A 72,089-nucleotide genomic window follows, 5' to 3' on the forward strand; every position below is an offset into this window, starting at 1 on the left:
AACATGCACATGTGGAACGATCGTTAAGACACTAACAGCTTACAGACAGTAGGCAATTAAGGTCACAGTTATGAAAACTTAGAACACTGAAGAGGCATTTCTATTGACTTTGAAAAACACCAAAAGAAAGATGCCCAGGGTACCTGCTCATCTGCGTGAATGTGCCTTAGGCATGCTGCAAGGAGGCATGAGGACTGCAGATGTGGCCAGGTCAATAAATTGAAATGTCCGTACTGTGAGACGCCTAAGACAGCACTACAGGGAGACAGGACAGACAGCTGATCGTCCTCGCAGTGGCAGACCACGTGTAACAGCACCTGCACAGGATCGGTACATCCGAACATCACACCTGCGGGACAGGTACAGGATGGCAACAACAACTGCCCGAGTTGCACCAGGAATGCACAATCACTCCATCAGTGCTCAAACTGTTCACAATAGGCTGAGAGAGGCTGGACTGAGGGCTTGTAGGCCTGTTGTAAGGCAGGTCCTCACCAGACATCACCAGCAACAATGTTGCTTATGGGCACAAACCCACTGTCGCTGGACCAGACAGGACTGGCAAAAAGTGCTCTTCACTGACGAGTCACGGTCTCACCAGGGTTGATGGTCGGATTTGCGTTTATGACATGACCCTCCAGCATGACAATGCCACCAGCCATACTGCTCATTCTGTACGTGATTTCCTGCAAGACAGGAATGTCAGTGTTCTGCCACTGCCAGCGAAGAGCCCGGATCTCAATCCCATTTAGCACATCTGGGATTTGTTGGATTGGAGGGTGAGGGCTAGGGCCATTTCCCCCAGAAATGTCCGGGAACTTGCAGGTACCTTGGTGGTAGAGTGGGGTAACATCTCACAGCAAGAACTGGCAAATCTGGTGCAGTCCATGAGGAGGAGATGCACTGCAGTACTAAATGCAGCTGGTGGCCAAACCGGATACTGACTGTTACCTTTGATTTTGACCCCCCACTTTGTTCAGGGACACAATTTTCCATTTCTGTTAGTCACATGTCTGTGGAACTTGTTCAGTTTATGTCTCAGTTGTTGAATCTTGTTATGTTCATACAAATATTTACACATGTTAAGTTTGCTGAAAATAAACGCAGTTGACAGTTAGAGGACATTTCTCTTTTTGCTGAGTTTACTACTGAGTGTACATAGGGTCAGTGCAAGATAGAGTTAGTGCAGATCGTTCGGGTCCCATTCATTTCCTATTTAGCAGTCTGGCTATTTAGCAGTCTTATGGCTTGGGGGTAGCTGTTTCGGAGCCTGTTGGTCTGAGAGCTGATGCTCTGGTACCATTTGACGGATGGTAGCAGAGAGAACAGTCTATGGCTTGGGTGGCTAAAAACTTTGGCAACTTCTCGGGCCTTCCTCTGACACTGCCTGACATAGAGATCCTGATTGGCAGGGAGCTTGGTCCCAGTGATGTACTGGACTGTCTGCACCACCCTCTGTAGCACTTTGCAGTCAAGGGCAGTGCACTTGTCATACCAAGCGGTGATGCAGTCAGTCAAGATGCTCTCGATTTGGCAGCTGTAGAAGTTTTTGAGGATCGCAGAGCCCATGCCAAATCTTTCAGCCTCCTGACGGGGAAGAGGCTTTGCCGTGCCCTATTCATGACTGTGCTGGTATCTGTGGACCATGTTAAGTCCTTAGTGATGTGGACACCAAGGAACTTGAAGCTCTCGACCCGCTCTACAACAGCCCCGTCAATGTGGATGGGGGCCTGCTCTCCCCTCTTTCTTCTGTATTCCAAAATCAGCTCCTTGGTCTTACTGACATTGAGCGAAAGGTTGTTTTCTTGGCACCACACTGCTAAATCTCTGACCTCCTCCCTGTAGGCTGACTCATCGACATCGGTGATCAGGCCTACTGTTGTCATATCGTCAGCAAACTGATGGTGTTGGAGTCATGTGTGGCCATGCAGTCAAGGGTGAACAGGGAGCACAGGAGGGGACTAAGCCAACACCCCTGAGGGGCCCCCGTGTTGAGTGTCAGCGTGGGGGAGGGGACGTTGTCTACACTTACCACCTGGGGTCGGCCCGTTAGGAATCCAGCATCCAGTTGCAGAAGGAGGTGTTCAGTTCCAGTGTCACTAGCTTGGTGATGACCTTAGAGGGGACTATGGTGTTGAACGCTGAGCTGTGGTCTATGAACAGCATTCTTACATAGTTATTTCCCCTCTTGTCCTGGTGGGAGAGGGCAGTGTGAAGTGCATTTGAGATTGTGTCATCTGTGGATCTGTTGGGGAGGTATGCGAATTGGATTGGGTCTAGGGTGTCTGGGATGATGGTGTTGATGTGTGTCATGACCATTTCATAATTACAGATCTGAGGGCTACAGTACGATAGTCGTTTAGGCAGGTTACCTTGGAGCTCTTGGGAACAAGGACAATGGTGGTCAGCTTGAAATAGGTTGGGATTATAGGCTGGGACAAGGAGAGATTGAAAATGTCTGTGAAGAACGCACCCTGGTATTCCGCCGCCCGGCGGCCTTGTGATTGTAAACCTGTTTAAACGTTTTGCTCACATCAGCCACGAACAGTGAGATCACACAGTCATCCGGAAAAATGTGTTAGTTCTCTCTCCCTCTCCTCTAGCCTGTAGACAGCGTCCAGTGTGTCTGGCCTCACATTAGTTAGTTATCACTGCCTCTCCTCTCTCCTGTAGATAGCCTCCAGTGTGTCTGTCCACACATTAGTTAGTTATCACTGCCTCTCCTCCATCCTACAAACAGTGTAAATACTGTAGCTTGTTGAAGCAGTACAAGCCACAGAGCCAAACCTTTTCCACACACACACACAGTGACTGAAAAATGAGATGCCTTCAAGGATAATTTAGTCCTTTGGTTACAGCGGAGCACAGTAGAGAAGAAGAGATCTTGTGAGGATCAGGTTCAGTGCAACATTGATCCGATTATGGTACTTATAGCCAGCTGACTAATGCAAGCCAATCTAAAATCTATAATCTGCCGCATTCGACTTCCAAGAGCAAGAAAGTGCATTCAAGGATGCTGCATGGGCTATGATTACAAGGTCCTACTGTATTGCATTAACTTGTCATGAAAGATCAACTGTAATCTTCTTTAACGTGTAACTACTAACAATAAATTGTCTTTGTGAGGGGTCATTTTATGGTCAGGAACATTCAACATATAAATAAATGAGATATTGCTGTATGTTGTGTCTCGCTATGGCCTTTACATGTGAAGTCAGTAACACCTTCAGGACAGCTTATCAATATTAGTTGAAAAGCCTCAGCTGAGTCTAATGAACTTTTGACTTTGAAAGTGAGATGAACATTTCCGATCTCATCTGTGCTTAATTACCTGCACAGACAACTCCTCACTTTCATAGCGCTCATTGTGTTCCTTTATCCTTCCTTAAATTCTAGATCATAATTCATTGAAAATGTACGCTTTCTCTGCAATGGGTAATATATTGAGACCACTGCTGTCACTTATACATAAATGACAGTCCTCGTAATGAACTATAGTGGAATAAACGTCTCAGATACAGCTACAGAGATTCACTACTGACTGAATAACAAAGTGCAATTGAAATGAATTCGCATAGTACAATATTGCAGCAGTAGCATAGCCATACATTGACAATAAGTAGTTCAAAGCAATGCAGTCCAGGAATGGACATTTCTACAAAACTAGCTACAATAGAACACAATATGTAGCCACTTGTTTTGTGTAACACAATGTCAAATTTTCCCCAAATGATCAGTTGTTATACTATGCTATTTATAAGGCCAAACCATACAATTATCTGCCAGCCAGTGAGGTAAGTGAAAAATAATGCAAACAGAAACTGAGGTTCAGCCGTTGCCTTAGAACTAGGAAACACCTGCAAAACCTATTTTAGTCCTAACCACTATCTGTGACTACTCAATGTCACTTTTCATTAAGAGGATGTCAGAGTTCAAAACAACTGTGTGTCTGGCAACCAGAGTCTACCACCTTTGTCACCTGAGACTGTGGGCTAACTATCTCCTGGCTCATAGCAGTGTTAAACAAGGATTTCAACTGCCACTGCACAGAACAAACCTGGTACCTGCCTGGCACTACAACAGAATGAACAACAACCACTGTATTCATATGGGAATTGTATTGTACGCTAATCCTGGGATGAATCAGCACTGTGTATCCAAACTCTGATTGGAAAGAATGTGCTCTAATAGCACATACTTTTTTTGTGATCAGAATAGAACACCTATTAGAATAGAACAGTTATAATAATATAATAACTATTAGAATAGAACAGCTAATGGAATAGAACAGCTATAATAATATAACAACTATTAGAATAGAACAGCTAATGGAACAGAACAGCTATACGAATAGAAAAGCTATAAGAATAGAACAGCCGTTAGAATAGAACAGCTATTAGAATAGAACAGCTGTTATAATAGAACAGCTATTATAATTAAACAGCTATCAGAATAGAACATCTACAAGAATATAACTGCTATTAGAATAGAACAGCTATGAGTATAAAACAGCTATGAGAATAGAACAGCTGTTACAATAGAACAGCTATTAGAATAGAACAGCTATAGTAATATAGTAACTATTAGAACAGAACAGCTAATGGAATAGAACAGCTACACGAATAGAAACGCTATTAGAATAGAACAGCTGTTATAATAGAACAGCTGTTAGAACAGGACAGCTATTAAAATAGAGCAGCTATTAGAATAGAACAGCTATTAGAATAGAACAGTTTTTAGAACAGAACAGCTATTAAAATAGAACAGCGATAAGAATAGAACAGCTATTAGAATAGAACAGCTATTAGAATAGAAAAGCTATAAGAATAGAACAGCTATTAGAACATAACAGCTATTAGAATAGAACAGCTATAAGAATAGAACACCTATTAGAATAGAACAGCTATTCGAATAGAAAGGAGAAAAAGAGAAAAGGAATTGTTTTTCTTTTTTATGAACATACTGTATCTGTCACACCCTGATCTGTTGTGCTTGTCTCCACCCCCCACCAGATGTCTCCCATTTCCCTCATTATCCCCTGTGTATTTATACCTGTGTTCTCTGTTTGTCTGTTGCCAGTTCATTTTGTTTGTCAAGCCTACCAGCATTTTTCCCCTTGCTTCTGTCTTTTCTAAAGTTCTTGTTTTCTAGTTTTCCCAGTTTTGACCATTCTGCATGCCCTGACCTTGAGCCTGCTTGCCGTCCTGTACCTTGTGGACTCTGAACAGGATTACTGACCTCTCTCTGCCCTTGACCTGCCCCCTGTTCTAGTAATACACTTTTGTTACTTCAACACTGTCTGCATCTGGGTCTTCCCTAAAACGTGATAGTATCTGTCATCTGGAGAGGGCAGTTGACAATACAAACGTGGAGCTAATGCCTGATAGCCTGATCCCTTGATTGGCTGGGTATGTCAGCTACATGCGTCAGGGAACGACATCTCTTTCAGGAATTGGCTTACAGCCAAGAGAGGGCAGTGGACTTACATTAAACTGTTGAATTGGCCAATGAGCAGGTGTACAAAAAGGTGGAAAAATCAAGATATGCCTGAGGGCTAAGACTCAGTTAATCATTTTCTGGTATTTTTGTATAACCTTTTGAAAATAGCTAGCTGTAAAAAGTTATAGTAATTAATGACTGTCTTTACTACTATATCAAGTACCCATTCAAATACAAAATACATTAAATACTGATTAAAACCTTGGTCAAAACATATCATAACCATAAATTCACTGCTGAGAAATGTATCTCTCCGGTCCTCCTAAAAATAATTGAAATATAGTCAAAGTAGTGTCGGATATCTGCCTTGCTATCCTCCCTTGACAAACACAATTAGACGGTATCTGTTGCCTGAAATAAATTGTTCTCTGCAGGGGTCAGTGGTGATAACCAGGTCTCCTTCGGGAAAGGGAATGATAATAACACAATGAAGTTGTGAGAATGATTTCTAAGATTAACGATGACTGGAGGTGTGCTGCTGTGAGGACAAATGAGCTGCTCATTCCTAGGCCTCTGTAAGTTAACTGTACAACGGCAGGCTAATGGGACAAACATGGTTACACTGCGCATAGGGGATTACCAATCTACATATGACAGGATGCTTCTTGTGTTGTGTACCTATATTAAGACTTTATTCAGCTCCATTATGTGGTTCTATATGGCTCAGTTAGCAGAGTATGGGGCTGTGTATGGCTCAGTTATTATAGCATGGGGCTGTGTATGGTTCAATATGGCTCAGTTAGTAGAGCTTGGGGCTGTGTATGGTTCTATACGGCTCAGTTAGTAGAGTATGGGTCTGTGTATGGCTCAGTTAGTAGAGCATGGGTCTGTGTGTAATTCTGTATGGCTCAGTTAGTAGAGTATGGGTCTGTGTATGTCTCAGTTTGTAGCGCATGTGGCTGTGTATGGCTCTACATTACTCAGTTATTAAATCATGGTGCTTTGTGTGGTTCTGTATGGCTCAGTTAGTAGAGTTATGGCTGTGTATGGCTCAGTTAGTAGTGCATGGGGCTGTGTATGGTTCTATATGGCTCACTTAGTGGAGCATGTGGCTGTGTATGGTTCTATATGGCTCAGTTAGTAGAGCATGGGGCTGTGCATTTCTCAGTTAGTAGAGCATGGGGCTGTGTATGGTTCTATATACACTGCTCAAAAAAATAAAGGGAACACTTAAACAACACAATGTAACTCCAAGTCAATCACACTACTGTGAAATCAAACTGTCCACTTAGGAAGCAACACTGATTGTAACGCCCTGGCCATAGAGAGGGGTTTTTGTTCTTTATTTTGGTTAGGCCAGGGTGTTACATTGGGTGGGTGTTCTATGTTCCTTTTTCTATGTTTTTGTATTTCTTTGTTTTGGGCCGTGTGTGGCTCCCAATCAGGCACAGCTGAAGCTCGTTGTTGCTGATTGGGAGTCACACATAAGGAGCATGTTTTTCCTTTGGGTTTTGTGGGTAATTGTTTCTGTTAGTGTTTTGCACCTGACAGGACTGTTTGGCTGTCGGTTTTCTTATTTTTGTGTAGTGTTCTCTTTTGTTCTAATAAAAAATTATGATGAACACTAACTCCGCTGCACCTTGGTCTACTCTCTCTCACGACAGCCCTTACACTGATTGACAATACAGTTCACATGCTGTTGTGCAAATGGAATAGACAACAGGTGGAAATTATAGGCAATTAGCAAGACACCCCCAATAAAGTAGTGGTTCTGCAGGTGGTGACCACAGACCACTTCTCAGTTTTCCTATGCTTCCTGGCTGATGTTTTGGTCACTTTTGAATGCTGGCAGGGCTTTCACTCTAGTGGTAGCATGAGACGGAGTCTACAACCCACACAAGTGGCTCAGGCAGTGCAGCTCATCCAGGATGGCACATCAATGCGGGCTGTGGCAAGAAGGTTTGCTGTGTCTGTCAGCGTAGTATCCAGAGCATGGAGGCGCTACCAGGAGACAGGCCAGTACATCAGGAGACGTGGAGGAGGCCGTAGGAGGGCAACAACCCAGCAGCAGGACCGCTACCTCCGCCTTTGTGCAAGGAGGAGCAGGAGGAGCACTGCCAGAGCCCTGCAAAATGACCTCCAGCAGGCCACAAATGTGCATGTGTCTGCTCAAACGGTCAGAAAAAGACTCCATGAGGGTGGTTTGAGGGCCCGACGTCCACAGGTGGGGGTTGTGCTTACAGCCCAACACCGTGCAGGATGTTTGGCATTTGCCAGAGAACACCAAGATTGGCAAATTCGCCACTTGCACCCTGTGCTCTTCACAGATGAAAGCAGGTTCACATTGAGCACATGGGACAGACGTGACAGAGTCTGGAAACGCCGTGGAGAACGTTCTGCTGCCTGCAACATCCTCCAGCATGACCGGTTTGGCGGTGGGTCAGTCATGGTGTGGGGTGGCATTTCTTTGGGGGGCCGCACAGCCCTCCATGTGCTCGCCAGAGGTAGCCTGACTGCCATTAGGTACCGAGATGAGATCCTCAGACCCCTTGTGAGACCATATGCTGGTGCGGTTGGCCCTGGGTTCCTCCTAATGCAAGACAATGCTAGACCTCATGTGGCTGGAGTGTGTCAGCAGTTCCTGCAAGAGGAAGGCATTGATGCTATGGACTGGCCCGCCCGTTCCCCAGACCTGAATCCAATTGAGCACATCTGGGACATCATGTCTCGCTCCATCCACCAAGCCACGTTGCACCACAGATTGTCCAGGAGTTGGCGGATGCTTTAGTCCAGGTTTGGGAGGAGATCCCTCAGGAGACCATCCGCCACCTCATCAGGAGCATGCCCAGGCATTGTAGGGAGGTCATACAGGCACGTGGAGGCCACACACACTACTGAGCCTCATTTTGACTTGTTTTAAGGACATTACATCAAAGTTGGATCAGCCTGTAGTGTGGTTTTCCACTTTCATTTTGAGTGTGACTCCAAATCCAGACCTTCATGGGTTGATACATTTTATTTCCATTGATTATTTTAGTGTGATTTTGTTGTCAGCACATTCAACTATGTAAAGAAAAAAGTATTTAATAAGATTATTTCATTCATTCAGATCTAGGATGTGTTATTTTAGTGTTCCCTTATTTTTTTGAGCAGTGTAGTTCAGTTAGTAGAGTATGGGTCTGTGTATTTCTCAGTCAGTAGTGCATGGGGCTGTGTATGGTTCTATATGGCTCACTTAGTGGAGCATGTGGCTGTGTGTGCTTCTCTATGGCTCAGGTATTAGATCACATACTATAATCCTACTGTGCAGTGTGACTCCCACCCAGAGGATCAGCTCATTGTACTACAGGACTACATCGCAGTGTGACTCCCACCCAGAGGATCAACTCATTATACTATAGGTCAGCTGTGCAGTGTGACTCCCACCCAGAGTATCAGCTCGTTGTGCTACAGGACTACATCGCAGTGTGACTCCCACCCAGACGATCAACTCATTATACTATAGACCTACTGTGCAGTGTGACTCCCACCCAGAGGATCAACTCATTATACTATAGGCCTACATCACAGTGTGACTCCCACCCAGAGGATCAACTCATTATACTATAGGCCTACATCACAGTGTGACTCCCACCCAGAGGATCAACTCATTATACTATAGGCCTACTGTGCAGTGTGACTTCCACCCAGACGATCAGCTCATTGTACTACAGGACTACATCGCAGTGTGACTCCCACCCAGAGGATCAGCTCATTGTACTACAGGACTACATCGCAGTGTGACTCCCACCCAGACGATCAACTCATTATTCTACAGGCCTACTGTACAGCATTATGCTCATTTGCTTTGATCCTGTTTTTATGCTGTCTTAAAAAAGCTGTGCATCTTGTGCTTTACATGAGAAAATGAAAACTGAAAAAGGAAATGTTCTGTGTCACAACTCAATTAGTATCTCAATTGTACATTAGGAATACCTGCTCTTTCCATTACAGACTGACCAGATTAATCCAGGTGAAAGTTATGATTGTAAGGTTCTTATTTTCTTAGTCGACCTTGTGCTCTTTGTCTGCGTGTTCTTGAACGTAGTACTGTTTGTTTGTGTTCTGGAACGTAGCCGTCTTTCATTTTTGTTCATTGATTTCACCTGTTTTGCTATCTCACCTGGTCTCATCAGCTTCCTATTTAGTTCAGTTCTTTCTGTTTGTATGGTTGTGAGGTATTGTTTGTTTTTGACTGCCTCCCTGTGTTGCCTGCCTGTGTCCATGATTCCTGACTTCTGCAGAGGCGTAATAAACATCTGCTGCGCTCTGCGTGTGAATCTACACCTTTTTCTCCCTGAGTATTCATTATAATGATCCCTTATTGATGTCACTTGTTAAAAAATAAGAAGTTTTACATTTATTTAACTAGGCAAGTCAATTAACAACAAATTCTTATTTACTGTGACGGCCTACACCGGCCAAACCCGGACGACGCTGGGCCAATTGTGCGCCGCCCTATGGGATACCCAACCACGGCTAGTTGTGATACAGCCTGGATTCAAACCAGGGTGTCTGTAGTGACATCTCTAGCCCTGAGATGCAGTGCCTTAGACCACTGCCCCACTTCAGTCATTGTAGCTGAAGGGGAGGAGATAGGCTAATGAAGGATTTTTAAGCCTTGAGACAATTGAAACATGGATTGTTTATGTGTGCCATTCAGAGAGTGAATGGGCAAGACAAAATATTTAAGTGTCTTTGACTGGGGTATGATAGTAGGTGCCAGGCACACCAGTTTGTGTGTGTCAAGAACTTCAACGCTGCTGGGTTTTCAAGCTCAAAAGTTTCCAATATGTATCAAGAATGGTCCACCACCCAAAGGATATCCAGCCAACTTGACTCAACTGTGGGAAGCATTGGAGTCAACATGGGCCAGCATCCCTGTGGAACGCTTTTGACACCTTATACAGTTTTAGAAATAAAATGCTATCTAGAACCTAAGGGTTTTCTTTGGCTGTCCCCATAGGATAACCCTTTTTGTTGCAGGTAGAACCCTTTTGGGTTCCATGTAGAACCCCTTCTATAGAGGGTTCTACATGGAACCTGAAAGGGTTAGATCTGGAATAAAAAAGGGTTCTACCTGTAAACAAAAAGAGTTTTCCTATGGGGACAGCCAAATAACTCTTTTGGAACCCTTTTTAGAGTGCAGAGTCCATGCCCCAATGAATTGATGCTGTTCTTAGGGCAAAAGATGGGTGCAACTCAATATTAGGAAGGTGTTCCTAATGTTCTGTACACAGTGTATATCGTATAGATACGTCAAAGTAACCTAACACTATTAGTTTAGCCTAAACATCTTCAATTAATGCAGCATGCTAAAACCATCCCAAAAGGCTGGGGATATGTTTACCTTTTGATGGTGAGCATGAGCTCTGAGAAACAGTGACTTCATTAATGATATGCCACGAAAGCAGAATAAATCCTTTTAAAATCATAGTGTTTCACAACATTCAAAACAATAAGATAATGTTGGGAGATTATGCAGTGCTAGACCCCAGAACATTTACTGGGCAGGACAGTGAGTGCTTTATGAACAGTTCTCTGGCCTCTGTCCAGGACTGAGCAATGTGCAGTGTCTGTGATGTCAGCATTCAGCTCCCAAGGCAAACCCTGCTGCTGCATGACTGATCATAATGAACATCAACACTGTGACCTACAATGCTCTCTCTCTGTGCATTCTAAAACCTCTCTGCTCATCTCACTGCTCCTCTCCTTAATGACATATGTGTATGCTTGAACTATAAAATGTTATTGGGATGGGATTGAAGGCACAAATGGATTCGTTTTCACCTTCTCCTCAACCAAAGTTGAAAAGGTAATGCAAGATATGATTGTCAGTTCTATGACTGCTATTAAACACTGTCCCTTGGTCCCTCCACTACAGGGAGATGAGATACATTGAAATAGAGGTGTAGGATCTTAATTTGAGCCAGTTTGCTACAGCAGTAAAATAATCCTGCAGCAACAGGAAATGTGAATTATAATGAATGGACATTTTTGTAGGGGTTAATACAATTAAGACTGAAATGTCATCGTTGGAAATTACAAACTTCAGAAGCCTTTTTAAACCTCAAACACACTACACATTTTAAATCTCCTGCATTGCAAGAAATTCCTCCTGCAACAGGGAGATCAAATTAAGATCCTATATCTGTAGATACACTTACTATCACAATGACAGAAAATTAGCTAACAGAGACAGACAACCCTGGCAGTTGCTTAGTAACAGTTGTACTCTGTGGTAGAGAGCAGATGGAGGTGTGTTGATGTGTTCTTCAAATCCCTTGTGGACTGATTGAGAGTGCCTCCGTTTAGAGAAATGCACCAGGAAACATAACTTTGTTGAGGCTTGGCAACCCTACTGAGACGGTCAGATTCAGTAAAAGCTTCCGGCTTTATGCTTTTTGGTCTGTTACGGCTGTGAGGGCTGTCGAGGGCTTTGAGGGCTGTGAGGGTTGTCGAGGGCTGTGAAGGCTGTCGAGGGCTGTCAGGGCTGTCAGGGGCTATAAGGGTTGTCAAGGGCTGTGAAGGCTATCAGGGACTGAGTGTTGTGGAGGGCTATGAGGGCTATCAGGGACTGAGTGTTGTGGAGGGCTGTGAGAGCTGTGAGGGCTATCAGGGACTGTGAGTGTTGTGGAGGGCTATGAGGGCTGTGAGGGCTATCAGGGACTGTGAGTGTTGTGGAGGGCTATGTGGGCTGTGAGGGCTGTCAGGGACTGTGAGTGTTGTGGAGGGCTGTGAGAGCTATCAGGGACTGTGAGTGTTGTGGAGGGCTATGAGTGCTGTCAGGGGCTGTGAGTGTTGTGGAGGGCTGTGAGATCAAACCCAGTAGTTTCTTTCTGTTCAGAATTTGTGCCCCAGATTGTCAAGTTTACAATACATGCTATAACGCTCTGAACCTTGAATGTGGTTAATTTAATAGAATATTAACGTTCAAGAAATCACATTCAAGAAATCATTATCGTTCAAGATACTGCATAGTATATTACGGAATTGTGAATGTGTATATCAGTAAAACATGTCCTTCTTACCTTCTGTCTTTAGGCTATATAATGCTTAGAATGCATGGGCTGCACCATTTCGACAGTGTACCCTTTGGTCTAACAGTAGTGTAGAACACTAAACATGGGCTGTACCATTTCTACAGTGTACCCTTTGGTATAATAGCAGTGTCAACACTAACCATGTGGATTTTATATTTGGCAATAACAGCTGTTAACTCTTGTTAGATTCTGGATTACACTTGGAACATTGTTATACTAGATACATTATACATCAGATGTAATACTATAGTATCTGAGGAGTGATAGAGACTGGTTTTTACATCAGAAGGTAATGGTTATCTGTAGGAGCCAGATGGCTTTGGAATGTGCTGGGTAGAGGGGAGGCAGTCACAGGATTGCTATAGGTGATACTGGTGGAGAGTTTTGGATTAGGCATCAAGGGGGTTGAGGTCAAGTCAGATCACCTTAAGGGAGGAGGAACGGTTCATTACCCCATCACTTTGTCTTCCTGTTGAACCATAACAGATGTCAGGGTTGGAGAGAAGGAGGAGTGCATCTTAATTGGAGTATATATACTTGTGTTGGTGGAAACATGTTTTGTCTAATGCAGCTGTATTGATCCTCTGGGAAGAATTAAACTTGGTTGAGCTTTCATAGTGTCCGTAGAGTTTTTTACTCTGAGAATTAGAACCTAACACTTTCATTTGCCTGATGTAACACAGGCATCACCTGTGATTATAAATTCCCAATCTGATCTTTAGTGTTGCTAATTAGGCCTAGTGGTAGGAACAGTCACCCTATAGAGCGTCCTAAATCTCCCTTCCACAATGACTGGTGGCTAACACTAGAGTTTCTGCTGCATGGTATGCCTGTTAATGAAGAATGGTTATACTTTATATGTGTGGTGCTTGTTTTAATGAATCAAATTATTATTTTATTACCATATATTATTATGTCATTACAAGTAAACATAAGGTAGCTAATGCTTTAATCCTCAGATACTTGATGAGTGAGAGCATACATGTTTAGTATCTGTGTGTGTGTTGAGTGTGTGTGTTGTGTGTGTGAGATCCATGTGGGAATTGAGCCCACAACTTTGGCATTGCTTGCGCCACGCTCTTACCACCTGAACCACTCTGAAAGTGTAATCTCTAGTCCCTCCCTGACCAGGGACTAGAGATTATACCAACGACACTAAAATATGCCAAGTGGGGGCTCGACAGGGCAAGTGTCTATGTTCCATTCAGGAAGTGCCAAGTCATGACTGATTCATTCAGTAGTATTATTGCCTGACAGGCCTAGGCTAATTAGGCGGTGCACACATCCAAACTGGGTATTACAAAACCTAAAATAGGAAGGGACAAGGACAAGAGATGTATGTGTGTGTGAGAGAGAACGAGTGTGTGTGGAGTGGTGAGGGGTCCTGACATCCGCTGTGTGGTGTGTGTGTGTGTGTGTGTGTGTGTGTGTGTGTGTGTGTGTGTGTGTGTGTGTGTGTGTGTGTGTGTGTGTGTGTGTGTGCATTCTACGGTGTACCCTTGGGTCTAACTCCCAAGTGGTGCAGCGGTCTAAGGCACTGCATCTCAGTGCAAGAGGCATCACTGCAGTCCCTGGTTTGAATCCAGGCTGCATCACATCTGGCCGTGATTGGGAGTCCCATAGGGCGGCACACAATTGGCTTGGCGGGGGTAGGCCATCATTGTAAATAAGAATTTGTTCTTAACTGACTTGCCTAGTTAAATAAAGGTAAAATTAAATACGTGTGTGTGCATGCGAGCGTATTTAAGTGTAGAGTGACTGGAGGTCCTGACATCTGCTCAGCATGGTTGGTGCTGGCTGTGTTTTACTACAGCCTCACAGTCCCACCACACACACACACACACACACACACACATACATAAGGTTACATTTAAAAAAATCTATAAAAAATGTAATACACACACACACACGCATTCACATTCCCATACACACACACACAGAGCTAGACATATGCAGAGCTAATGATTAGAATCTTCCTTGTATTTACAAAAGGATTATAGAGAATCAACGTGGTTTCATCAGGGTACTGCTGCCATCTTGGTACCAGAGGAAATAGTTTGAAAGTTGAAAAGTGACAAAATGCTTTGGTTTGCACTGTTGGTCAGCACATTGGACTGTGTTTGTACTGTCTCTAAGGCCGGGATTCAATCAAAGGCACATTGTTTACAAGCACGCTACAATTGAATTTAAAGGCAGTTTTCCAGATTGTATTAATGGTAAATGCTGTATAGAAAACTAATATGCAAGACAAATACAGAGCTTCAATAAGTTTGATTGTCTGTTTGTCCATGTTGGGGTGATTGCAGTAGGGGAGTTGATGAATGTTAAACTCTCTAAATGGTATTTTCTGTGATTATACTCAGCAGCAAGCCAATTGGAGGGGGGATCCAATGAGCTTCCAAAGCAACAAGTACTTGAGGGGAATGAGACTAGCTTCCAAAACTAAGTTATTAGTAAAATTAATTTAAATAAAATCGTGTTCATTCATACAAAGCCTCTAGCTCATGTATACTGTAGACTGTTTTTAATCCCAACACTGAATTCCGTTTTGCAGGTCCTTAATCAATTACATTCATAAACCATCTGATGTGTTATGAATATTCAAACAGCAGGGATTTTGAAACTCATTTCCCCATCTTTCATAATCTTGTCAGAACATGGAACGAGCGTAGCCAATTTCATGAATTTGAAGAATGCATTCCCTCCTCTTCCTCAAGTGTACACGTCATTATGTCCTGAAGCAATATGAATAAGTCAACACAGCTTGAAGGCGCAGGTTGAGTTTAGAATTCATATTTAGAGTTAGCAATGCAGAGTTAATGGTGATGGTTAGCATTCTAATAGACTTATTGTACAGGGTATGAAACTGAAAATTCAAAAAGACTGCACAACTCACAACTGACTAGATAAGGACCAGTGTGCTCCCAAACTAGGGTTGGAATTGGATGACTTTGAGATGCTCAGACAAACCTAAACATTTGGCCTACAGCCCTAAATCATGCACATACAATCTACAATAAACAGTTTAAATGGTATATAAAAGACTGTCAAATAAAACCATTTGCCTGTGAGGCAACACCTCACTATGCCTTAAATTCAGACTGTCACATTCCTCCTTACTCCAGGAATTACTGTCATACAGGAAATTGTCAGAACACATTTGCTGTGCTTTTTCGACTTTTGCTTGATTCAGTTAGCGTTAGGCTTCTAGTAGTCTGTGGGCACTTTCTAAAAGTAAACATCCACTCAAGCATAACTTGTCAGGTTCTAATTAAACGTGAACCTGAAGAAAATTTGAACATTGGTGGAACAGAACATCTGAACATTTGTGGCAATGTCAGTGCTGAAGCATGGTTCTAACATAGGCATAATTATATCAACAATCTGTCTGCCATCACCCACCCTCTGTGTGGTGAACACTGGCATCCTAAAATATTATTCACCCCTTGATCTTAGTCCAAATGAAGAGATTGAACAGTGTCAAAAACCCAGACAACTGTAATGTAAATTAGGATATCATCTTGGTACATCATAAGCAGAGCTTCTATTTCCATTTGTGAGCTATTAATGGACTGAACTCGCTATTTTAATCGTGCATTTCACATCAAAGGCAGCCACTTGGTCTAACAGGGCAAGGGACTGTAAATTAAAAATATATTCAGATCGGGCCTTTGTTCAAGTCGGAGGTGTATGGATAAACCGAAGAACACCTTCTGTTTTTCATACAGCGAAGACTGGAGCTCTCTGACATCGCCCATGTCTGTTTGTAAAGGTACTGTGTGTGATTGTAGTGGGTCACTGTCCTGCCCTGCAGCAGAATGACCCAACGTGACCTACAGAGAACCATGCAGGCCTAACATCTTCACAGGAGGGGGGGATTCCTACAGTTCCAAGCTTTGCCTCATTCTCAATCACATTGGGTGTTGCCCACTGGCCTGTACACAAACCTAGCAGAGAGTCAGTGGTTGTTTGTGGCAGCCTGTTATGGCAGATTTGTTGATTGAGGAAAGCTTGCAGTAGGGAGTAATGTGGTAGGACATAACCTGAAGGCCCTGCTCTATGGTGTCACCTGAAGGCCCTGCTCTATGGTGTCACCTGAAGGCCCTGCTCTACAGTGTCACCTGAAGGCCCTGCTCTACGGTGTCACCTGAAGGCCTAGCTCTACGGTGTCACCTGAAGGCCTAGCTCTACGGTGTCACCTGAAGGCCTAGCTCTACGGTGTCACCTGAAGGCCTAGCTCTACGGTGTCACCTGAAGGCCTAGCTCTACGGTGTCACCTGAAGGCTCTGCTCTATGTTTTCCCCTGCTGGCTGTTCTTTTTTGTTTCTGTGTTAAAAGGAAACTTTGAGAACAAAACCATGGAACCCTGAAATAGAGATAGACAGGTCGTTTGACTCGTTAAATAAAGGATCTTCGATTCTTGCCAGTGATTTGAGTAAAAGGCCACGTACAAACCTTTGTTAAACATGAACATCTTCCAGAGCAGTTAGGTAGTCATTACTCTAGAATGGGAAACAAGCTTGTACGAGCTTTGGTTTGTTATTCCAGGGTAGGTAAAAAGTGAAAAAGAAGAAAAATAACTGTGATAAAAGATGTTCCCCCAACTATCAGAAGTAATCTCTTCATGCTTGTCGGATGTGCTTGGTTTGAGTCGTGGTAATGAGAGACGGGTGGCTGAGAGACTGTTCACCAGGAACAAGAAGGCAGAACTTACAGCTGTGTTTCCATCAACACATAATCACACTGACAGTTTTGTCAGCCTTCCTGGCACATAGAGTGGCATAAATGTGTGGATAATCATCTTTAGAGTGTCATTTCCACACGTTGGATGTGCCTGTTGTGGGGAATCTAATGCAGAGTGACTGCTGGGAAGACAGGGGGAATCCTCTGGGGATTGGAAGGGCCCTCCCAGCGAACAGGCAATGTGTGGCCACATGGCATCCCTCGCTCAAACACAGGATACATCGATAACACAGGAGGCTGGTGGTACCTTAATTGGGGAGGACAGGCTCATTGTAATTGCTGGAACGGAATTAATGGAATGGTATCAAACACATCAAACACGTGGTTTCCATGAGTTTTATACCATTACATTTAATCCATCCCAGCCATTATTATGAGCCGTCCTCCTCTCACCAGCCTCCTGTGATACATACATACATGTAGTGGGTGATGGTTCTGTCACCTACATGCGTAACAAGAATTACAAGCTAGGAGAAACTAGATTGATTAAAGCCCAAGTGGGTCGCTCACCAAGGTACCATGGAAGCTCAAATTGCTTCAGGATAAAAGACAATTTAGCTCTTCTGCATCCCTACAAAAGGAATAACAATCCTGAACAGTGGTTGGGACTTTACTTCAGGTTCATTCTGAGAAGCCTGGCCAAGGTTATGTGTGCAGGCAGCAGGCATTGTGAAGGAAAGTTCTAGCTGTTGATTTTCTCTTGGAATGGTGATACAGTACATTTGTACTATATCCAAATACAGTCAAAGGAAAATTACAAAATTGAGTTAATTGTTAAAAATGAAATATGTGATCAGTCGTCACTGGCTCCCTCTAAAAGGTGAGTGCAAGTTTAGAGAAAGTTTTGGCATGAGTAAATACTCTAGAGTGATCCTTGCACACCACACACACACACACACACACACACACACACACACACACACACACACACACACACACACACACACACACACACACACACACACACACACACACACACACAGGAACATCCACAAAGCACTCTCTCCCTGTCTCTATAACTTTAGAGAATAACAGTAATGAAGAGCGCTATCATTAGTATTTTGCATTTTATTAGCATCCCCATTAGCTGTTGCCAAGGCAGCAGCTACTCTTCCTGAGGTCCAAACAGATAAAACATTAAATTAAAAAAACATTGTGCATTATACAAATTTACATTGCTCCATTATTACATTACACTATTACAAAACTACATTACATTACTAAGGATAATGTTTGGGTGTGTGGAGAGTGTATGTTTTAGAGTGTCTGTGTGTATGTCTCTTCACAGTCCGCATTATGCCATCAGGTACTGTTTTATCTGTTTTTCAAATTATTATCAATTTCTTTCAACCAATCATCAGTCATTACTGTCAGTGCTGAGTACTGTAGCTTCCCTATAAGCTTTCTGGAAGTCTGTTGTTAATCCATTTACATTTAAATAACATTGTATCTGATCGAACACCATTTTTTCCAATAGTACTGTATACTAAGGGCCGGTAGCAGGCTGATTGGTCGGCTTTTTGAACCGGTAAAGGGTGCTTTGCTATTCTTGGGTAGCGGAAATACTTTTTCTTCCCTCCAGGTCTGAAGGCACACACCTTCCTCGAGTCTGGACTTAGATTAAAGATATGGCAAATAACACGGAACCCAAACCGGCTGCACGCATGCGCCATCGTGCGCTATTGTGCATACATTTATTTTGTCCCCCTACTCCAAACGCGATCACGACACGTAGGTTAAAATATTAAAACAAACTTTGAACCAATGACATTATTTTGGGGACAGGTCAAAAAGCATTAAACATGTATGGCAATTTAGTTAGTTAGCTTGCACTTGCTAGCTAATTTGTCCTATTTAGCTAGCTTGCTGTTGCTAGCTAATTTGTCCTGGGATATAAACATTCAGTTGTTATTTTACCTGAAATGCACAAGGTCCTCTAGTCCGACAATTAATCCACACATAAAACGGCCAACCGAATTGTTTCTAGTCATGTCTCCTCCTTCCAGGCTTTTTCATCTAAACTTTCATAGTATTACCACGACGACCGGCAAAACAGTTTGTCTTTCAATCACCCACGTGGGTATAACCAATGAGGAGATGACACGTGGGTACCTGCTTCTATAAACCAATGAGGAGATGGGAGAGGCAGGACTTTCAACGCGATCTGCGTCAGAAATAGAAAGGAGTTCTATTTTAGCCCTTGGCATCGCAGACGCTGGTTGGAGCGCACGAGCAGTGTGGGTGCAATAATTGAATAACATGGATTTCTCAATTTATTTTGCGACGCTCGCGCACACAACGTGTCCGGTTTGGTCAGCATGTAAGAGTGTGTAACGCCCTGGCCATAGAGAGGGGTTTTTGTTCTTTATTTTGGTTAGGCCAGGGTGTTACATTGGGTGGGCGTTCTATGTGCTGTTTCTGTTTAGTGTGTTTCCTGTCAGTACTGTTTGGCTGTCAGTTTTCCTGTTTTTTGTATAGTGTTCTCTTTGGTTGAATTAAATGTCAAGATGAACACTAACTCCACTGCACCTTGGTCTTCTTCCGACGACAGCCGTTACAGAATTACCCACCAAACAAGGACCAAGCAGCGGAGGAAGGAGCAGCACCAGGAGAGCAGCATGATGGACTCATGGACGTGGGAACAAATACTTGACGGAGAGGGACCATGGACTCAGGCTGGGGGGTATCGCCTCCCGCAGTGGGAGATCGAAGCGGCGAGAGCGGAGAGCCGCTGGTACGAGGCAAGGGAGCGTGACCGACACGAGAGGCAGCCCCAAAAAATGTTTGGGGGGGGCACACGGGGAGTGTGGCAGAGCCAGGATTTCATTCTGGGCCAACTTCCCGTGCTTACAGGAGGCAGCGCAGTACTGGTCAGGCACCGTGTTATGCGGTAAAGCGCACGGTGTCCCCAGTACGCGTTGATAGCCCGGAGCGCTACATGCCAGCCCCCCGCAAGTGCCATGCGAGAGCAGGCATCGAGCCAGGACGGGTTGTGCCAGCTCAGCGCGTCTGGTCTCCAGTGCGCCTCCTCGGTCCAGGTTATCCTGCGCCGGCGTTGCGCACTGGGTCTCCAGGGCGCTGGGAGGGTCCAGTTCGCCCAATGCCTGCTCTCCGCCCGTGCCGGGCCGAAGTGGGCATTCAGCCTGGAGTAAGCATGTCGAGTGTCCGTACCAGAACTCCAGTGCTCCCCCACAGCCCGGTTTATCCTGTGCTGCCTCCTCGGACCAGGCCTCCAGTGGGTCTCCCCATCCTGGTCCGTCCTGTGCCACCTCCCAGGACTAGGCCTCCAGTGGGTCTCGCCAGTCCGGAGCTGCCAGAGCCGCCCGCCAGTCAGGAGCTGCCAGAGTGGCCCGCTTGTCCGGAGCTGCCAGAGTGGCCCGCCTGTTCGGAGCTGCCAGAGTGGCCCGCCTGTTCGGAGCTGCCAGAGTGGCCCGCCTGTTTCGGAGCTGCCAGAGTGGCCCGCCTGTTCGGAGCTGCCAGAGTGGCCCGCCTGTTCGAATCTGCCAGAGTGGCCCGCCTGTTCGGATCTGCCAGAGTGGCCCGCCTGTCCGGATCTGCCAGAGTGGCCCGCCTGTCCGGATCTGCCAGAGTGGCCCGCCTGTCCGGATCTGCCAGAGTGGCCCGCCTGTCCGGATCTGCCAGAGTGGCCCGCCTGTCCGGAGCTGCCAGAGTGGCCCGCCTGTTCGGATCTGCCAGAGTGGCCCGCCTGTCCGGATCTGCCAGAGTGGCCCGCCTGTCCGGATCTGCCATCGCCGCCCGCCAGCCGGGCGCAGCCATCGCCGCCCGCCAGCCGGGCGCAGCCAGGGTCGTCCGCCAGCCGGGTGCAACAAGGGTCGCCCGCCAGCCGGGCGAAGTCAGGGTCGCCCACCAGACCTTCGGCGCGGCCAGGTGCGCCACCTAAGAGGGCGACGCCAAGGGTGGGGCAGAGGCCACGTCCCGCACCTGAGCCGCCGCCGTAAGAAGGCCCACCCAGACCCTCCCCTTCAGTGTCAGGTTTTGCGGCCGGAGTCCGCACCTTGGGGGGGGGGGTGGGTACTGTAACGCCCTGGCCATAGAGAGGGGTTTTTTGTTCTTTATTTTGGTTTGGGTGGGCGTTCTATGTTCTGTTTCTGTTCAGTGTGTTTCCTGTCAGTACTGTTTGGCTGTCGATTTTCCTGTTTTTTGTATAGTGTTCTCTTTGGTTGAATTAAATGTCAAGATGAACACTAACTCCGCTGCACCTTGGTCTTCTTCCGACGACAGTCGTTACAGAGTGGCAATGTAGTCCGCTACCATCCTCAGTAATTTTCCAACCAAGTTATCAGTACCAGGTGGTTTTTCATTATTAATAGAGAGCAATATTATTTATTTTCAAAGTTATTTGGCATTCTTCTCATGTGCTAATTGTGATGTCTTAAGTTTTACCATGTTTTCCCTAAACATAATTTATTATATGTGAATTTAACAATAGCATTCAACCCCTGTGCTTGAAGAGTTAATTAAGTCATGCATTTAGTCAGTGAATTAAATTAATATTGATTATCATATCTTCAAAAAAGGTATGTGTAATTTAACCATAACATTTTACAAAATGTGCATTTTAATGTAAACTCAGCAAAAACAGAAATGTCCCTTTTTCAGGACCCTGTCTTTCAAAGACAATTTGTAAAAATCACTTCATTGTAAAGGCTTTAAACACTGTTTCCCATGCTTCTTCAATGAACCATAAAGAATTAATGAACATGCACCTGTGGAACGGTCGTTAAGACACTAACAGCTTACAGACGGTAGGCAATAAGGTCACAGTTATGAAAACTTACAACACTAAAGAGGCCTTTCTACTGACTCTGAAAAACACCAAAAGAAAGATGCCCAGGGTCCCTGCTCATCGGTGTGAACGTGCCTTAGGCAAATTGAAATGTCCGTACTGTGAGACGCCTAAGACAGCACTACAGGGAGACAGGACGGACAGCTGATCGTCCTTGCAGTGGCAGACCACGTGTAACAGCACCTGCACAGGATCGGTACATCCGAACATCACACCTGCGGGACAGGTACAGGATGGCAACAACAACTGCCTGAGTTACACCAGGAATGCACAATCCCTCTATCAGTGCTCAGACTGTCCGCAATAGGCTGAGAGAGGCTGGACTGGGGGCTTGTAGGCCTGTTGTAAGTCAGGTACTCACCAGACATCACCGGCAACAATGTTGCTTATGGGCACACTGTCGCTGGACCAGACAGGACTGGCAAAAAGTGCTCTTCACTGACGAGTCGTGGTTTTGTCTCACCAGGGGTGATGGTCGGATTCGAGTTTATCGTCGAAGGAATGAGCGTTACATCTAGGCCTGTACTCTGGAGCGGGATCGATTTGGAGGTGGAGGGTCCGTCATGGTCTAGGGCGGTGTGTCACAGCATCATCGGACTGAGCTTGTTGTCGTTGCAGGCAATCTCAATTCTGTGCGTTACAGGGAAGACATCCTCCTCCCTCATGTGGTACCCTTCCTGCAGGCTCATCTTGACATGACCCTCCAGCATGACAATGCCACCAGTCATACTGCTCATTCTGTGTGTGATTTCCTGCAAGACAGGAATGTCAGTGTTCTGCCATTGCCAGCGAAAAGCCCGGATCTCAGTCCCATTGAGCAATTCCGGGATCTGTTGGATCGGAGGGCGAGGGCTAGGGCCATTCTCCCCAGAAATGTCTGTGAACTTGCAGGTTCCTTTGCGGAAGAGTGGGGTAACATCACACAGCAAGAACTGGCAAATCTGGTGCAGTCCATGAGGAGGAGATGCATTGCAGTACTGCATTGCAGCTGGTGGCCACACCAGATACTGACCGTTAATTTTGACCCCCCCTTTGCTCAGGGACACATCATTCCATTTCTGTTAGTCACATGTCTGTGGAACTTGTTCAGTTTATGTCTCAGTTGTTGAAACTTGTCATGTTCATACAAATATTTACACATATTAAGTTTGCTGAAAATAAACGCAGTTGACAGTGAGAGGACATTTCTTTTTTTTGCTGAGTTAAGATATTTTCTGTGTTCAGATGGAACATTTCTCTGCTCCCTCCGTGACAATGTACTTTAACCTCTATGGGCTAGGTGGGACGCTAGCGTCCCCCCCGTGGTGCACTCCATCAACAGCAGGTGCATTTCAAGAGCGGCAAATTTGAATCCAAATAAATGTCAAAATTCAAATTTTTCAAGCATACAACTATTTTACACCCTTTGAAAGATAAACATCTCCTTAATCTAACCACGTTTTACGATTTCAAAAAGGTTTTACGGCGAAAGCATAAATTTAGAGTATGTTAGGACAGTACATTTACAAGAGTTGTGTGTAATGTTTTGTCAATTCAAAGACAGGGTCACCAAAACCATAAAACCAGCTAAAATGATGCACTAACCTTTTACAATCTCCATCAGATGACACTCCTAGGACATTATGTTAGACAATGCATGCATTTTTAGTTCTATCAAGTTCATATTTATATCCAAAAACAGCGTTTTACTATGGCATTGATGTTGAGGAAATCGTTTCCCTCCAATAACCGGCAGTCAAGTCAACACCACAAATTAAATAATTAAAATGAGAAAACATTGGTAAAATATTATATTGTCATTTAAAGAATTATAGATTTACATCTCTTGAACGCAATCAACTTGCCAGATTTAAAAATAACCTTACTGGGAAATCACACTTTGCAATAATCTGAGCACTGCGCCCAGAAAAATACGCGTTGCGATACAGACTAGACGTCATGTTGGGGAGATCTAAAATCGAAAATACTATGTAAATAATCCATTACCTTTGATTCTCTTCATCAGATGTCACTTCCAGGTATCACAGGTCCATAACGAATGTAGTTTTGTTCAAAAAAGCTCATCATTTATGTCCAAAAATCTCCGTCTTGTTAGCACATGATCTAAGCCAGCCGGACTTCTCGTCATGAACGAGGGGAAAAAATATATTTACGTTCGTTCAAACATGTCAAACGTTGTATAGCATAAATCATTAGGGCCTTTTTTAACCAGAACATGAATAATATTCAAGGTGGACGAATGCATACTCTTTTATAACGTATTGGAACGAGGGTACCCAACATGAACTCGCGCGCCAGGTGTCTAATGGGCCATCATCGTTCCATGGCTCTTGTTCGGTCAGATCTCCCTCCAGAAGACTCAAAACACTTTGTAAAGGCTGGTGACATCTAGTGGAAGCAATAGGAAGTGCCAAAATATTCCTCAGCCCCTGTGTTTTTCAATGGGATAGGTTTAAAGGTAATACAACACATCAGGTATCCACTTCCTGTCAGAAAATGTCTCAGGGTTTTGCCTGCCAAATGAGTTCTGTTATACTCACAGACACCATTCAAACAGTTTTAGAAACTTTAGAGTGTTTTCTATCCATATATAATAAGTATATGCATATTCTAGTTACTGGGTAGGATTAGTAACCAGATTAAACCGGGTACATTTTTTTTATCCAGCCGTGCAAATACTGCCCCCTAGCCCTAACAGGTTAAGCACCACCTGTGCATACTGAGTCTATGACTGTGATTAATTGCATAGGCTGTTTAGCATACAACAGCATCACATTTTCAGTCTTAAGAATTCAGCCCACAAATAAAGGATGAGGACCTTTAAGATGACAGGAAAGGAATACCTGCTGTTCTTCTGATAACCGTCATCCAATCCCCAATCCTGACAATAGAGTATGCAGTCTTTTAATCCATATTTTAGAGGAATATAATCGTGGACTATGAATTCATTCTTGGCAATGCCAAATAATAATAAAAGTACTCCCAAAAACCTGTATTCCGGATAATGCAGGAAAACTCAAAATACCATGGTTGAAATATTGCCATACTTCAGGTCTAAGGCACCTGTATGAGTGTAACCTTGATGTTGTTTAACATAGGGCTTTCGGTAGCCATTATATGCTCATGAAAATGCACAAAATGGACCTTGAGGCAGGTTCAATTACTTCAAATTTGGATTTAATAAAATTGTTGGTAGAGTGCTGTAGTTTGATAAGGTGCCAAGACTTTCCAGCTGCTATAGGCTGCATCAGCTCCTTTCTTAGACAGACAGATTCAGTGGGCCGTCCCTTCGCCAGCTGGCCAGTGGTGTTACTGCATTGACAGGTGCTCTGACAACTTGTCCCTTCAAGTACATGAACAGTTAGAGTCTGTGTATTGGTGGAATTTGATAACATCAGGACTCTATTGTACACCAACAATTTACCACAAGATGACAAAGATGTCTATGTAAGTACCCAAGATGTTTAGGTATCACCAATTTGTAAAGTAGAATACTGTTTTGTTTCTCCCTTGTAGTCTATTTCATACCCATCAGGGAATGTTTTAGTATAATGAGTTATTTGGACAGGATTATACGATTCATACCTGTAATTTCTGCTGTCACATTTCTGCCCATGTGTTGAATTTATTTCGGGAGCTGTATCTCTAAGGCTTTTACAGAGAAACTGGAGCTGTATCTCTGGGGCTTTTACCCAAACACTGGAGCTGTATCTCTGGGGCTTTTACCCAGACACTGGAGCTGTATCTCTGGGGATTTACCCAGACAGTGGAGCTGTATCTCTGGGGCTTTTACCCAGACACTGGAGCTGTATCTCTGGGGCTTTTACCCAGACACTGGAGCTGTATCTCTGGGGCTTTTACCCAGACACTGGAGCTGTATCTCTGGGGATTTACCCAGACACTGGAGCTGTATCTCTGGGGCTTTTACCCAGACACTGGAGCTGTATCTCTGGGGCTTTTACCCAGACACTGGAGCTGTATCTCTGGGGCTTTTACCCAGACACTGGAGCTGTATCTCTGGGGATTTACCCAGACACTGGAGCTGTATCTCTGGGGCTTTTACCCACATACTGGAGCTGTATCTCTGGGGCTTTTACCCAGAAACTGGAGCTGTAACTCTGGGGCTTTTACCTAGACACTGGAGCAGTATCTCTGGGGCTTTTACCCAGACACTGGAGCTGTATCTCTGGGGCTTTTACCCAGACACTGGAGCTGTATCTCTGAGGCTTTTACCCAGACACTGGAGCTGTGTCTCTGGGGCTTTTACCCAGACACTGGAGCTGTATCTCTGGGGATTTACCCAGACACTGGAGCTGTATCTCTGGGGCTTTTACCCACATACTGGAGCTGTATCTCTGGGGATTTACCCAGACACTGGAGCTGTGTCTCTGGGGCTTTTACCCAGACACTGGAGCTGTGTCTCTACCCAGACACAACATCTGTATGTAAAAGTTCGGTTTGAGGTATGAACCTGTCAGGAATTTATTCTTTATAAGGTACTCCCTTGGGTGAATGGAAATTCACTTTTGTTATTGTATCTTCTTTCCCCCACTTTGCACTAGTTGTAGGGATCACAAGTCGTATGGCTGAAAGGATTGCAATAATATTTTCCTCAAAGCCATCGAACCCAATGCCCAATGTTTTATGGAACAGGGTCAAGTCCTTGAGAGCCAATGAATCTTACATTCCAACTCAATAAAATCTACCGGATCAGCATTTGCACTAACCTCTTCACCCTTCGACACATCCGCTCTTTACTCGGTGGCTTTCAGGACCCAGGGGAATCATGCACCCCAAAAATCTGAGGGGGCACAAAGTACGTGAGAATAGCTCGGGATGGTCCATAGTAGGGCTAAGTCTACCACCTGTAATTTGGAGAATTATGAAACAGCGTTTTCCTGCAATCTAGAGCAATAATCATTATTCTTCATTTTATGTAAAAAAATATGTTTATTTTTCTGCATATCTAAGCATATCCTCCTGACATTTTTTTTTTAAGACAGTAAATATGCTTCTCTGCATCTCTGCTAAAATCTGGGTTAAAGATTGAAAGTAATGTGAGTGTTATTCCATATATTTAGTTATTGCTTGCTTTTCTAAAGTCTACCAACCTTGGTAGCAGGCATGCCAGCTAAGATTGTTGGACAAGCTAGCTACTCTAACTTCAGAAGAAGGACCGAGCATGCCCTCATTCTCATCGACAGGGCTGTAGTGGAGCAGGTTGAGAGCTTCAAGTTCCTTGTCGTCCACAGCACCAACAAATTAACATGGTCCTAGCACACAAAGACAGTCGTGAAGAGGGCACGACAAAACCTATTCCCCCTGAACATCTAATCTGAACATCTAACCCAGACTATTTGCCTCGCTATTGTTATTTTACTGCTGCTCTTTAATTATTTGTTACTTTTATTTCTTTATTTAATTTGGGGTATTTTTCTTAAAACTGCATTGTTGTTTAAGGGCTTGTAAGTAAGCATTTCACTGTAAGGTTTACACCTGTTGTATTCGGCACATGTGACAAATACATTTTGATTTGATTTGATAGCCTGAAACGGCTTCATGGTAGCTAGTTATGAGGTTTGGAGATTGGGAACCTATCTGGGCTAGCTAAAGCCAACCTCATAAAATTGCTAAGTGATTAGTAGTATTACAGAAAAAAAGAACATTTAAAGTGTGTGTGTGCCTTTCCAAATCATTTCCAATTAATTCAACATACCACAGGTGTACTCTCAAGGATGATCAATGGAAACAGGATGCACCTGAACTCAATTTTGATTCTCATGGCAAAGGGTCAGAATACTTTCATTTTTATTTTTAAATTAAAACGTGTTTTTCGCTTTGTCATTATGGGGTATTGTGTGTAGATTGATGAGGGGAAAATTGTATTGAAGAATAAGGCTGTAACGTAACAAAATGTGGAAAAAGTGAAGGGGTCTGAATGCTTTCCGAATGCACTGTATATTTTTTTCCCTCATCAATCTACACACAATACCCCATAATGACAAAGCAAAAACAGGTTCTTAGAAATCTTTGCAAATGTAGAATTTTTAAATAAAAACACATTTACAGAGGTATTCAGACCCTTTACTCAGTACTTTGTTGAAGCACCTTTGGCAGCGATTACAGCCTGGAGTCGTCTTGGGTATGACTCTACAAGCTTGGCACACCTGTATTTCTTTGTGCTTCTACATTTGCATTGCTTGCTGTTTGGGGTTTTAGGCTGGGTTTTTGTATAGCACTTTGTGACATCTGCTGATGTAAATAGGCCTTTATAAATACATTTGATTGATTGATTGATATTTGCAGAGTTTCTCCCATTCTTCTCTGCGGATCCTCTCAAGTTCTGTCAGGTTGGATGGGAACCGTCGCTGCACAGCTATTTTCAGGTCTCTCCAGAGATGTTCAATCAGGTTCAAGTCCGAGCTCTGTCCTGAAGCCACTCCTGCGTTGTCTTTGCTCTGTCTTGGCTCTGTGCTTAGGGTTGTTGTCCTGTTGGAAGGTGAACCTTCACTCCCAGTCTGAGGCCCTGAGCGCTCTGGAGCAGGTTTTCATCAAGGATCTCTCTGTACTTTGCTCCGTTCATCTTTCCCTCGATCCCGACTAGTCTCCCAGGCACTGCCGCTGAAAATATCCCCACAGCATGATGCTGCCACCATCATGCTTCACCATAGGGATGGTGCCAGGTTTCCTCCAGATGTGACATTTGGCATTCAGGCCAAAGAGTTCAATCTTGTTTCATCAGACCAGATAATCTTGTTTCCAAGCGGGCTGCAATGTGCCTTTTACTGAGGAGTGGCTTCTGTCTGGCCACTCTACCATAAAGGCCTGATTGGTGGAGTGCTGCAGAGATGGAAGGTTCTCCTATCTCCACAGAGGAACTCTAGAGCTCTGTCGGAGTGACCATCGGGTTCTTGGTCACTTTCCTGACCAAGGCCCTTCTCCCCCGATTGCTCAGTTTGGGCGGTCGGCCAGCTCTAGGAAGAGTCTTGGTGGTTCCAAATTTCTTCCATTTAACAACGATGGAGGCTGCTGTGTTCTTGGGGACCTTCAATGCTGCAAAAATTATTTGGCACCCTTCCACAGATCTGTGCCTCGACACAATCCTATCTCTGAGCTGTCTCTGAGCTATTTAATTCCTTCGACCTCATGGCTTGGTTTTTGCTCTGACATGCACTGTCAACTGGCGGACCTTAAATAGATAGGTGTGTGCCTTTCCAAATCATGTCCAATCAATTTAATTTACCACAGGTGGACTCCAGTCAGGTTGTAGAAACATCTCAAGTATGATCAATGGAAACAGGATGCACCAATTTCGAGTCTCATAGCAAAGCTGAATACTTTTGTAAATAAGGTATAAGGTATTTCTGTTTGGTATTTTTTTTTTACATTTACAAAACATTATTTTTTTAAACCTGTTTTCACTTTGTAATTATGGGGTATTGTGTGTAGATTGATGAGGGAACATTTTTTTTTAAATCAATTTTAGAATAAGGCTGTAATGTAACAAAATGTGTAAAAAGTCAAGGGATCTGAATACTTTCCGAATGCACTGTGTGTATATATATATATATATATATATATATATATATATATATACATATATAAAAATCTGCCCCCTATGGGCATGACGCCTCTGCCAGGACCCCCTTACGTCACCATAGAGCTCTCCCTGTGTAAGGGACGGAAGGAGGGGTTTGGGTTTGGGGTGCAGGATAGGTAACCCCCTTGCCTGATGTGCCAGTCACACATTGTCCTAGCTGAATGTGTAAGTGCCAACACGAACCATTTTCCCCTCTGAGTGTTTATTTCGCCATCTCTCAGGAGAGTCTCTGGTCTCTGTGAGCTCTGATGATCAATGACCCGTCATTTCCCCAGCATGGCTCAACATATTACAAACTCAGGCTGCTCTCCTCTGTATCTCTCTACTCCCTCCTTTCTTCAATCATTCCCATACTCTTGCTCTCTGAAAGTCATTATCTGTCGGGGATGAAAAAAAGAGAAACAACTCTTTCAGATCCATATAGACCTTCGGTATCTGGACAATAAACTCATTCAGTGGGTCTCTGAAATTCAATTTGCCAAGTTTCTGATTCAAAAAGCTGTTCAGCTCTGAAGCGGTAGCAATATATTTGTCAGCAACATTTTAACCAGGCTGTCGAGTAGTCAGTCACTTTCACCCTTGCAAAATGTTTTGATAGTGATTGCTGGAGGTTGTATTAACATCTGTGTATTAATGTCAAACTGTCTTTTTTTGTTTTACCAATAGGTTTAGCAGGTATTACATCAGCCTCTTTCCTGTAGAATGATGCCCACTGAAAGGAGATGGAAGGAAAGACAGTGTCATACAATCAAGTGAATGCATTCATCCTCACCTTCACCTTTGACTTGTGATTGCTGTTGACATGGGCTGTCACATTGTAATGTGAGATGGGGATTTTTAGAAGGTCACTTGTATGAATTAACACAGGCCATTATTCATGCAATGAATCCCTGTTGACAAGAGTAACATTAGCCAAATTGGAGAGAGATCTCTGTGCTGGAAATGTCCTGGACTGCAGCTCTTTACTACATTACGTTGAGCGATATTGTGCAGATTGGGAGGGTGCTCTTTAGCATTTGGCTATGGGACTTGTAGTATGTGTTTTCTTAATGTGATGCTAATGCTTTTGTAGGGAGATTAATTGTGCCCACCCACTGCACTTGGAAATAGATCAAGTTGAAGGAGTACAAATCTTTAAAGGGGCAATCTGCAGTTGCTTCATCCATTTTTGAAATGTACTCATTGATTCTTGAAGAATATACCTTATAAATTCCTCATAAGCTTTGTTCAACTGTCATACCCCATCAGAACTCAAATCGAAGCTTATTTCACTCAAATGTTTGGAAACAAAGTAAATGTAAACAAACACTATATACACTACATGGCCAAAAGAATGTGGACACCTCTTCAAATTAGTGGATTCGGCTATTTTAGTCACACCCGTTGCTGACAGGTTTATAAAATCAAGCACACAGCCATGCAATCTCCATAGACAAACATTGGCAGTAGAATGGCCAATACTGAAGAGCTCAGTGACTTTCAACGTGGCACTGTCATAGGATGCCACATTTCCAACAAGTCAGTTCGTAAAATTTCTGCCCTGCTAGAGCTGCCCCGGTCAACTGTAAGTGCTGTTATTGTGAAGTGGAAATGTCTAGGAGCAACAACGGCTCAGCTGTGAAGTGGTAGGCCACACAAGCTCACCGAACCGGGACCGCTGAAGCGTGTGGCATGTAAAATCGTCTGTCCTCTGTGGCAATACTCACTACCGAGTTCCATCCTGCCTCTGGAAGCAACATCTGCACACTAACTGTTTGTCGGGAGCTTCATGAAATGGGTTTCCATGGCCGAGCTGCCGCACACAAGCCTAAGTTCACCATACTCAATGCCAAGCGTAGGCTGGAGTGGTGTAAAGCTCACCGCCATTGGACTCCGGAGCACGTTCTATGGAGTGAGGAATCACACTTCACCATCTGACAGATTGACGTATGAATCTGGGTTTGGAAAATGCCAAGACAATGCTACCTGCCCCAATGCATAGTGCCAACTGTAACGTTTGGTGGAGGAGGAATAGTGGTCTGGGGCTGTTTTTCATGGTTCGGGATTAGCCCCATAGTTCCAGTGAAGGGACTACAGGATACAATGACATTCTAGACGATTCTGTGCTTCCAACTTTGCGGCAACAGTTTGGGGAAGGTCCTTTCCTGTTTCAGCATGACAATACCCCAGTGCACAAAGCGAGGTTCATACAGAAATGGTTTGTTGAGATCAGTGTGGAAGAACTTGACTGGCCTGCACAGAGCCCTGACCTCAACTCCATCAGACACCTTTGGAATGATTTGGAACACCAACTGTTAGCCAAGCCTAATCGCCCAACATCAATGCCCGACCTCACTAATGCTCTTGTGGCTGAATGGAAGCAAGTCCCCGCAGCAATGTTCCAACATCTAGTGGAAAGCCTTCCCAGAAGAGCGGAGGCTGGTATAGCAATAAAGGATGGACCAATTCCATTTTAATGACCATGATTTTGGAATGACATGTTCGATGAGCAGGTGTGCACATACTTTTGTATTGTAGTGTAGCTTCAAAACATGGTTAAAACTATCATTTTAATTTCATGGATTGTCAGTCCTTACATCCAAAGCTCTGTCTATGAATTTGAGAGTGGTTTCTTAAGTGATAATGCCCTCAAAGCTTGTCTTTGAAGGCTATATTGGCACCATTTGCCAACATATCCTTCAAACACCAGCTTTGAGGACATTATCACTTTTATTCAACGGGTTACCAACATATTCAAAGAATGAATGACATATTTTCATAAACAACTTTATTTTGATGAGTTTATTCATAATATTTAATTCTACAGTTGCTACCCAAGCCAGCTGGTCGTTTGTTCTATCGGTTTGGTTGCCAGACCCAGTCGTTGGTTGCCAGACCCAGTCTTTTTGTTCTGTATCTACTGTATGGACCAAACCCTCCCCTAACCCGGACGACACTGGGCCAATTGTGAGCCTCCCTATGGGACTCCCGATCACGGCCAGTTCTGATACAACCCAGAATCTAACCAGGGTCTCTGGTGACGTCTCTACCACTGAAATGCCGTTCCTTAGACCGCTGCACCACCCGAGAGCTAGGTTCTGTCATTAGACTGTTGTTCAGAGGAGCTAGCCAACAACACAGCTAACACAATCACTGCAAACTGAAGCTGAAAAAACTGCAAACTAGCTGCACTTCGTTGTTTTAGCTGTTTTCTATTGACGTTTCTTTGTATATACTGAATACATAAAAATTCAGCTGATTTATGATTTCGACTGGCTGAGATAAGCAGCCTGCCTGTCTGTCTCGTCCCGACTCCCAACCCATACACGCCCATTGCTATGGGACATCTGGAGATCAAATTTAAATATTGAAACAATGATTCCAATGTCAGAGAGACAGACAGCAAAGTTTATACAAATCTACGCTATTGAAAACTAAAATGGGAAATGTGAGATAATGAATAGATGCTTTTTACAGTGGATATCAGTTTATAAATTGTCTGGCTGAGCTGATGAGACAGTGGATAGCACAGTGAGATGTAACAGAGTAAATAGGCATTTCACCGTCATAGCTGGTGTTAACTTGTGGAATAGACACTGGCTGGAATACGGTTTTAATCAATCAGAGTCCAGTATTAGACCCACCCGTTGTATACATTTCTCCAGCCCCATCCCTCAGCTTTTTACTGAAAGAGGTGTGGGGAGAATGCTTTGTTATTGTTTCAACTGCTGATTGCCGCTTTCAAAGCCACAGTTTCTGTTCTGTAGTTAGCTGACCAATAGTACAACTGGATACTGTAAATATCTATACAAGAAAGGCAGTACTAACTTTACTACATTTTCACAATATATTATTTAATTAGAAATGTATCTTGCTTTAAAATGGAGCTAAAATGTAAGTACTACAGCAGGCAATGAGGATGCAGTCATTAGTTGTAGAAGACAGGATACAAGGTTATGGGAAACAGTTAATCTGACTGCTGAAAATCAGAGATCAGACAACCTTTATCTGAGATCATCCAGGGAGGTTTTCTCCAATAATGACCAATTAGCATAGTTAATGCTGCACCCTATCAACAAGTAAGATGTAGTCGGCTTTTGGCTTTCCTATTTTTTGGTTGTTGTCAAAGATGGACATGGCTATAGAATGATATGCAGAGCAACAAATAAACGGTGGTAGAATTTGAATGTGCTTTTAAATAATTCAACTCCACTTAACCTCTATGGGCTAGGTGGGACGCTTGCGTCCCACCTACGTAACAGCCACTGGCAGCCTGTGGCGCGATTTTCAAAACCTTAAAAATCCTATTACTTCAATTTCTCAAACATATGACTATTTTACAGCTATTTAAAGACAAGACTCTCGTTAATCTAACCACACTGTCCGATTTCAAAAAGGCTTTACAACGAAAGCAAAACATTAGATTATGTCAGCAGAGTACCAAGCCAGAAATAATCAGACACCCATTTTTCAAGCCAGCATATAATGTCACCAAAACCCAGAAGACAGCTAAATGCAGCACTCACCTTTGATGATCTTCATCAGATGACAACCCTAGGACATTATGTTATACAATACATGCATGTTTTGTTCAATCAAGTTCATATTTATATCAAAAACCAGCTTTTCAGCCTGGGGCTGGAATGACGACATTCTGTTTTTTCCCGGGCTCTGAGCGCCTATGGACGACGTGGGAAGTGTCACGTTAGAGCAGAGATCCTTAGTAAATGATAGAGATGGAAAAGAAGTTCAAGAAATGGTCAGACAGGCCACTTTCTGTAAAGGAATCTCTCAGGTTTTGACCGGCCATTTGAGTTCTGTTATACTCACAGACACCATTCAAACAGTTTTAGAAAATTTAGGGTGTTTTCTATCCATATGTAATAAGTATATGCATATTCTAGTTACTGGGTAGGAGTGGTAACCATATTAAATCGGGTATGTTTTTTATCCAGCCGTGTCAATACTGCCCCCTAGCCCTAACAGGTTAATCCATGATTTTACCTGGCAACTTTTGAATGTTACACTGTCATCAAATATTAAATTGAAAAAAAGTGCGCAATAAATATTGCAGGTGTCATAAAATCTGTGCACCCGCATCAAGCTACACACATGCATTTTCTTCTTGTTCAATTGTGAATCTTCCATTTGACCTTAAAACCTTAAAAAGCGGATAACCGTGAGTGATATGAAAAAAAAAACATATGATATGGTGAAACACAAATGAGTTATGATTAGCATCTAAATGCCAGTGACTACTGCTGTGTATCCAACACAGTAATTCATCAAACAATTCATCCTTAAGGAGGTGAGGACAGACAAAATACTGCAGTGACCAGATTAATCACACCCACTATAGCAATGTATGTTTGTTTAAAAACTACAGCAGGTGCACTAACGTGACCAATCTAAAACAGGAAGCATCTACGAGTAATGGGAGTCTCCCTGGTATTATTACAGACACAACCAGTCTGCTACTCTATTTGAGCTCCAGAAAAAATACTTTATTAAATGATGCAAACTGTGCAAATTCTGCAATGTGGGTTGGATTGACTGGCGCCCTAGGCCTGTCAAGGTTGTATTTGTCTTATTCCTGTCTTCTGATATATACAGTATAGTGAAACACTTCAGGGGGTTGATTAAGTAGTTCGCTACTCATACACATGACTCAGATAGTTTATTTTAGTTTGCCCACATAAGAGAGGTAAAAAGTGTACAAGACATTGGGGAGGATGGGACCGGGAGAGCAGGGGAGAGCATGGGAGAGTAGGCGAGAGACTGGGACAGGGAGAGCAGGGGGAATAGTGGAGAGACTGGGACTGGGAGAGCAGGGGAGAGCACGGGAGAGTAGGGGAGAGCCTGGGACCGGGAGAGTAGGGGAGAGTAGGGGACAGTAGGGGAGAATAGGGGAGAGGGTGGGAGTGAGTGACCAGGGGAGAGCAGGGGAGAGGCTGGGACCAGGAGAGTAGGGGAGAGCAGAGGACAGTAAGGGAGAGCAGGGAAGAGGCTGGGACTTGGACAGTACAGGAGAGCAGGGGCAAGGTAGGGACCAGGAGAGTAGGAGAGAGCAGGGGAGAGGCTGGGACTGAGTGAGCAGGGGAGAGCAGGGGAGTGGCTGCAACTGGGAGAGAAGGGGAGAAGCTGGGACCGGGAGAGTAGGTGAGAGCAGGGCAGAGGCTAGGATCGGGAGAGTAGGGAAGAGCAGGAGAGAGTAGGGGAGAACAGGGGAGACACTTGGACCAGGAGAGAGGGAAAAGCAGTCAAGCGACTGGGACTGGGAGAGTAAGGGAGAGCAGTGGAGAGGTTTAGACTGGGAGAGCAGGGGAGAGGCTGGGACCAGGAGAGCAGGGAGAAGCAGGGGAGAGGCTGGGACCGGGAGAGCAGGGGAGAGTAGGGGAGAGCAGTGGAGGCTGAGACCGGGGGAGCAGGGGAGAGGCTGGGGCCGGGAGAGCAGAAACAATTGGCGAATGCCATGGCAGTGATGAATCTGAATCCCCTGCTCTATATCTCTGTGCATCGGTGCCTCTGCACTGTTTATTTATAGCAGCTCTGCTCTGTGCTGTGGCTCAAAGCCCTGCTATACCAGCCTCACAAGCCCTGTCCTTCCAAGTGTGTAGATCCTACAACATCCTTAGAGATTACAGTGCCTCCCTCTCCCTTGATTTTTCTATTCTTTCTCTCCCTTTTCTCCTCTCTATTTCTCTCTCTCCCCCGCACATATATTCTGGAGCGCGCGTGCGTGTGTGTGTGTGTGTGTGCATCATGATGTGATCTTATGACCATGATGGCCTGGTGCTGACCTCATCACATCTCATCTAAGTATTCAGATCAAGTCCAGTCTAGCATATTGAAGTAAAAATATCAGAACCACTGCGTCCAAATGCTCCATCTCATTACTCAAGTCCTGTTCCCTTCATTAATCATTGTGAGGTGACTTATAAGTCATTGTCCATTGCACTGTGAAACTGGGATGGCTTAATGCACAAATAAGACAGTTTTCCATAACCCTTGTTATTATCATAATTTTTGGGGGTATGATTTCTCTCACGTAACACTGTGAAACATGACTGAAATTGATCCCTCTCTGTCATTGCTATTTCCAAGTCTATAATTGTTTCACTTTTGCACCATTGGCTGGGAGGAGTGTGGTTTAGCGGTAACACTTTACTTGACACCAAGTATGGTAATAACCACATCATAATATGTCATGGATGCTGACTTAACTTGTCAAAACCTGTCATAATATGGTCATAACACAGTCATTGCCCATATATTTTACCTGTTGATATATATTTTGCGTTATTTATGGCTGGTTATGACACCTACATAAGAGTGCCGTTTTTTTCCATGCCAATAAGTTTCCTTTCATTGGAAAGTTTGTTTCTTCACAGCCATATTTTAGATGACTTGTAGAAAATACACTTTATTACACTGTCATGAAGAATTATGACCATCCTGTGTCATGTTAATTGGACTAAGAAAACAGACTTTATGACACTGTCAAGAAGCATTATAGCCATCATAATCATATAAGCCAGATAGACACATCACATACATGCCCTTATATCAGTCAAAAAGAGGGTGTCTTGTCCTCCTGAAATCTCCTCCTGCATTCATCCCAGTCATCAGCAACAGAGCATTGGGTAGGCGCATGTCTGACATCAATGTGTGCGCAATTACAATGATAATTTAATATGGTCAATTGAAACATATATACACTACCATTGAAAAGTTTGGGGTCACTTAGAAATGTCCTTGTTTTTTAAATAAAATAACATTTAAATAACATCAAATTGATCAGAAATGCAGTGTTAATGTTGTAAATGACTATTGTAGCTGGAAACGGCAGATTTTTTATGGAATATCTTAAAAGGCCCATTATCAGCAACCATCTCTCCTGTGTTCCAATGGCATGTTGTGTTAGCTAATCAAAGTTTATCATTTTTAACGTGTTACGTTCCCCAGTTTCTGTGTTGTTGTGGGTTTGTATGTGTGTCTATTTCAAGTAAAGGCTTCCTGGATTCCTAAAGCAGCTGATTGGTCGAACAGCTGTATCCCCCCCCCATCAGGGGATACAGCTGTTTCTTCAAGTACCAACTCCGACTCCAGCTTGATAAAAGCCAGTGTTCCCTCGTCAGAGAGGAGAGCTTCTTTTCATGTCCTGTGTTGGTTGTTGTGGCAGTCATTGAATGTTTTTTTTATATTATTTTGTACCCGCTCCTTCAGCGGTATGTGTATGACAATAGGACTTAGTGTTTTTGGTTATTGAAATTTCCCACTTTGAGTATTGGTAAATAATTCTGTGTTTCATTTGTTCCCAGGGGGGAAGGGGAACGCACCTTGGGAGTGTTTAGGCAAGAGGCCTGTGGGCATACATAACCCGTAGTATTTAATTTGTCTATGCACACTAGGTAAGACCTGGGCGGACCAGTCCCTGTATTTTGTTTAGCGCATCAGGTGGTGCTAAAGGTTAGGTTAGAAGTGGAAAGGCAGGTAAGGTAGGAGAGGGGATTCCTTAACTTTTACTTTCTTTGCTTTGGTTCCGTCTAGCCCCTATTCCCCAGATTACAGTGAATTGGAATAATAAATTCCCTGTAAACGGTATTTTTCTTCGCCTTTGTCATCCTTCCCTGCACCTACGATCACATACTTTTTTCACCCCACAGGGAATTGAGATGAAATGGGGTGTTGCGTTCCCCCCTCCAAGAGGCGTACGTAACATAAAGGCTAATTGATCATTTGAAAACCCTTTTGAAATTACGTTAGGACAGCTGAAAACTCTTGTTCTGATTATAGAAGCAATAAAAGTGGCCTTCTTTAGACTAGTTGAGTATCTGGAGCATCAGCATTTGTGGGTTCGAGTACAGGCTCAAAATGGCCAGAAACAAAGACATTTCTTCTGAAACTCGTCAGTCTATTCTTGTTCTGAGAAATGAAGGCGAGAAATTGCCAAGAAACTGAATATCTCGTACAACGCTGTGTTCTACTCCCTTCACAGAACAGCGCAAACTAACCAGAATAGAAGGAGGAGTGGGAGGCCCCGGTGCACAACTGAGAAAGAGGACAAGTACATTAGAGTGTCTAGTTTGAGAAACAGACGCCTCAAAAGTCCTCAGCTGGCAGCTTCATTAAATAGTACCCTCAAAACACCAGTCTCAACATCAACAGTGAAGAGGCTACTCCGGGATTCTGGAATTCTAACTTAGCTAACGTGCCATTGGAACACAGGAGTGATGGTTGCTGATAATGGGCATCTGCACGCCTATGTAGATATTCCATAATAAATCAGCCGTTTCCAGTTACAATAGTCATTTACAACATGAACAATGTCTACATTGTATTTGTGATAAATTTGATGTTATTTTAATTAACAAAATCTTTGCTTTTCATTCCAAAACAAGGACATTTCTAAGTGACCCCAAACTTTTGAATGACATACCCCCCAAAAAATGACATACCCAAATCTAACTGCCTGTAGCTCAGGACCTGAAGCAAGGATATGCATATTCTTGATACCATTTGAAAGGAAACACATTGAAGTTTTTGGAAAAGTTTGTGAAATTAATGTAGGAGAATATAACACATTCGATCTGGTAAAAGATAATACAAAGAAAAAAGCATGCGTTATAATATTTTTTTTCAGCTTTGAAATGCAAGAGAAAGGCCACAATGTGTTATTCCAGATTAGGCTCAATTTAGATTTTGGCCACTAGATGGCAGCAGTGTATGTGCAAAGTTTTAGACTGATCCAATGAACCATTGCATTGCTGTTCAAATGTTGGGTAAAGTCGGCCCAAATGTGCCTAATTGGATTATTGATACATTTTCAAGTACATAACGGTGCACTCTCCTCAAACAATAGCATGGTATTCTTTCACTGTAATAGCTACTGTAAATTGGACAGTGCAGTTGGATTAACAAGAAAGTAAGCTTTCTGCCCATATCAGACATGTCTATGTCCTGGGGAATGTTCTTGGTACTGACAACGTCAAGCTAATCACATTAGCGCACATTAGCTCAACCGTCCTGCGGGGGTGATACCGATACCGTGGAGGTTTAAATAAAGGTGAACAGAAGTTTAAAAATAATTTAACTAGCTCTTATGTGCTTGTCCTTTTCATATACTTAAGTACAAGTTAATCAGTACGCTATGTACACTATGGTGTAATGGAATGTTTTGCCTTGTGTGGTAGGTTTTGTGGGTTTTTACACTCTTATGTAGGTGTCATAACCAGCCATAAAATAGCGCAACATGTCACAGCAGGTGTACATATATGGGCCATGACAGTGTTATGACCATATTATGACAGATTATGTCAGCTGTTAGGACATATTATAACGTGGTTATGAGCATGTCACGATGTGTTATGACGCTGGGTGTCAAGTAAAGTGCTACCGGTTTAGCATCTAGGGAATATGTGACTAATGAGCTACTGAGGCTATGACTCATAGGAATCAGATATAAAAAGCATTTAGGGCACTTTGTCAGATAAACTAAGACATCTCATTTCATTCCAACACTGGAGATGGCTATGCGCTTTCATCTCTCTCACACATTCCACAAGATGAACTGTCTAACCAATGCCATTTCCTGTAAATCTTTAACTATGAGCTAGTTCACAAGTTTCACACTCTGGTACCCTAGTCATCAAGATAGGAGAACAAGAGGGGAAGAGAGAGTATGAATCCCATTCACAATCTAAATTCATTATCATCGTTAACCCAAATCTATTTATAATTAAGATAATATCTTACCTGTCGCTATTGATGGATAGCTCATTTGGAAAGATTGCGTGATCATCTATCAGTGATGTTCAGGAAGCTGTACTGAGGCCAGATGTGTGATTAGATACATAATTATGGGGATCCTTTTCATAGTCCCCTGACTATTCTCATTTTACTTCGGAATTGTCTTTAGTCTAAATGAAACATTGAAGTCCCCTTACTGAAGTTTATTTTTAAAAGCCATTACTAAGTGGACGGAATTGGTGAGAGCAAAGCAATGAAGAAAAGTCGACATTATGATGATTGAGCATTAAACAGCCATTTGCCTCATACAACTTTAAGACCCCTATTTGGTGTTGGCAGTGAAAACGGTCAACTAGGGCAATCATCTTTTACCATCCTCTCCCCTGGGGATTGGGTTTGACTGTACAGCTCATTCCAGGTCCTGCTCTGTCATTCAAACTTTGCTCCTCCTCTTCCACCACTATAAGTTATATTGATTAATTAAGGCAAGATTAATGTTCATGTCCTTATGTTTAGCATAATATGTTACTGCATTATCAGCAAACAATCAGCAAAGAACACAGTCTTTCACCCCCACATGATGTAACGCACTATACCCATCTCTTTGGATGGTGCTTTACATCCCTCACTCATCACTCATGTACCACAACACTAATCTTTTATCCAATTTACCCTAAAAACAATATCAGATGCATCAAAAGTTCAAAGAGGAATCAGATGATTTATGACTGAACACACTCTTCGTAATGGTCCAAAGGTTTTCGACAGTATCTGGTCCATCAAATTTGGCAACTCGTAAAGCACCGAGCAAAGTCACCCTTCATGCTTTTACATTTCATTTACACCCACTCTCTGGTATGACAATATCCAAGTTATCATACAGCTTATTAGTAGAATATTAAGCTTATGAGCATGCAATTTAGATATTAATAGAAAATTAAGCTTTTGAGTACGCAATTTAGATATCCAGAGAAACTCTAGAGAACAATAAGTGTTAGCCAAATAGATTAGCTAATTTTCACCATGCCTAATTATCTCCTAGTCATGTAAGCTCTGTTACACAAGCATGTACAATGTAGGCTTCCTAATATAATATATGCCATTTAGCAGACACTGTCATCCAAAGCAAATTACAGTCATGCGTGTATACATTTACTTGTATGGGTGGCCATAGAAATCAAACCCACAATGCTGGCATTGCAAGTGCCATGCTCTACCAACTGAGCCATACAGGACCATAACTATACTGAGAGTTATCCAGTGCATCTAAGGCCCACAATCATGCTGTATTTGTGGACCTGTCTGCTAATGCTATAGGTCCACATAACACCAGGCATCTCCTGTCTGCTAATGCTATAGGTCCTCATAACACCAGGTATCTCCTGTCTGCTAATGCTATAGGTCCACATAACACCAGGCATCTCCTGTCTGCTAATGCTATAGGTCCTCATAACACCAGGTATCTCCTGTCTGCTAATGCTATAGGTCCTCATAACACCAGGCATCTCCTGTCGGCTAATGATGAAGGTCCTCATAACACCAGATATCTCCTGTCTGCTGATACTACAGGTCCTCATAACACCAGGTATGTCCTGTCTGCTGAAACTACAGGTCCTCATAACACCAGGTATCTCCTGTCTGCTGAAACTACAGGTCCTCATAACACCAGATATCTCCTGTCTGCTGATACTATAGGTCCTCATAACACCAGGAATATCTTGTCTACTGATACTATAGGTCCTCATAATACCAGGTATCCCCTCTCTGCTTATACCACAGGTCCTCATAACACCAGGTATCCCCTGTCTGCTGATACTATAGGTCCTCATAACACCAGGTATCTCCTGTCTGCTAATCTTATAGTTCCCCATAACACCAGGCATCTCCTGTCTGCTAATACTACAGGTCCTCATAACACCAGGTATCTCCTGTCTGCTGATACTATAGGTCCTCATAACACCAGATATCTCCTGTCTGCTAATCTTATAGTTCCCCATAACACCAGGCATTTCCTGTCTGCTAATACTACAGGTCCTCATAACACCAGATATCTCCTGTCTGCTAATGCTATAGGTCCTCATAACAATAGACATCTCCTGTCTGCTAATGCTAAAGGTCCTCATAACACCAGGCATCTCCTGTCTGCTGATGCTATAGGTCCTCATAACACCAGATATCTCCTGTCTGCTGATGCTATAGGTACTCATAACACCAGGTATCTCCTGTCTGCTGAAACTACAGGTCCTCATAACACCAGGTATCTCCGGTCTGCTGATGGTGTAGCTCCTCATAACACCAGGTATCTCCTGTCTCATATACTGAGTGTCTTGCTATATGCACAAATGCATGTCCGGTTTTGTTATGGATGACAGTGTTTTTGCGTTTCTACAAGGATAAATTGCACCGCATGTATCATGTCTGTTGAGACCTATAGCCGGTATTCTGGAATGATAAACAGTTTGTGACGCCAGTTGAGTGGGAATAAACAGTATATTGTTAAATATAATATATATATATAATAAATATAATATATGTGCTATGTGGGTAGACAATGTTTTCAACATGAGGAAGTCCTAGGGATATAGATGGTTGATATTTTTTCCAATGTCAGTTATTTGCTAAACAGATGCATTCAAGCTCAATAGATGTGACAAAATGTCATGGTGATAAATTCACATACATTTTCTTTGTATTCTGTCTTTTGTTCTTAGATACAAATCGGGAATTTGAAGCTCTGTGAACTATCTACATTATTAGCCATGATACACTCGCTCTTCAATTGATGACCTCCATTTTCTTTTCAGTGGTAGTGACATTGTCTTGATACTTGAACATTACCCAAGTTTGAAAACATTTAATGTGAATGTGAATATCTCCAAGAGATGCTTATCAATCTTACATCACATACATGTCATTCATTGAATCACTTTGGGATATCTTATATTCCATCATAATGCAATTTTTTTGTATTAGATTATCAAGCTGAATCAATTATATTTGCAAAATAAGAGCCTCAATGATAATCAGTGAAGATATTAACTGTACTCAATTTGGTTACAGTAATTACCAAATATCATTTTGCTCAGGGGTGCACAGTTATCCGATTGATCTATGGGGGATTCAATTTTACAGATTTATAGATTGACTTTCAGTCATGCATGAAATGATCAGAGTAAGAGGGCACTGTCCAATTCCAGAATAAGACTGATTGGATTTAGAAAGCTCCATTCCTTATTCAAATTAATTTGATACCTAAAAACTCATAAACATTTTTGGTAACTGTACAGCATTATTGACGTTAAAGTGTCATACATGGTTAAACACGCTGTGCTCAATCACACCAGTTTCCATTTTAACAAGCGATCTGCCAGTAAGTCTCTCTTATGAACTCACAGGAATGTAGATGGCCATCTACTAAGGCCTAAACTAACACTTAACATTAAAATAACCCATTACTATTCTGTCAACACTCATTTCATAACAGTTGCATGATGCAAAAAAATTATAACAATCAATAACATTATAGATTTGTGGATGCAAATGTGTGCGGTGGTCACCATCTGGCCAAATAGCAAACTTTAAACAGCATGTAAGCGCTAAGACATTATTTTGTATTATAGATGCAAATTGCTATGTCTGGGGACGTGAACGTTTGCCTTTGACAAAGATATTCATGTGATTAAGGACTTGCAGCAGTTGGTTACATGCCAGTTTCTTTCCCCTTCCTGGATATGATCATCTATGATCGCTGCTGAAGATTCTCTCTCCCTTTGCAGGTCTAGCTTTGCCTTAATGAAGATTACATGCATCCATTGCCTCAGTAAAATGCAGGGTTATTATGAATCCTTCAAGGGAGCCCATTCCATTGATTACTCAATGCCATATGCAGTTGGGCTGTAAACACGTTGGTTTATCCACACTACATTTGACTGAATACATTCAAATTTCCATTCACATATAAATAAGTTTCCTGCTGCTGGTGTTGTGGCTAGCATGCCTGTAAGCTCAGCATTTGCTCTACAGGGCCTAGGGGAGAGTGGCTGGGGAGCGGGCCTCTTCTCCTCTCCTCTAGCTGGGAGTGGGAGATTGGATTATGATATATTGGCTGAGCAGCCAGGGCTCAGCAGGGGCCTGAATGCCATCCTGCAATCCAGCAGGCAGCCAGTGGAACCTCTCAAAACCTTCCAGTGTGTGTCAGCCTCTGACTTGATTTAATAAAAGGCAAGGAGACACTCCCCCTCAGGCTAAAACGGTATAATATACTAGTAAAATACTGATAAGTATCAAATCTGATGGGACGCTTCCCTTTGTGCTGGGAAAGTGCCTCGTTCTGTTATGATTACATTTTCTTTAGAAACAGTTGCGTGGTTTGGTAGACAGTTAAGGGCAAGATGAGGACTAGGAAAAGGCAGGGCATTGTCTCACTTGAAACCCAACGTGAGATATACACAACATTAGGAACACCTTCCTAATATTGAGTTGCACCCCCTTTTGCCCTCAGAGCAGCCTCAATTCATCAGGGCATGGACTCCGCAAGGTTTCGAAAGCGTTCCACAGGGATGCTGGCCCATGTTGACTCCAATGTTTCCCATAGTGTGTCAAGTTGGCTGGATGTCCTTTGGGTGGTGGACCATTCTTGATACACATGGGAAACTGTTGAGTGTGAAAATCCCAGCAGCGTTGCAGTTCTTGACACAAACCGGTGGGCCTGGCACCTATTACCATACCTCATTCAAAGGAACTTAAATATTTTGTCTTTCTCTTTCATCCTCTGAATGGCACACATACACAATCCATGTCTCAGTTGTCTCAAGGCTTAAAAACACTTCTTTAACCTGTCTCCTCCCCCTCAGGTACACTGATTGATGGGGATTTAATTTGTGACATAAAAAATGTGATTATAGCTTTCACCTGGATTCACCTGGTCAGTCTATGTCATGGAAAGAGCACGTGTTTTGTACACCCAGTGCATAACTAGGATATCAAGCCAATGTTTGGTTTGAGTGATTGTGGCTTTGATGAATCTCAATACTTTTGTCCAAAGGATTAATCTTACACGCCAAAGCACAGATATATGCATGACATGACAGGGAAAACCCAACGTTGAATATTCATCAGGCATCAGAAGAAGAGCGTGCCCACCTCTTACACGTGATAACGTGCTCCAAATCAGACACAGAAGTCATGATGATGTATTCAGTACCTAGTTATTATATCTGTCAGACAGGATTTCTCATGACCCTGCGCTAGTTATCTTTGTAGACAAACATTGGTCAAACTTTATTTGGATAGTCCATTTGTAGATGCAGTACAGATGGTCATACTATCAACAAACTATCTGTTGGTAAGCAACGGCCTGTTAGGGTTAAGTTTAGGGCTAGAGTGAGTGGTAAGGTTAGGGTTAGGTTTAGGGTTAGGGTTAGGTTTAGAATAAGGGTTAGGATAAGGGTTAAGGTTAGGGTTAGTGTAGATAGCTAGGGTTAGGTACTGATAGTCTGTAGATGGTCTGTAGAGCATCTACAGATGGACTGTCCAAATAAAGTGATAACCAAACATTATATTAGAGGTATGTTTGTTATGACATAACTTGTATAACAACACAGAAACATAAGTATTCCAAACATTGCTGCAGTGCTCTAGTTTTTTCTCATTGTAGAGAACATCTGATAGAATGTGACAGGAGGACACAAAGTGTTCCAAATATTAGAAGACTTCCTTAGCTTACAAAGTTTTTTCTACATGACGTTACATGTCCGCTGTTCTGTTACATAACCTTGAGATTGAAATTCCTTAAAGCGATTGAATGTTGACAGATGGGAAGAGTTGTACTTGCTCTGCATAGTGTAGATCTACAGCTTATCTAATGTTGAATTGATTGATGGGTCTATAGTCTATACAGTGTACTGTAGCAGCACAATTGAAATGGTTGAATGTAAAACATTTCATCTCAATGCATTAAAATATGAATATAGTGCAGAACTTAATTACAAAGCTGTATTATGTTCAACCGAGAGGTAGAGGTTGCTATTTTTATGTAAGTTATAATCTGTCTACGTTATCTCTGTAGCAGAGCAGTATTTACTCCACAGATTATATATCATGCAAAAAGGTTGATTTTCTTCAGCAAGTCAGGCTGAAGCTTCACTGTAGGTTCCAGTGTACCTGTGAAGTTCTAAAAAAAAATTATATAAGAACCCCACAATTAAATAGAAGATTTATACACTTGTTAGAATATTAGGGCATGTGTGTTAGATGAACATTATTACGGAGTCCTGACCCCAGGGCCAATACATGCAGACAGCAACATATAAATAAATAATACATACCGTTGAAGTTGGAAGTTTACACACAGCTTAGCCAAATACATTTAAACTCAGTTTTTCACAATTCCTGACATTTAATCCAAGTAAAACTTCCCTGTTTTGGGTCAGTTAGGATTACCACATTAAATTAAGAATGTGAAATGTGAAAATAATAGTAGAAAGAATGATTTACTTCAGCTTTCTTTCTTTCATCACATTCCAGTGGGTCAGAAGTTTACATATACTCAATTAGTATTTGGTTGCATTGCCTTTAAATTGTTTAACTTGGGCCAAACATTTTGGGTAGCCTTCCACAAGCTTCCCACAATAAGTTGGGTGAGGTTTGGCCCAATCCTCCTGACAGAGATTGTGTAACTGAGTCAGGTTTGTAGGCCACCTTGCTTGCACACGCTTTTTCAGGCCTGCCCACATATTTTCTATAGGATTGAGGTCAGGGCTTTGTCCATGGGCTGGAGAGAGAAATAAAGAGCATCTCACCACAGCACATCAGGAACAAATAAGAGAAAGACAAAATCATCTTAGAACTTTTTATAAGCATCTAAGTTATTGGGATTCAAAACCTGAGTTGTTGACCAATAGTATTACTGTTGAGTTAACCTCCAATCAGATATAAAACCGACATATTGTAACCTCGGCTTCTCAGAGGTGTGACAATGGGGGTTAACAAGACCAATGCAGAGAATGCTGAATTCCTAAGACAAACAGAGGATATTATTGCATACAGTTGATAAGAAGAGTCACTTAGGGGGCTGCCTTACAAGTCTTTCTGGTTAAGTCTCTAAGAGCGTTCCAGACCTAGATTGTGAAACATTTGCCCATTATTCTTTTCAAAATTACTCAAGCTCTGTCAAATTGGTTGGTGATCACTTCTAAACAGCCATTTCCAGGTCTTGCCATACATTTTCAAGTTGATTTAAGTCAAAACTGTAACTCGACCACTCAGGAACAAATACTGTCTTCTTGCTAAGCAACTCCACTGTAGATTTGCTCCTGTGTTTTAGGTTATTATCCTGCTGAAAGGTGAATTCATCGCTCAGTGTCTGGTGGAAAGCAGACTAAAGTAGGTTTTCCTCTAGAATTTTGCTTGTGCTTAGCTGCATTCCATTTCTTTTTGTCCTGAAAAACTCCCCAGTCCTTAACGATTACAAGCATACCCACAACAAGATGATGCCACCACTATGCTTGGAAATTGTGAAGTAGTACTCAGTAATGTGTTGTATTGGATTTGCTTTAAACAAAAAGTTAATTGCTTTGCCACATTTTATGCAGTATTACTTAAGTGCCTTCTTTTCACTCTATCAATTAGGTTAGTATTGTGGAGTAATTACAATTTTGTTGATCCATCGTCAGTTTTCTCTTATCACAGCCATTAAACTCTGGAACTGTTTTAAAGTCATTATTGTCCTCATGGTGAAATCTCTGAGCGGTTTCCTTCCTCTCCAGCAACCGATTTAGGAAGGACGTCTGTATCTTTGTAGTGACAAAATGTAATTAATAACGTCACCATGCTCAAAGGGATATTCAATGTCTGCTTTTTTCTACCAATAGGTGCCCTTCTTTATGAGGCATTGGAAAACCTCATTGGTCTTTGTGGTTCAATCTGTGTTTGAAATTCACTGCTCTACTGAGGGACCTTACAGATAATTGTATATGTGGGGTACAGAGATGAGGTAATCATTCGAAAATCATGTTAAACACTATTATTGCACACAAAGTGAGTCCATTAAACTTATATGACTCATTTTTACTCCTGAACTTATTTAGGCTTCCATTAATAAAAGTTTTGAATACTTATTGAATCAAGACATTACCCGGACTATTTGGATTGTGTGCCCCCCCCAACCCCTCTTTTACGCTGCTGCTACTCTCTGTTTATCTTATATGCATAGTCACTAATTGTACATTCATGTACATACTACCTCAATTGGCCCGACCAACAAGCACTCCCGCACATTGGCTAACCGGGCTATCTGCATTGTGTCGCACCACCCGCCAACCCCTCTTTTTACGCTACTGCTACTCTCTGTTCATCATATATGCATAGTCACTTTAACCATACCCACATATACATACTACCTCAATAAGCCTGACTAACCTGTGTCTGTATATAGCCTTGCTACTCTTACTTTCAAATGTATTTTTATTGTTGTTTTATTTCTTTACTTACCTACACACACACACATACCTTTTTTCGCACTATTAGTTAGAGCCTGTAAGTAAGCATTTCACTGTAAGGTCTACACCTCTTGTATTCGGCGCACGTGACAAATAAACTTTGATTTGATTTCTGTACGTTATGGCTTCCTGTGTTAGATCTGTTTGAAAGTTACATTAAAGTATCCTGCTGATGTGTATGCTTGAGCTATTTAGGTGTTGCCATACAATACTAATGGGAAGACTTAACACCGTAGAAATGTTCAACGTAAAAAGACACATGAGCGCCATGACATATTCGAACCCCTGAGGTGTTAAAAGCTGCTGGTCATGGCAACAGTCAGTTACTATCTCACCAGCCAGTCCTCTGTTCATTCATGCTGTGCTCTCATCCTATTACCATGGCGTGTTGCAAGCGAAATAATTAATGCTAGCATACTTGCCAAGATACAAGTTGCATTGGCTTGTAATGTAAGTCTAACATTAACAGATCTGAGGGTAGATGTACAGTTTTTCCAGGAGATGAGGGGATTGAGAGTCTGGTCACTTAGATATCATACACGGAAACATAGAAGTTCAGTGAATGTACCACAGCTATATTTTGAGTGGGCAGCACCACCGTAATTGCAGATCATTTTGTTTTAATGTAGGTTTCATTTTATTTATCTTAATTAACTGTTTGTTTGCTTTGATCTTAGTCAATCTCCAAAGCACATAAACAATTCACAAGTAAAAACATTTTAAAGTCTTATAACACTTTCTCTCTCACTACATACTTTCATTAGGATGAATGTACATAAATCCTTTGGTCTAGTTGATAGGATCCTCATTCTCACCAATGTACATACCCACAATATACTGTACCTGGAAGCCGGCACTGTAAGTGCCTTCTGAAAGTATACCCACCCCTTGACTTTTTCCACATTTTGTTGTGTTACATCCTGAATTTAAAATTAATTCAATGTAGATGTTTTGTCACCAGCCTACACACAATACACCTTAATGTCAAAGTGGAATTATATTTCGAATTTCTTTTTACACATTAATTTAAAATGAAAGCTGTAATGTCTTGAGTCAATAAGTATTCAAAACCTTTATTAATGGAAGCCTAAATAAGTTCAGGAGTAAAAATAAGTCATATAATAAGTTTAATGGACTCACTTTGTGTGCAATAATAGTGTTTAACATGATTTTCAAATGACTACCTCATCTCTGTACCCCACATATACAATTATCTGTAAGGTCCCTCAATAGAGCAGTGAATTTCAAACACAGATTGAACCACAAAGACCAATGAGGTTTTCCAATGCCTCATAAAGAAGGGCACCTATTGGTAGAAAAAAGCAGACATTGAATATCCCTTTGAGCATGGTGACGTTATTAATTACATTTTGTCACTACAAAGATACAGACGTCCTTCCTAAATCGGTTGCTGGAGAGGAAGGAAACCGCTCAGAGATTTCACCATGAGGACAATAATGACTTTAAAACAGTTCCAGAGTTTAATGGCTGTGATAAGAGAAAACTGACGATGGATCAACAAAATTGTAATTACTCCACAATACTAACCTAATTGATAGAGTGAAAAGAAGGCACTTAAGTAATACTGCATAAAATGTGGCAAAGCAATTAACTTTTTGTTTAAGGCAAATCCAATACAACACATTACTGAGTACTACTTCACAATTTCCAAGCATAGTGGTGGCATCATCTTGTTGTGGGTATGCTTGTAATCGTTAAGGACTGGGGAGTTTTTCAGGACAAGAAAGAAACGGAATGCAGCTAAGCACAAGCAAAATTCTAGAGGAAAACCTATTTCAGTCTGCTTTCCACCAGACACTGAGGGATGAATTCACCTTTCAGCAGGATAATAACATGAATGAAATAACACATATGGAATCATTTAGTAGCCTTCCAGAAGCTTCCCACAATAAGTTGGGTGAATTTTGGCCCATTCCTCCTGACAGAGCTGGTGTATCTGAGTAAGGTTTGTAGGCCTCCTTGCTCGCACACAGTTTTTCAGTTCTGCCCCAAAATGTTATATAGGGTTGAGGTCAGGGCTTTGCGATGGCCACTCCAAGACTGTGACTTTGTCAAATCAAATCAAATGTATTTGTCACATACACATACACACTGGTTGTTGTCCTTAAGCCATTTTGCCACAACTTTGGAAGTATGCTTGGGGTCATTGTCCATTTGGAAGACCCATTTGCGACCAAACTTTAACTTCCTGGCTGATGTCTTGAGATGTTGCTTCAATATATCCACATAGTGTTCCTTCTCATGATGCCATCTATTTTGTGAAGTGTACCAGCAAAGCACCCCCACAACATGATGCTGCCACCCCTGTGCTTCACGGTTGGGATGGTGTTCTTCAGCTTGCAAGTCTCCCCCTTTTTCCTCCAAACATAATGATGGTCATTACGGCCAAACAGTTCTATTTTTGTTTCATCAGACCAGAGGACATTTCTCCAAAAAGTTCCATCTTTGTCCCCATGTGCAGTTGCAAACTGTGGTCTTGCTTTTTTATGGCGGTTTTGGAGCAGTGGCTTCTTCCTTGCTGAGCGGCCTTTCAGGTTATGTCGATATTGGACTCGTTTTACTGTGGATATAGATACTTGTGTGCCTGTTTCCTCCAGCATCTTCACAAGGTCCTTTGCTGTTGTTCTGGGATTGATTGGCAATTTTAGCATCAAAGTATATTCATCTCTAGGAGACAGAACGCGTCTCCTTCCTGAGCGGTATGCCGGCTGCGTGGTCCCATGGTGTTTATACTTTTGTTTGTACAGATGAAAGTGGTACCTTCAGGTATTTTGAGATTGCTCCCAAGGATAAGCAAGATTTGTGGAGATCTACAATTTTCTTTCTGAGGTCTTGGCTGATTGTTTTGATTTTCCCATGATGTCAAGCAAAGGGGCACTGAGTTTGAAGGTAGGCCTTGAAATACATCCACAGGTACACCTCCACTTGACTCAAATTATGTCAATTAGCCTATCATAAGCTTCTAAAGCCATGACATCATTTTCTGGAATTTTCCAAGCTGTTTCAAGGCACAGTCAACTTAGTGTATGTAAACCTCTGTCCCACTAAGTTAAATAATCCATCTGTAAACAATTGTTGGAAAAATGACTTGTGTCATGCACAAAGTAGATGTCCTAACCGACTTGCCAAAATAATAGTTTGTTAACAAGAAATGTGTGGAGTGGTTGGAAAACGAGTTTTAATGGCTCCAACCTAAGTGCATGTAATGGACAGCAGTCTTTGATGATTTTATTGGCCTTCCTGTGACACCGGGTGCTGTAGATGTCCTGGAGGGCAGGCAGATTGAAGTTGATGAAAGAAATCGTAAGAGAATCCTAAGAAAAAAAATATATTTTACAAAATGCTTTTATTGATTGTAAAAAGGATTCTAAAAAGGTAGTGAATACAGTTAAGGGCTTACTTGGTACATCTATCTCATCATGCCCATCTAGTGTGGAGGTTGGCGGGAGAACAATAAGAAAACCAGCTGATGTTGCCTATCATTTTGCAGATTTTTTTTACAAAGAAAATGTATCTACTGATTGATAATGTAAATACACATTCTTCCAAACAAGCTATTTATTGTCCAATGGATTGATGATCATATTATGAGCAACAAAACAAACCTGCTCTTTTAGTCGACAAATGGTGTCAGTAGAGGAGGTGTTAAACCAATTTAAGTCATTACCTGATGGTAAATCTACATGTTATGATCTTATGGAAAAAAATGTATTTCGCTACGCTGCTCCCCAGATTGCAGCTCCACTGGAATACATATTTAATAGGTCACTGGAAAAGGGGATGTTTGCAAATGTATGGAAGCATGCTAAACTGTGTCCTATTCCGAAAGACAGCAAAGAATCCATTACTCCGGCCAATAGTTAACCAACTAGTGTACTCCCTTCACTCAGTAAGATATTGGAGGTTATTGTGAGAAGACAAATATGGGAGTACATGGAAAAGAATGATCTGATTACAGCCAATCAGCATGCTTATCGCAAACACCATTCCACTACCACTGCATTGGTTGACATGACTGACCAGTGGCTCAATGCTATGGATAATGTCAGGTTTGTGGGTGTACTATTTTTAGATTTTAGTGCAGCATTTGATTTAGTGGCTCATTAAATAATTTTGACAAAATGAATACGTTATGGTTTTAAGGAGGTAGCATTGAATTGGGTACAGTCATATCTAACTGACAGGAAACAGTCCACCTATATCAGTGGTTCATTTTCTTCCCCTCGTACTTTAAACTGTGGAATATTGCAGGGCAGCTGTCTTGGGCCACTTCTTTACTTAATATACACCAACAACCTTTCTTATGCCTTACCTGAAACTCAAGCTCCAATATTTGCAGATATACAATCTAGAATTTATACAGCAAGACAATTGGTTCAACAGCTCTACAAGTAGATTTGGAAATATCAGGGAGTGGATTTGCCAGAACAAACTTGTTTTAAACACCAAGAAAACCAAAGTTATGTTGGTATGTTCCACTAGGAAAAGACCAACACAGCATGGGATACAATTAAGTATGGGAGGAGTACAAATTCAGGAAGTGGCAGAAACCAAACTACTGGGAGTCTCAAATAACTAATCTATGTAAAACAAATATTTACACAGCATGCATGATCAGAAGGATAGATAAATATTTACCAGGAAAGATTCTTAAGCAAATAACACAAGCATTAATTGGGAGTCAGGTAAACTATTGTTCTGTGGTCTGGGGAAATGTATCAGCAAGTCAAATTAGGAGGCTGCAGATTGAACAGAACAAAGCAGCATGGATTGTTTTAAGGTGGAGTGTAACGATCGTCTGGAAGAGGGGACCAAGGCGCAGCGGAGTTAGTGTTCATCATGATTTTAATGGACAAAAGAACACTATACACAAAAACGAGAAAACTGACAGCCAAACAGTACTGTCAGGTGCAATACGTAACAGAAACAATTACCCACAAAACCCCAACGGAAAAACAGGCACTTATGTGTGACTCCCAATCAGCAACAACCAACAACAGCTGTGCCTGATTGGAAGCCACACGGCCAAAATCAATGAAACAGACAACATAGAAAATGAACATAGAATGCCCACCCAATGTAACGCCCTGGCCTAACCAAAGTAAAGAACAAAAACCCCTCTCTATGGCCAGGGCGTTACATGGAGATATGTTTTTTCTGTTGTAGTCATGCGCAATGCTCTTGGTTGGTCATCAATCAACAAGATAATTGAAAAAAGCAAGCTTATTTTATTTAATAATATACACCATTTAAAACGGCCAAACTCTATTCACAACGGAATTCAGTTGGTAGAGACAGACATTCAGTAAATGCTAGGAATGGATTGTCCACCATCTATTTTTTATTTATTTATTTCACCTTTATTTAACCAGGTAGGCTAGTTCAGAACAAGTTCTCATTTACAACTGCGATCTGGCCAAGATAAAGCAAAGCAGTTTGACACATACAACAACACAGAGTTACACATGGAATAAACAAACATACAGTCAATAATACAGTAGAAAAAATAGTCTATACACAGTGTGTGCAAATGAGGTAAGATAATGAAGGTAAGGCAATAAATGGTCCATAGTGGCGAGGTAATTACGATATAGCAATTAAACACAGGAGTGAAAGATGTGCAGACGATGAATGTGCAAGTAGAGATACTGGTGGGCAAAGGAGCAAAATAAGGAGCAAAATACAGTATGGGGATGAAGCAGTTGGATGTGCTATTTACAGATGGGCTATGTACAGGTGAAATCATCTGTGAGCAGCTCTGATCGCAGGTGCTTGAAGTTAGTGAGGGAGACATGTGTCTCCAGCTTCAGTGATTTTTGCAGTTCATTCCAGTCATTGGCAGCAGAGAAATTGGCTTTGGGGTTGACCAGTGAAATATACCTGCTGGAGCGCGTGCTGCGGGTGGGTGGTGTAAAGCGGGGCTTTACCTAGCAAAGACTTGTAGGTGACCTGGAGCCAGTGGGTTTGGCGACGAGTATGAAGCAAGGGCCAGCCAACGAGAGCGTACAGGTCGCAGTGGTGGGTAGTATATGGGCCTTTGGTGACAAAACGGATGGCACTGTGATAGACTGCATCCACTTTGTTGAGTAGAGTGTTGGAGACTATTTTGAAATGACCTCGCCGAAGTCGAGATCGGTAGGATAGTCAGTTTTACAAGGGTATGTTTGTCAGCATGAGTGAAGGATGCTTTGTTGCGAAATAGGAAGCCGAATCCAGATTTAATTTTGGATTGGAGATGCTTAATGTGGGTCTGGAAGGAGAGTTTACAGTCTAAACAGACACGTAGGTATTTGTAGTTGTCCACAATTTCTAAGTCAGAACATTCCAGAGTAGTGATGCTGGACGGGCGGGCAGGTGCGGGGAGCGATCGGTTGAAGAGCATGCATTTAGTTTTGCTTGCATTTAGGAGCAGTTGGAGGCCACGGAAGGTGAGTTGTATGGCATTGATGCTCGTCTGGAGCTTAGTTAGCACTGTGTCCAAAGAAGGGCCAGAAGTATACAGAATGGTGTCGTCTGCGTAGAGGTGGATCAGAGAATCACAAGCAGCAAGAGCGACATCATTGATATATACAAGAATTGAATCCTGTGGCACCCCCATAGAGACTGCCAGAGGTCCGGACAACAGGCCCTCCAATTTGACACACTGAACTCTATCAGAGAAGTAGTTGGTGAACCAGGCGAGGCAGTCATTTGAGAAACCAAGGCTGTTTAGTCTGCCGATAAGAATGTGATGATTGACAGAGTCGAAAGCCTTGGCCAGGTTGATGAATACGGCTGCACAGTATTGTCTCTTATCGATGGCAGTTATGATATTGTTATAGGACCTTGACCATGGCTGAGGTGCACCCATGACCAGCTCGGAAACCAGATTGCATAGTAGAGAAATTACGGTGGGATTCGAAATGGTCGGTGATTTGTTTGTTAACTTGGCTTTCGAAGACCTTAGAGAGGCAGGGTAGGATATATATAGGTCTGTAGCAGTTTGGGTCTAGAGTGTCTCCCCCTTTGAAGAGGGGGATGGCCGCGGCAGCTTTCCAATCTTTGGGGATCTCAGACGATACGAAAGAGAGGTTGAACAGGCTAGTAATAGGGGTTGCAACAATTTTGGCAGATCATTTTAGAAAGAGAGGGTCCAGAATGTCTAGCCCGACTGATTTGTAGGGGTCCAGATTTTGCAGCTCTTTCAGAACATCATCTATCTTGATTTGGGTGAAGGTGAAATGGGGGAGGCTTGGGCGAGTAGCTGTGGGGGGTGCAGGGCAGTTGACCGGGGAAGGGGTAGCCAGGTGGAAAGCATGGCTGCCATAGAAAAATGCTTCTTGAAATTCTCAATTATCGTGGATTTATCGGTGGTGACAGTGTTTCCTTGCCTCAATGCAGTGGGCAGCTGGGAGGAGGTGCTCTTATTCTCCATGGAATTTACAGCGTCCCAGAACTTTTTTGAGTTCGTGCTACAGGATGCAAATTTCTGTTTGAAAAAGCTAGCCTTAGCTTACCTAACTGCCTGTGTATATTGTTCCTAACTTCACAGAAAAGTTGCATATCACGGGGGCTATTTGATGCTAATTCAGTACGCTACAGGATGTTTATGTGCTGGTCAAGGGCAGTCAGGTCTGTTGTGAGTCAAGGGCTATATCTGTTCCTGGTTCTACATTTTTTGAATGGTGCATGCTTATTAAAGATGGTGAGGAAGGCACTTTTAAAGAATAACCAGGCATCTTCTGACGGGATAAGGTCAATATCCTTCCAGGATACCCGGGCCAGGTCGATTAGAAAGGCCAGCTCGCTGAAGTGTTTTAGGAAGCATTTGACAGTGATGAGGGGTGGTCGTTTAACCGCAGACACATTACGGATGCAAGCAATGAGGCAGTGATTGCTAAGATCTTCGTTGAAGACAGCAGAGGTGTATCTGGAGGGCAAGTTGGTTAGGAGTATATCTATGAGGGTGACCGTGTTTACGGATTTGGGGTTGTACCTGGTAGGTTCATTGATAATTTGTGTGAGATTGAGGGCATCAAGCTTAGATTGTAGCATGGCCGGGGTGTTAAGCATGACCCAGTTTAGGTCACCTAGCAGCACAAGCTCTGAAGATAGATGGGGGGCAATCAATTCACATATGGTGTCCAGGGCAAAGCTGGGGGCAGAGGGTGGTCTATAGCAAGCGCAACTGTGAGAGACTTGTTTCTGGAAAGGTGGATTTTTAAAAGTAGACCTGGATAGTATGACAGAACTCTGCCGGCTATCTCTGCAGTAGATTGCCACTCCGCCCCCTTTGGCAGTTCTATCTTGTCGGAAAATATTATAGTTCGGGATGGACAAACTTGGGGAGGAGGCTTCTAAAGTTAACCTGTTGGGGCTAGGGGGCAGTATTTGCACGGCCGGATAAAAAACATACCCGATTTAAACTGGTTACTACTCTTGCCCAGAAACGAGAATATGCATATAATTAGTAGATTTGGATAGACAACACTCTAAAGTTTCTAAAACTGTTTGAATGGTGTCTGTGAGTATAACAGAACTCATATGGCAGCCAAAAACCTGAGAAGATTCCATACAGATTCCATTCTGGCTGGGTACTCTGCTGACATAATCTAATGTTTTGCTTTCGTTGTAAAGCCTTTTTGAATTCGGACTGTGTGGTTAGATTAACGAGAGTCTTGTCTTTAAAATGGTGTAAAATAATCATATGTTTGAAAAATTGAGTTTTTTGCACTTTTGAGGTATTTGAATAACGCGCCACGGGATTACACTGGCTGTTGAAACCAAGGATTTTACGGTTACAGAAGTCAACAAATGAGAGCGCCTGGGGAATGGGTGTAGAGCTAAGCACTGCAGGGCCTGGATTAACCTCTACATCACCAGAGGAACAGATGAGGAGTAGGATAAGGGTACGGCTAAAGGCTGTAAGAATCTATGAGTTTTCCAGACAGAAAAGAGAAATATGCAAAATAACATTTTGATTTAGAGCAATGAAGAAATGTAATAATTTAATTGAGCAAACCATACACCTTTCAATATATACATTTAAACAATACTTTAAAACCATTTAGATATAATACATAGGAAAGTTGTGCTGGACTATGGTAGATGAAGAATCAATCTAGAGTATTTATCTGGTCAATTTGTTAGTGTATTATGTATGTTTGTAACAGTGTGTTGTATGTGAAAATGTGATCGTATTATGAATTGTATTTTAATGTTTAGGGACTCTTGGAAGATTAGTCCAAATGAGGACTAAAATAAATCCTAATGATATCAAAATCAAATCCTCCCTGTAGGCTGTCTCATCATTGTTGATAATCAGGCATACCACTGTTGTGCTGTCAGCAAACTTGATGATTGAGTTGGAGACATGCTTGGCCACGCAGCCATGGGTGAACAGGGAGTACAGGAGAGGGCTTACCACGCACCGCTGTGGGGCCCATGTGTTGAGGATCAGCGGGCGGAGGTTTTGTTGCCTACCTTCACCACCTGGGATCGGCCCATCAGGAAGTCTAGAACCCAGTTGCACAGGGTGGGGTTCAGACAAAGGACCCTGAGCTTGGAGGGCAATATGGTGTGGAAGGTTGAGCTGTGGACAATGAAGAGCATTCTTACATAGGTATTTCTGGTGTCCAGGTGGGATAGGGCAGTGTGTAGTGCAATTACGATTGTGTTGTCCGTGGGTGTAGTGGGTCTATGGTGTCAGGTAAGGTGGAGGTGATATGATTCTTAACTAGCCTCGCAAAGCACTTCATGTTGACAGAATTGAGTGCTATGGGGTGATAGTCATTTAGTTCATTTCCCTTCAATTTCTTGGGGACAGGAACAATGGTGGACATCTTGAAGCAAGTGAGGACAACAGACTGGGATAGGGAGAGATTGAATATGTCCGTAAACACTCCAGCCAGGTAGTTTGCACATGCCTGGGATGTCGTCTGTGCCGACAGCCTTGCGAGGGTTAACTTACTTACTCACGTCGACCATGGAGAATGAGAGCACACAGTCTTCATGAGCGGTGGGGGCCCTGGTCGGCTGCTCGATGTTGTAATCCATGATTGTCTGGAGTCCCTGCCACATAGATATCCGCTTTGTCCCTGTACTGTCATTTTGCCTCTTCGATTGCCTTACGGAGGTCATAGCGGTCTGTTTGTACACGTCCGTGTTCCCAGTCACCTTGCCATGGTTAAATACGGTGGTTCGCACTTTCAGTTTTGCGTGAATGTTGCCATCTATCTACGTTTTTTGATTTGGATAAGTTCTAATTGTCACAGTGGGAACAACATCCTCTGTGCACTTCCTGATGAACCCAGTCACAGAGTCAGGGTATACGGCAAAACTATTCTCAGAGGCAACCCAGAACATTTCCCAGTCTGCTTGATCAAAAGAATCTTGATGTATAGATTCCGATTGGTCAGACCAACGTTGAACAGTCCTTACCACTGGTGCTTTCTACTGAAGTTTCAGCTGATAGGTGGGGAGGAGCAAAAGTTACGCGTGATCTGATTTTCCGAAGGGTGGGCGGGGAATGGTTAGGGTTAGGGTTAATTTGCCTATCTGGAACTGAATTTTGTTCGCACATTCTCGGGCAGTGTCCTGCGGTGAAGGATAGTTGCATCAAGTGGCATCACAAACTGTGTGACCTGTTAGCTGATGAAGCCGAAAGCACCAGATGGCACGTCACCAGAGAAATGTCCCCTGTGCCGGGGAATTGTGATGACCAGACCTGGTGTTTGTGAAAGATGGTAACGCTTTTTTTGGTGGATGTTACAGTGCGGTACGAAATGGCCTCCAACATACTGGAGGTTGCGACTGCTGTGAAGGTAGCTTGATACACAACAATCACTTCGTACATTATGACAGCCCGGAAGGTGAGGAAGGTTAAGGTGTTCGGCAACGACAGGCTACTATGTCTATTGGGGGTGAGTCGTGGGCAGAGGAAACGACTGGTAAAACTGTTAAGCATAAGGGTTTTTCTGTACTCCTTGTATGTCCCAAGGGACTTATTTTGAACAGACAGGGAGGCAGTGAGCTTGGATGGTGAGAGTGATGAAAGCCTTCCCTAGGCTTAGTAGGCGACTACTAAGGGATGCCCGCTGCGAGTGGTGACACTTCCACTGTCCTTCCTTGAACAGATCCTTGCCTTCGGCCAGGAGTCCTCTGAGACTTTATCACAATTGAATCCCTGGCTCTGGCTATGTGAGTCAGGGAGGCCTTCGGGTCTTGTTGGGCAGGTGACGGATGGGATGCATCAAAAAGTATTGTATTTGGTGAGTTGACACCAATTTTGAGTCATCTTGAATTGATTGTATCCCTACTGAGTGAGAGAGTGGGGCCGGAGGGGATGGCTGCCGTTTTACAGGCTCCTAACCAACTGTGCTATTTTGTTATTTTTTTAGCATTTTTTGTAACTTTTTTATTTAACTTATTTTGTGCTTTCTTGGGAACAGGCCCAAATCCCTGTCATTTGCGTGTAGAAAAGATGGAGAAAAAGGGGGCGAGGTCGGGTTGCTTTCTGAGAATTTGTAGGCGAGTTAGTAAACCTCCACTACCATCTATTGGCCAACGTGCAATCATTGGAAAACAAAATGGATGATTTAAAAACTGTAGTATCTTATGTTTCACCGAGTTGTGGCTGAATGATGACACAGATAGTATAGAGCTGGCGAGATTTTAAATGCATTTGCAGGACAGAGAAGCTACGTCTGGTAAGGCGAGGGACAGGCGTGTGTGTATATTTGTCAATAACAGCTTGTGGGCAATGTCTAATATTAAGGAAAGTCTTGAGGTAGAGTACCTTATGATAAACTGTAGACCACACTATCTACCAAGAGGGTTCTCATCTATATTATTCGTAGCCATCTACAGTGCCTTGCAAAAGTATTCATCCCTCTTGACGTTTTTCCTATTTTGTTGTATTACAACCTGTAATTTAAATAAATTTTTATTTGGTGAAGTGAAATGAAAAAAACAACTTGTTTCAAAAAATTCTAAAAAATAATAAAGGAAAAGTGTTGCATGCATATGTATTCCCCCCAATTGCGATGAAGCCCCTAAATAAGATCTGGTGCAACCAATTACTTTCAGAAGTCACATAATTAGTGAAATAAAGTAAATACAGGGAAATTCTTGAGGGAAACCTGTTTGTCTCAAGTTTTCAGCTTTTTGTGTAATTTCTAACAAATATTTTGCATCTTCAAAGTGGTGCGCATGTTGTGTAAATCTTCCTGCATGGAATCTTCTCAGGTTTTGGCCTGCCATATGAGTTCTGTTATACTCACAGACACCATTAAAACAGTTTTAGAAACTTTAGAGTGTTTTCGATCCAAATCTACTAATTATATGCATATTCTAGTTTCTGGGCAGGAGCAGTAACCAGATTAAATCGGGTATGTTTTTTATCCGGCCGTGCAAATACTGCCCCCTAGCGCCAACAGGTTAATCCAGCCGCTGTGTCAGATTTCAAAAAGGCTTTACGGCGAAAGCACACCATGTGATTATCTGAGGACAGCGCCCCGCATGCAAAACCATGAAAACATATTTCAACCAGGCAGTTGCGACACGAAAGTCAGAAACAACGATATAATAAAAGCCTTACCTTTGATGATCTTCTTCTGTTGGCACTCCAAAAGTTCCCAGTTACATCACAAATGGTAATTTTGTTCGATAATGTCCTTCTTTATATCCATAAAAACTCAGTTTAGCTGGCGCGCTTCAGTCAATAATCCACCCAGTTTCCCTCCATCAAAATGCATACAAAATGAATACCAAACGTTACTAATAAACTTTTCCAAACAAGTCAAACAACGTTTATAATCAAACCTTAGGTACCCTAATACGTAAATAAACAATAACATTTAAGACGAAGAATCGTTATTGTCTTTAGCGGAGAAAAATACTAAAGAATGCGCTCTCATTCACGCGCTTGGAAACACTACAGCCAAAATCTAGTGGAAGCCCTAGGAACTGCAATATGGGAGGACTTCACCCTATAATAAAAGTGACAGCCATTGAAAATAGTGGTAGGCTGAATTAATTTATTTTGGGATGGTTTGTCCTTGGGGGTTTGCCTGCCATATGAGTTCTGTTATACTCACAGACATTATTTTAACAGTTTTAGAAACTTTAGAGTGTTTTCTATCCAAATCTATCTTATATGCATATCCTAGCTTCTGGGCCTGAGTAACAGGCAGTTTACTTTGGGCACGCTTTTCATCCGGACATGAAAATACTGCCCCCTACCCAAGAGAGGTTAACCTCTTGGCCTTCCGGTTTGGAGCGAGCAGTCGCACCACGCTTCGCTCTACAGGTAATATTACACTTCACTACATTACAACGGCTTGATTTGTTTGATCTGAGCAATTCTTCTTAGCTAGCTACATAGCCGTCTTTGTATCAAAGATAATTGTGTAGTTTAGAGTAATTGAGTAATTATCGAGGCTAGCTATCTTCGTCCTCCTAACGTAGTCAACACTGCTAGCTGCTAGCTAGCTAGTCATCACTGCTAGCTAGCCAACTTCTACCGACTAGCAGCACTGCAGAAACTATTACATTACAACGTAACGACTTGATTAGTGTGGTGTTAGTGTTAGTTAGCCAGCTACATAGTTGTCTTTGCTGTCTCTGTATCTAAGATAATTGTGTAGTTTGTGTTTGAGTATTATCGAGGTGAGCTAGCCAGCCGCGACGCGGCGCCAGACTTACTCAACACACCTAGTCATCATTAACCCACTGCCAGCTAGCCAACCGTTACCGACTAGCAGCGCTGTAGATACTAATACTTTACAACGGAACGATTTGACTAGTGCAGTGTTACCTAGCTAGCTACTTAGTTGTCTTTGTCATAGCTTGATAATTGTTAGCTAGCCAGCCATCGAGGTTAGCTAGCCAGCTATTTCCGTCCCCCGCGACGCCATTTTTCCTAACCCAGCCAACTATTACCGACGAGCAGCATTGTAGAAACTAAATACATTACAAGGAACGTCTTGATTAGTGTTATGTTAGCTAGCTAGCTACAAAGTTGCTTTGTATCATGACAAGGTGTAGTACTGAAACTATCGAGGTTACCTAGCCAGCTACACGTTCAAAGTCAACAACGCAGCCACTGCTAGCTAGCCTACTCCACCAGCCAGCAGTACTGTATCATTTTAGTCAATAAGATTTTTGCAACGTAAGCTTAACTTCCTGAACATTCGAGACGTGTAGTCCACTTGTCATTCCAATCTCCTTTGCATTAGCGTAGCCTCTTCTGTAGCTTGTCTACTATGTGTCTGTCTATCCCTGTTCTCTCTCCTCTGCACAGGCCATACAAACGCTCCACACCGCGTGGCCGCTGCCACTCTAACCTGGTGGTCCCAGCGCGCACGACCCACGTGGAGTTCCAGGTCTCCGGCAGCCTCTGGAACTGCCGGTCTGCGGCCAACAAGGCTGAGTTCATCTCAGCCTATGCTACCCTCCAGTCCCTAGACTTCCTGGCGCTGACGGAAACATGGATTACCACAGATAACACTGCTACTCCTACTGCTCTCTCCTCGTCTGACTACGTGTTCTCGCATACCCCTAGAGCATCGAGCCAGCGGGGTGGTGGCACTGGAATCCTCATCTCTCCCAAGTGGACATTCTCTCTTTCTCCCCTGACCCATCTGTCTATCTCCTCATTTGAATTCCATGCTGTCACAGTTACCAGCCCTTTCAAGCTTAACATCCTTATCATTTATCGCCCTCCAGGTTCCCTTGGAGAGTTCATCAATGAGCTTGACGCCTTGATAAGTTCCTTTCCTGAGGATGGCTCACCTCTCACAGTTCTGGGTGACTTTAACCTCCCCACGTCTACCTTCGACTCATTCCTCTCTGCCTCCTTCTTTCCACTCCTCTCCTCTTTCGACCTCACCCTCTCACCTTCCCCCCCTACTCACAAGGCAGGCAATACGCTTGACCTCATCTTTACTAGATGCTGTTCTTCCACTAATCTCATTGCAACTCCCCTCCAAGTCTCCGACCACTACCTTGTATCCTTTTCCCTCTCGCTCTCATCCAACACTTCTCACTCTGCCCCTACTCGGATGGTATTGCGCCGTCCCAACCTTCGCTCTCTCTCTCCCGCTACTCTCTCCTCTTCCATCCTATCATCTCTTCCCTCTGCTCAAACCTTCTCCAACCTATCTCCTGATTCTGCCTCCTCAACCCTCCTCTCCTCCCTCTCTGCATCCTTTGATTTCCTCTGTCCCCTATCCTCCAGGCCGGCTCGGTCCTCCCCTCCTGCTCCGTGGCTCGACGACTCACTGCGAGCTCACAGAACAGGGCTCCGGGCAGCCGAGCGGAAATGGAGGAAAACTCGCCTCTCTGCGGACCTGGCATCCTTTCACTCCCTCCTCTCTACATTTTCCTCTTCTGTCTCTGCTGCTAAAGCCACTTTCTACCACTCTAAACTCCAAGCATCTGCCTCTAACCCTAGGAAGCTCTTTGCTACCTTCTCCTCCCTCCTGAATCCTCCTCCCCCTCCCCCCCCCCCTCCTCCCTCTCTGCGGATGACTTCGTCAACCATTTTGAAAAGAAGGTTGACGACATCCGATCCTCGTTTGCTAAGTCAAACGACACTGCTGGTCCTGCTCACACTGCCCTACACTGTGCTTTGACCTCTTTCTCCCCTCTCTCTCCAGATGAAATCTCGCGTCTTGTGACGGCCGGCCGCCCAACAACCTGCCCACTTGACCCTATCCCCTCCTCTCTTCTCCAGACCATTTCCGGAGACCTTCTCCCCTACCTCACCTCGCTAATCAACTCATCCTTGACCGCTGGCTACGTCCCTTCCGTCTTCAAGAGAGCGAGAGTTGCACCCCTTCTGAAAAAACCTACACTCGATCCCTCCGATGTCAACAACTACAGACCAGTATCCCTTCTTTCCTTTCTCTCCAAAACTCTTGAACGTGCCGTCCTTGGCCAGCTCTCTTGCTATCTCTCTCAGAATGACCTTCTTGATCCTAATCAGTCAGGTTTCAAGACTGGGCATTCAACTGAGACTGCTCTTCTCTGTGTCACTTTGAGGCTCTCCGCACTGCTAAAGCTAACTCTCTCTCCTCTGCTCTCATCCTTCTAGACCTATCTGCTGCCTTTGATACCGTGAACCATCAGATCCTCCTCTCCACCCTCTCCGAGCTGGGCATCTCCGGCGCCGCCCACGCTTGGATTGCGTCCTACCTGACAGGTCGCTCCTACCAGGTGGCGTGGCGAGAATCTGTCTCCGCACCACGTGCTCTCACCACTGGTGTCCCCCAGGGCTCTGTTCTTGGCCCACTCCTATTCTCGCTATACACCAAGTCACTTGGCTCTGTCATATCCTCACATGGTCTCTCATATCATTGCTATGCAGATGACACACAATTAATCTTCTTCTTTCCCCCTTCTGATAACCAGGTGGCGAATCGCATCTCTGCATGTCTGGCAGACATATCAGTGTGGATGACGGATCACCACCTCAAGCTGAACCTCGGCAAGACGGAGCTGCTCTTCCTCCCGGGGAAGGACTGCCCGTTCCATGATCTCACCATCACGGTTGACAACTCCCTTGTGTCCTCCTCCCAGAGTGCTAAGAGCCTTGGCGTGACCCTGGACAACACCCTGTCGTTCTCCACCAACATCAAGGCGGTGACCCGATCCTGTAGGTTCATGCTCTACAACATTCGCAGAGTACGACCCTGCCTCACACAGGAAGCGGCGCAGGTCCTAATCCAGGCACTTGTCATCTCCCGTCTGGATTATTGCAACTCGCTGTTGGCTGGGCTCCCTGCCTGTGCCATTAAACCCCTACAACTCATCCAGAACGCCGCAGCCCGTCTGGTGTTCAACCTTCCCAAGTTCTCTCACGTCACCCCGCTCCTCCGCTCTCTCCACTGGCTTCCAGTCGAAGCTCGCATCCGCTACAAGACCATGGTGCTTGCCTACGGAGCTGTGAGGGGAACGGCACCTCCGTACCTTCAGGCTCTGATCAGGCCCTACACCCAAACAAGGGCACTCCATTCATCCACCTCTGGCCTGCTCGCCTCCCTACCTCTGAGGAAGCACAGTTCCCGCTCAGCCCAGTCAAAACTGTTCGCTGCTCTGGCACCCCAATGGTGGAACAAGCTCCCTCACGACGCCAGGACAGCGGAGTCAATCACCACCTTCCGGAGACACCTGAAACCCCACCTCTTCAAGGAATACCTGGGATAGGATAAAGTAATCCTTCTAACCCCCCCCCCTTAAAAGATTTAGATGCACTATTGTAAAGTGGTTGTTCCACTGGATATTATAAGGTGAATGCACCAATTTGTAAGTCGCTCTGGATAAGAGCGTCTGCTAAATGACTTAAATGTAAATGTAAATGTTCCCCTAGGATAGGGGGCGCTAAAGCGATTTTTGAAAAAAATTCGTGCCCATTTTAACCTCTATGTGCTAGGTGGGACGCTAGCGTGCCACCCGTGGTGCACTCCATCAACAGCATTTCAAGAGCGGCAAATTTGAATCCAAATAAATGTCAAAATTCTAATTTTTCAAACATACAACTATTTTACACCCTTTGAAAGATAAACATCTCCTTAATCTAACCACGTTTTACGATTTCAAAAAGGTTTTACGGCGAAAGCATAAATTTAGAGTATGTTAGGACAGTACATTTACAAGAGTTGTGTGTAATGTTTTGTCAATTCAAAGACAGGGTCACCAAAACCATAAAACCAGCTAAAATGATGCACTAACCTTTTACAATCTCCATCTGATGACACTCCTAGGACATTATGTTAGACAATGCATGCATTTTTAGTTCTATCAAGTTCATATTTATATCCAAAAACAACGTTTTACTATGGCATTGATGTTGAGGAAATCGTTTCCCTCCAATAACCGGCAGTCAAGTCAGCGTCACAAATTAAATAATTAAAATTAGAAAACATTGGTAAAATATTATATTGTCATTTAAAGAATTATAGATTTACATCTCTTGAACGCAATCAACTTGCCAGATTTAAAAATAACCTTACTGGGAAATCACACTTTGCAATAATCTGAGCACTGCGCCCAGAAAAATACGCGTTGCGATACAGACTAGACGTCATGTTGGGGAGATCTAAAATCGAAAATACTATGTAAATAATCCATTACCTTTGATTCTCTTCATCAGATGTCACTTCCAGGTATCACAGGTCCATAACGAATGTAGTTTTGTTCAAAAAAGCTCATCATTTATGTCCAAAAATCTCCGTCTTGTTAGCACATGATCTAAGCCAGCCGGACTTCTCGTCATGAACGAGGGGAAAAAATATATTTACGTTCGTTCAAACATGTCAAACGTTGTATAGCATAAATCATTAGGGCCTTTTTTAACCTGTTGGGTCTAGGGGGCAGCATTTGCACGTCTGGATAAAACAAATGTACCCGATTTAATCTGGTTACTAATCCTACCCAGTAACTAGAATATGCATATACTTATTATATATGGATAGAAAACACTCTAAAGTTTCTAAAACTGTTTGAATGGTGTCTGTGAGTATAACAGAACTCATTTGGCAGGCAAAACCCTGAGACATTTTCTGACAGGAAGTGGATACCTGATGTGTTGTATTGACTTTAAACCTATCCCATTGAAAAACACAGGGGCTGAGGAATATTTTGGCACTTCCTATTGCTTTCACTAGATGTCACCAGCCTTTACAATGTGTTTTGAGTCTTCTGGAGGGAGATCTGACCGAACAAGAGCCATGGAACGATGATGTCCCATTAGACACCTGGCGCGCGAGTTCATGTTGGGTACCCTCGTTCCAATACGTTATAAAATAGTATGCATTCGTCCACCTTGAATATTATTCATGTTCTGGTTAAAAAAGGCCCTAATGATTTATGCTATACAACGTTTGACATGTTTGAACGAACGGAAATATATTTTTTCCCCTCGTTCATGACGAGAAGTCCGGCTGGCTTACATCATGTGCTAACGAGACGGAGATTTTTGGACATAAATGATGAGCTTTTTTGAACAAAACTACATTCGTTATGGACCTGTGATACCTGGAAGTGACATCTGATGAAGAGAATCAAAGGTAATGGATTATTTACATAGTATTTTCGATTTTAGATCTCCCCAACATGACGTCTAGTCTGTATCGCAACGCGTATTTTTCTGGGCGCAGTGCTCAGATTATTGCAAAGTGTGATTTCCCAGTAAGGTTATTTTTAAATCTGGCAAGTTGATTGAGTTCAAGAGATGTAAATCTATAATTCTTTAAATGACAATATAATATTTTACCAATGTTTTCTAATTTTAATTATTTAATTTGTGACGCTGACTTGACTGCCGGTTATTGGAGGGAAACGATTTCTTCAACATCAATGCCATAGTAAAACGCTGTTTTTGGATATAAATATGAACTTGATAGAACTAAAAATGCATGCATTGTCTAACATAATGTCCTAGGAGTGTCATCTGATGGAGATTGTAAAAGGTTAGTGCATCATTTTAGCTGGTTTTATGGTTTTGGTGACCCTGTCTTTGACTTGACAAAACATTACACACAACTCTTGTAAATGTACTGTCCTAACATACTCTAAATTTATGCTTTCGCCGTAAAACCTTTTTGAAATCGTAAAACGTGGTTAGATTAAGGAGATGTTTATCTTTCAAATGGTGTAAAATAGTTGTATTTTTGAAAAATTTGAATTTTGACATTTATTTGGATTCAAATTTGCCGCTCTTGAAATGCACCTGCTGTTGATGGAGTGCACCACGGGTGGCACGCTAGCGTCCCACCTAGCCCCAAGAGGTTAACCAGAACATGAATAATATTCAAGGTGGACGAATGCATTCTCTTTTATAACGTATTGGAACGAGGGTACCCAACATGAACTCGCGCGCCAGGTGTCTAATGGGCCATCATCGTTCCATGGCTCTTGTTCGGTCAGATCTCCCTCCAGAAGACTCAAAACACTTTGTAAAGGCTGGTGACATCTAGTGGAAGCAATAGGAAGCGCCAAAATATTCCTCAGCCCCTGTGTTTTTCAATGGGATAGGTTTAAAGGTAATACAACACATCAGGTATCCACTTCCTGTCAGAAAATGTCTCAGGGTTTTGCCTGCCAAATGAGTTCTGTTATACTCACAGACACCATTCAAACAGTTTTAGAAAATTTAGGGTGTTTTCTATCCATATGTAATAAGTATATGCATATTCTAGTTACTGGGTAGGAGTGGTAACCAGATTAAATCGGGTATGTTTTTTTATCCAGCCGTGTCAATACTGCCTCCTAGCCCTAACAGGTTAAACGGCCTCCTACTCAAACTCAGAAGCTAGGATATGCATATAATTAATACTTGTGGATAGAAAACACCCTAAAGTTTCTAAAACTGTTTGAATGGTGTCTGTGAGTATAACAGAACTCATATGGCAGTCAAAACCCCGAGACAGATGGAAACAGGAAGTGGAATTCTGAATTGCGAACTCAACTTCATCACGTTGCCTATTAATCACACCGTGAGCTATGGTTCATTGAGCACTTCCTATTGCTTCCACTAGATGTCCCCAGTCTTCACAAATTGGTTTGAGCCTTCTACTGTTAAAATTGAATGAATGAGACGCTGTGGAACGTGGTCACACGGAGAGGACCATCACCATTATGACGCCGGCGCCCCTGGTTACCTTCCCCTTTCGAAACATTTTGAAACACAATGCAATCGTCCCCCTCGAATCTTATTGGCTCTCTTGTTGAAAAACGCCCTGAAGATTTATGTTATACAACGTTTGACATGTTTGAACGAACCTAAATGTGGAAAAAATGCATTTTCTCAAAATGGCTGTCCCATGGCCAACGAAGCATTTGGATCAGCCTTCAGACGCACTAACAAGAACAAGCTCTTGGAACATAAAGGAGTCATTTTTTTGAACGAAAATACATTTGTTGTGGACCTGGGATTCCTGGAAGTGCTTTCTGATGAAGACAACCAAAGGTAAGGGATTATTGACAATAGTATACAAGACTAGATGTGATATGCGATTGTTCCAAGATGGCTAGCCTATTGCTATTGCTAACCTATTTTTCTGAGTATCGCATCCCCTTTTATCGCAAAGTGTGATTACCCAGTAAAGTTATTTTTAAATCTGGCATTACAGGTGCTTTCAAGAGATATTCATCTATAAATCTTAGAATGTCAATATTACATTTTAAAAATGTTTTCGAATAGTAATTTAGTAAATTGTAGCTCTGTTTCATCGGATGCATTTGAGGGAAAATAGTTAGTCAACGTTACGCACCGATGTAAAATGCTGTTTTTATATATAAATATGAACTTTATCGAACAAAAGAATGCATATATTGTGTAACATGATGTCCTAGGTGTGTCATCTGATGAAGATTGTCAAAGGTTAGTGCTGCATTTAGCTGTTTTATGGTTATTTGTGATGCATGTGGTTGGTCGGAAAATGGCTATGTGGCTACTTTTACGATATACTCCTCTAACATAATCTAATGTTTTGCTTTTGCTGTAAAGCCTTTTTGAAATCTGACAACGTGGTTCGATTCAGGAGAGGTGTATCTATAAAACGATATAATTAGAAAAAAAAATTGAAAAAAAAAGGTTTTACATTTTGTTATGCTAATGGCGATATGATTTTTCGCTGGATGTCCGTCCCGCATACGGGAGGCCGCACAGGGGTTAACCTGTCTGGGCTAGGGGGCAGTATTTTCACGGCCGGATGAAAAACGTACCCAATTTAAACAGGTTACTACTCTGGCCCAGAAACTACAATATGCATATATTAGTAGATTTGGATAGAAAACACTCTGACGTTTCTAAAACTGTTTGAATGGTGTCTGTGAGTATAACAGAACTCATATGGCAGGCAAAAACCTGAGAAAATGTCAACCAGGAAGTGGAGGATCTGAGAATTGTAGTTCTTTCTAGTCCCTTTCGAAACTACAGTATCCATGGGGTCACGTTGCACTTCCTAAGGCTTCCATTGGCTGTCTAAAGCCTACAGAAAGTGGTTTGAGCCTTCTCCTGTCACTGGGAAGAGTATAGGAGCTCAGTTACTGAGTGGTCTGCCTGGCAACAAAGGGATTGGATATGCGCAGTCACACGAGCACGCTGATCCTCCTTTTTCTCCTTGAATGAATACGCTATTGTCCGGTTGGAATATTATTGTATTGTTATGTTAACCTGTTGGGTCTAGGGGGCAGCATTTGCACGTCTGGATAAAAAAAATGTACCCGATTTAATCTGGTTACTAATCCTACCCAGTAACTAGAATATGCATATACTTATTATATATGGATAGAAAACACTCTAAAGTTTCCAAAACTGTTTGAATGGTGTCTGTGAGTATAACAGAACTCATTTGGCAGGCAAAACCCTGAGACATTTTCTGAAAGGAAGTGGATACCTGATGTGTTGTATTGACTTTAAACCTATCCCATTGAAAAACACAGGGGTTTAGGAATATTTTGGCACTTCCTATTGCTTCCACTAGATGTCACCAGCCTTTACAAAGTGTTTTGAGTCTTCTGGAGGGAGATCTGACCGAACAAGAGCCATGGAACGGTGATGTCCCATTAGACACCTGGCGCGCTAGTTCATGTTGGGTACCCTCGTTCCAATACGTTATAAAAGAGTATGCATTCGTCCACCTTGAATATTATTCATGTTCTGGTTAAAAAAGGCCCTAATGATTTATGCTATACAACGTTTGACATGTTTGAACGAACGGAAATATATTTTTTCCCCTCGTTCATGACGAGAAGTCCGGCTGGCTTACATCATGTGCTAACGAGACGGAGATTTTTGGACATAAATGATGAGCTTTTTTGAACAAAACTACATTCGTTATGGACCTGTGATACCTGGAAGTGACATCTGATGAAGAGAATCAAAGGTAATGGATTATTTACATAGTATTTTCGATTTTAGATCTCCCCAACATGACGTCTAGTCTGTATCGCAACGCGTATTTTTCTGGGCGCAGTGCTCAGATTATTGCAAAGTGTGATTTCCCAGTAAGGTTATTTTTAAATCTGGCAAGTTGATTGCGTTCAAGAGATGTAAATCTATAATTCTTTAAATGACAATATAATATTTTAACAATGTTTTCTAATTTTAATTATTTAATTTCTGACGCTGACTTGACTGCCGGTTATTGGAGGGAAACGATTTCCTCAACATCAATGCCATAGTA

This window comes from Salmo salar, chromosome 09 (genome assembly GCF_965601325.2).
Source record: "Salmo salar chromosome 09, fSalSal1, whole genome shotgun sequence".
Lineage (NCBI taxonomy): Eukaryota > Metazoa > Chordata > Actinopteri > Salmoniformes > Salmonidae > Salmo > Salmo salar.